The 72,089-nt window shown below is 33.4% G+C and overlaps 3 protein-coding genes across 4 annotated transcripts; 2 read left to right on the top strand and 1 right to left on the bottom strand.

Moving 5' to 3' along the window:
• Positions 1 to 23,190: 23,190 nt before the first annotated feature.
• Positions 23,191 to 42,880, top strand: LOC143238665 (uncharacterized). The gene is made up of 4 exons (XM_076479088.1): positions 23,191 to 23,513; positions 24,912 to 25,066; positions 30,349 to 31,087; positions 31,677 to 42,880. The coding sequence occupies exons 3-4, from the start codon at positions 30,361 to 30,363 to the stop codon at positions 32,600 to 32,602; spliced, it is 1,653 nt and encodes a 550-aa protein (XP_076335203.1). The 5' UTR covers positions 23,191 to 23,513; positions 24,912 to 25,066; positions 30,349 to 30,360; the 3' UTR covers positions 32,603 to 42,880.
• LOC143244234 (zinc finger Y-chromosomal protein-like) lies at positions 32,628 to 33,371 on the top strand. Its single transcript, XM_076488526.1, has one exon. The coding sequence runs from the start codon at positions 32,628 to 32,630 to the stop codon at positions 33,369 to 33,371; it is 744 nt and encodes a 247-aa protein (XP_076344641.1).
• Positions 42,881 to 43,354: 474 nt separating the features above from the next.
• Positions 43,355 to 71,124, bottom strand: LOC143238670 (peptidylglycine alpha-hydroxylating monooxygenase-like). 2 transcript variants are annotated; one of them, XM_076479101.1, is made up of 11 exons: positions 70,524 to 71,124; positions 64,172 to 64,229; positions 63,341 to 63,568; positions 59,029 to 59,115; positions 58,452 to 58,509; positions 57,899 to 57,963; positions 55,073 to 55,153; positions 52,920 to 52,999; positions 52,702 to 52,752; positions 48,439 to 48,488; positions 43,355 to 46,784 (listed from the first exon to the last, which is right to left on the bottom strand). In XM_076479101.1, exons 1-11 carry the CDS (start codon positions 70,587 to 70,589, stop codon positions 46,607 to 46,609), a joined length of 1,002 nt encoding a protein of 333 aa, XP_076335216.1. In that variant the 5' UTR covers positions 70,590 to 71,124; the 3' UTR covers positions 43,355 to 46,606. The 2 variants fall into 2 exon arrangements, with proteins under 2 accessions (XP_076335216.1, XP_076335222.1); XM_076479107.1 differs by lacking the exon at positions 70,524 to 71,124 and adding an exon at positions 66,396 to 66,660.
• Positions 71,125 to 72,089: the final 965 nt, after the last annotated feature.

The raw sequence follows: 72,089 nt of genomic DNA, 5'->3' as shown, positions 1-72,089 counted from the left end.
TAACATTCGATCGGTTGTTGCGCAAAATCGTACCAAACTGTTTGAAGTGGGTGTCGACCGACATGTAACAACTGATTAATATTTGTTCTTGTTTCAAGTTATTCCGTTCTCTACACTACATGAACTGGATGTGGTATTATATTCGCTATTTGTATCCATTTTCTTTACCCAGTTAATGTTTGTTAGTATATATCTTAATGCTATCAGTTTAAAGTTCATTTAAATGACATACGAAGTCTTTTTTGTAAAGTCGAAATACCTGTAACGTATATCTTTATTAATTTTCCTAGTAATATAATTTTTGTTTGTTATTATCATTTTAAAAATTGTAAGTTTTTTTCCCCCAGCACAGAAACACTATGATAATAATAACAAAAAATAACTATGGTGTTCTGTCTCAAACATGGGCCCTGGCATGGCCAGGTGGGTTATGGCGTTCGAGTCGTAATCCGAGGGTCGCGGGTTCGAATCCCAGCCGCACCAAATATGCTCGCCCTTTCAGCCGTGGGGGCGTTATAATGTGACGGTCAATTTCACTATTCGTTGGTAAAAGAGTAACCCAAGTTTTCACTGCTAAATTAGGGACGTCTAGCGCTGATAGCGATCGTGTAGCTTTGCGCGAAATTAAAAAAACAAACACCATTGTTTCTCTAGCTATCCATCTGACGTTGCTAATTAAAACTATAAATTTATATTATCTGAAGATGACTCTTACCACCCCAAAATTTATATTTGTGTCCGCTAGTTCTACAATTTTAATCATTTAGTACAAAGAATATGATGTGTCGACCCTATTAATTCACTAAACAATATTAAGTACTTTGATCAGATAACACTTGTTTTATCAAAAAAAAAGTAATTTTAAAGCCTTTATCCTCACATCAGAAGTTTTCCATCTCATTCTTGTTGCCCTCTTCTAATTCTTTTCTAATAATTCTATGCCATTCCTCAAATAACGAGCCCAAGACTGAATATAACACTTCAAATGACCTATGACTTATACAATGGCATTATAACCTCTTTAGAATTGTATTCAATATTTCTGTTGCTACAACATAAAAATCGTTTTTTACCTTACTACTCTCAAAAGTACACTGTTTGGATGACGTGAGAAAGTGACCAAGTAGAAGATATTATGTCCCCCAGTGGCTCAGCGGTATGTCTACAGACTTACAACGCTAAAATCCGGGTTTCGATACCCGTGGTGGGCAGAGCACAGATAGCTCATTGTGTAGCTTTGTGCTTAATTCAAAACATTACTCCTTTTTACTATAAAACTGTCTATATTATAACACCTAAATTATAATTATAATTCAAGTTATGATAGACCACACTCGCATATTCTGTGGTTAAAAGCCGTCTGCCACTTACTTGTACAGTCATCAAATGATCTAAATCCTTTTACAAAGTAGCAGCATCTTCCATACAGTCTGTGATATCCAAACTTTGACATCACTAACAAATTAAAACAATTTGTTGGCCATTTCTTCATCTATTATAATATGTCATTGATGCAAATCGGAAAGAACAAAGTTCTATAAGTAAGCCCTGAGATACTCCACTTGTGACATTAATCCATTTTGTGGTGGATTTGCTATTATATATCTATTTCAAAGATGATGTTTAAGTTTAATTTATATTTAGAGATGTACATAATTTATACTGTTAAAACTGTTTTGCGAAATTCTTACCGATTCACTAAAGTTGAAGAAGACTCTTGAGTGTAGGAATGAATAATATATGTGTGTACGTAAACACTAGTGTATCGTCAGTATTGTTGTGCATGCTGAAATTTATAAAAAAACTCTCTACACGCTCAGAAATGTAACCAACGCGATGCACCAAGAGACAATATCTATTATTAGTTTGCTATAGTTGGTGTAGTATGAACCTTATCAACTATAATTGTGAATAAAGCTTATTAATTATTAACTTCAGATATTTGACCAGAACCGTTAATAAATTTAGAACGTTACAAACCATTTAACTTCAGTTGATTTACATTGGACACAGTAATTTTATGAAGACATTATAAAACTTAAGCGTTGAATAACTCAACGTGTGATCAGCGAAAAATGCAGAGCTGGCTAACTCCCTGTTAAATGAATTGTACCTACATCAACTCGAAATTACTTCGCTCATCGTGAACTCTCAGTAAGATATCAAAGACGTTCCGGACCAGATAGCGGACTAAATATTGTTAGTAAGTTTGTACATAGATCATTATTTGTAATAACTGTGATTATAAATTTTGTTATTGTTTGTATACTAAAATATTTTTGTATTAAAAAATATGTGCGTCAATCTTGTTGGCAAGTATCATATATTTAATATATCTTGACACTTACTTAACTTCTAAATCTAAATTATCATTTAACTGAGTTTCAGACTATTCGAAATTATAATACGTTACATAATAATTTGGAGACTTGTCCAGGGTTAAATAGTAATGCGTATCAAGTTTCACTGAACTCATTTCTTACATTAGTTTTCTTCCATCTAGCCAGTTTTTAACCCAATGAACCGCCATATCACCCACATGAATAGAAATAATTTCTAACAAGCCTTTTATGTGGCACCTTGTTAAATACACTCTGAAAATTCAGATACACCAAATATACACCTGTACCCTCATGTACAATAACTTCTCAGGATATTGTAAAACACCTTTCACCAGACTTTCAAAAACTTTTCCTACAACTGATGTAAAACCGTCGCTTTGATTTTGTGACCAGTTTACTGACTTCATTTGAAAATCTTGACAGAAAAAAAACACTATTCGTTGGTAAAAAGTAGCCCAAGAGTTGGCGGTGGGTGGTGATGACTAGCTGCCTTCCCTTTAGTCTTACACTGCTAAATCAGAGGTGGTTAGTGCAGATAGCCCTCGTGTAGCTTTGCGCGAAATTCAAAAACAAACTCACATTCACGTAAGAAAGGCCTGGCATGGCCGAGCGCTTAAGGCGTGTGACTCGTAATCCGAGGGTCACGGGTTCGCGCCCGCGTCGCGCTAAACATGCTTGCCCTCCCAGCCGTGGGGGTGTATAATGTGACGGTCAATCCCACTATTCGTTGGTAAAAGAGTAGCCCAAGAGTTGGCGGTGGGTGGTGATGACTAGCTGCCTTCCCTCTAGTCTTACACTGCTAAATTAGGGACGGCTAGCACAGATAGCCCTCCAGTAGCTTTGTGCGAAATTCCAAAACAAACTTTCACGTAAGAAAAATTAAAAATAATTAATTGATAGTATTTGAACTATTGCAACCAAGTTACAAGTACTAATTAATATAACACTTTCCTTATATACCAAACGTACAGACATCGCAATGCCCTTGAAAAAAAATTCTTATTTGAAAGTACCCTTATAAACTGTTATTATGTTAAGTAATAAAACAAACTCTATCTGCTACGTCGAAGAAGTCTTGAATACATTCTTTGAAAGATTATGCGAAAATAAATAACTAATTTCATACGAACAAAGAACAGCTTATGTACAGAATGATTATCACAAGCATAATTAAGAGTAAAACTACCGTCTGGATAATTCCTTAACTTTAAGCTTTTTCACAGGTGTTTTAACATTACATAATTATCCTTACCGGACTTGTCGCGCCTACTTTCTAGTTTTTTTTGTGTTTTTTTTGTTTAAATTTCCCGCAAAGCTACTCAAGGGCTATCTGTGCTAGCGTCCCTAATTTAGCAGTGTAAGACTAGAGGGAAAGGCAGCTAGTCATCATCACTCACCGCCAACTCTTGGGCTACTCTTCTACCAACGAATAGTGGGATTGACCGTCATATCATAACGCCCCCACGGCTGAAAGAGCAAGCATGTTTGGTGTGACGGGGATTCGAACCCACGTATTACTCGTATTACTAGTTGAACCTACTTTCTAGTCATTAATCAAATAATAAAATGAAAAACTAGAAGAAAAAAAATCCATAAATTTATTCACCTCCAAACATTTCTTGGAATCAGTTCTTACGTTTTATACACACGTTCCAAGACTAAAAACTATATAGAAACGATAATAAACGAAAAATGTGTGTTTTTTGTGTGTTGGTAAACCGTTTTTTTTTTTATAACGTTGGTTTTCACTTCCATGCGAGTGACAGTTTATTATGATTTTATTCAGCTCACGCAATGACCTTGCTTTTGCTTCCTAGAGGGACTATTACACCAACATCCGTCGTATAAATAATTACATGTGGAAAGCTAGGGTTCTAATGACGTGTCTCGAAACGTTTAAATGTGCAGTGGCAAGGAATTCTTCATGTTGTAGCGTCAGCAGTAACGATACTTATTACAACAGATTTTACTCTTGTTTTGTGGAATGAACCTAGTAAACCTTTATTCGCCAACATGTCTCAGGAAATGTATATATATTTTATATTTCGTGATTTTATGAAGGATATTACTCAACTCACTTGGTCCATCTTTTCACACACCGTAGTGTTTGGTATGCACACTCGCACATTAAAAGCATCATTATATCTATCAAATAATTAATTCTATGTCGCGTACAAAAGTTTGGAAGCAAACATCTCTTTACTAATGTATTAGAATAAGCGCTTATACGGCTCGGCATGGCAAAGCGCGTTAAGGCGTTAGACTCGTAACCCGAGGGGCGAGGGTTCGAATCCCGATCGCACCAAACATGCTTACCTTCCCAGTCGTAGGGACGTTATAATGTGACGGTCAATCCCACTATTCGTTGGTAAAAGAGTAGCCCAAGAGTTGGCGGTGGGTGGTGATGACTAGCTACCTTCCCTCTAGTCTTACACCGCTAAATTAGGGAAGGCTAGCGCAGATAGCCCTCGAGTAGCTTTGCGCTAAATTAAAACTAAAAACGCTCATAATTAAGTTATTTGTTTTAATAACAGCAATAACGGTTACATTGTACGACAGAGTACGTACAAATGTTATATAAATTTTATTATTTTCACTTAAACATTAGATTTAGTGATAAAACAAAAATCTTTGGCGCTGACGACAGCTCTGTCTGTTGTACCAAAACTTCCCTGTGTCCAATCTGTCTAAATGACAGTTGCCACGGTTCTTATAATGTGTCGTCACAAATTTCTTCGCGTGTATCGATTTCATCCCATCTAAGTGATAAGTCTGGTAACTATGTTCCCCACATTTTGATTTGGAGCAATCTGTTGTCCCTTGCATTTAATGTGGGCCCGGCATGGCCTAGCGCGTAAGGCGTGCGACTCGTAATCCGAGGGTCGCGGGTTCGCGCCCGCGTCACATATAAACATGCTCGCCCTCCCAGCCGTGGGGTGTATAATGTGACGGTCAATCCCACTATTCGTTGGTAAAAGAGTAGCCCAAGAGTTGGCGGTGGGTGGTGATGACTAGCTGCCTTCCCTCTAGTCTTACACTGCTAAATTAGGGACGGCTAGCACAGATAGCCCTCGAGTAGCTTTGTGCGAAATTCCCAAACAAACTGCATTTAATGTGACCGAAGAAGAATGCACATGTACGTTTCGGATTATTGTTCTATCGGTAATATTAATTAATAACAATAGTCATTCAACACAATAGATACATATATATATTTATATATACTATAACACGAATAATGAGTATCACATGTAAGGCTGTATCACACTAAATTTGTATATATTTATATATATAACACGAATAATGAGTATCACATGTAAGGCTGTATCACACTAAATGTGTATATATTTATATATATAACACGAATAATGAGTATCACATGTAAGGCTGTATCACACTAAATGTGTATATATTTATATATATAACACGAATAATGAGTATCACATGTAAGGCTGTATTACACTAAATGTGTATATATTTATATATATAACATGAATAATGAGTATCACATGTAAGGCTGTATCACACTAAATGTGTATATATTTATATATATAACATGAATAATGAGTATCACATGTAAGGCTGTATTACACTAAATGTGTATATATTTATATATATAACATGAATAATGAGTATCACATGTAAGGCTGTATCACACTAAATGTGTATATATTTATATATATAACATGAATAATGAGTATCACATGTAAGGCTGTATCACACTAAATGTGTATATATTTATATATATAACATGAATAATGAGTATCACATGTAAGGCTGTATTACACTAAATGTGTATATATTTATATATATAACATGAATAATGAGTATCACATGTAAGGCTGTATTACACTAAATGTGTATATATTTATATATATAACATGAATAATGAGTATCACATGTAAGGCTGTATTACACTAAATGTGTATATATTTATATATATAACACGAATAATGAATCACATGTAAGGCTATTACACTAAATGTGTATATATTTATATATAATGATCACACATGTAAGGCTGTATTACACTAAATGTGTATATATTTATATATATAACATGAATAATGAGTATCACATGTAAGGCTGTATCACACTAAATGTGTATATATTTATATATATAACACGAATAATGAGTATCACATGTAAGGCTGTATCACACTAAATGTGTATATATTTATATATATAACATGAATAATGAGTATCACATGTAAGGCTGTATCACACTAAATGTGTATATATTTATATATATAACATGAATAATGAGTATCACATGTAAGGCTGTATTACACTAAATGTGTATATATTTATATATATAACATGAATAATGAGTATCACATGTAAGGCTGTATTACACTAAATGTGTATATATTTATATATATAACATGAATAATGAGTATCACATGTAAGGCTGTATTACACTAAATGTGTATATATTTATATATATAACATGAATAATGAGTATCACATGTAAGGCTGTATTACACTAGATGTGTATATATTTATATATATAACACGAATAATGAGTATCACATGTAAGGCTGTATTACACTAAATGTGTATATATTTATATATATAACATGAATAATGAGTATCACATGTAAGGCTGTATCACACTAAATGTGTATATATTTATATATATAACATGAATAATGAGTATCACATGTAAGGCTGTATCACACTAAATGTGTATATATTTATATATAGAACATGAATAATGAGTATCACATGTAAGGCTGTATCACACTAGATGTGTATATATTTATATATATAACATGAATAATGAGTATCACATGTAAGGCTGTATTATACTAAATGTGTATATATTTATATATTTATATAACACGAATAATGAGTATCACATGTAAGGCTGTATCACACTAAATGTGTATATATTTATATATATAACATGAATAATGAGTATCACATGTAAGGCTGTATTACACTAAATGTGTATATATTTATATATATAACATGAATAATGAGTATCACATGTAAGGCTGTATTATACTAAATGTGTATATATTTATATATATAACATGAATAATGAGTATCACATGTAAGGCTGTATTACACTAAATGTGTATATATTTATATATATAACATGAATAATGAGTATCACATGTAAGGCTGTATTACACTAAATGTGTATATATTTATATATATATAACATGAATAATGAGTATCACATGTAAGGCTGTATTACACTAAATGTGTATATATTTATATATATAACATGAATAATGAGTATCACATGTAAGGCTGTATTACACTAAATGTGTATATATTTATATATATAACATGAATAATGAGTATCACATGTAAGGCTGTATTACACTAAATGTGTATATATTTATATATATAACATGAATAATGAGTATCACATGTAAGGCTGTATTACACTAAATGTGTATATATTTATATATATAACATGAATAATGAGTATCACATGTAAGGCTGTATTACACTAAATGTGTATATATTTATATATATAACATGAATAATGAGTATCACATGTAAGGCTGTATTACACTAAATGTGTATATATTTATATATATATAACATGAATAATGAGTATCACATGTAAGGCTGTATTACACTAGATGTGTATATATTTATATATATAACATGAATAATGAGTATCACATGTAAGGCTGTATTACACTAGATGTGTATATATTTATATATATAACACGAATAATGAGTATCACATGTAAGGCTGTATTACACTATATATATATATATATATATATAACACGAATAATGAGTGTCACATGTAAGGCTGTATCACACTAAATGTGTATATATTTATATATATAACATGAATAATGAGTATCACATGTAAGGCTGTATCACACTAAATGTGTATATATTTATATATATAACATGAATAATGAGTATCACATGTAAGGCTGTATCACACTAAATGTGTATATATTTATATATATAACATGAATAATGAGTATCACATGTAAGGCTGTATCACACTAAATGTGTATATATTTATATATATAACATGAATAATGAGTATCACATGTAAGGCTGTATCACACTAAATGTGTATATATTTATATATATATAACATGAATAATGAGTATCACATGTAAGGCTGTATTACACTAAATGTGTATATATTTATATATATATAACATGAATAACGAGTACCACATGTAAGGCTGTATCACACTAGATGTGTATATATTTATATATATATAACATGAATAATGAGTATCACATGTAAGGCTGTATCACACTAAATGTGTATATATTTATATATATAACATGAATAATGAGTATCACATGTAAGGCTGTATTACACTAAATGTGTATATATTTATATATATAACATGAATAATGAGTATCACATGTAAGGCTGTATTACACTAAATGTGTATATATTTATATATATAACATGAATAATGAGTATCACATGTAAGGCTGTATTATACTAAATGTGTATATATTTATATATATAACATGAATAATGAGTATCACATGTAAGGCTGTATTACACTAAATGTGTATATATTTATATATATAACATGAATAATGAGTATCACATGTAAGGCTGTATTATACTAAATGTGTATATATTTATATATATAACATGAATAATGAGTATCACATGTAAGGCTGTATTACACTAAATGTGTATATATTTATATATATATACATGAATAATGAGTATCACATGTAAGGCTGTATTACACTAAATGTGTATATATTTATATATATAACATGAATAATGAGTATCACATGTAAGGCTGTATCACACTAAATGTGTATATATTTATATATATATAACATGAATAATGAGTATCACATGTAAGGCTGTATTACACTAAATGTGTATATATTTATATATATAACACGAATAATGAGTATCACATGTAAGGCTGTATCACACTAAATGTGTATATATTTATATATACTATAACATGAATAATGAGTATCACATGTAAGGCTGTATTACACTAAATGTGTATATATTTATATATATAACACGAATAATGAGTATCACATGTAAGGCTGTATTACACTAAATGTGTATATATTTATATATATAACATGAATAATGAGTATCACATGTAAGGCTGTATTATACTAAATGTGTATATATTTATATATATAACATGAATAATGAGTATCACATGTAAGGCTGTATTACACTAAATGTGTATATATTTATATATATAACATGAATAATGAGTATCACATGTAAGGCTGTATTACACTAAATGTGTATATATTTATATATATAACATGAATACTGAGTATCACATGTAAGGCTGTATTACACTAAATGTGTATATATTTATATATATAACATGAATACTGAGTATCACATGTAAGGCTGTATTACACTAAATGTGTTTATATTTATATATATAACATGAATAATGAGTATCACATGTAAGGCTGTATTACACTAAATGTGTATATATTTATATATATAACATGAATAATGAGTATCACATGTAAGGCTGTATTACACTAAATGTGTATATATTTATATATATAACATGAATAATGAGTATCACATGTAAGGCTGTATTACACTAAATGTGTATATATTTATATATATAACACGAATAATGAGTATCACATGTAAGGCTGTATCACACTAAATGTGTATATATTTATATATATACTATAACATGAATAATGAGTATCACATGTAAGGCTGTATTACACTAAATGTGTATATATTTATATATATAACACGAATAATGAGTATCACATGTAAGGCTGTATCACACTAAATGTGTATATATTTATATATACTATAACATGAATAATGAGTATCACATGTAAGGCTGTATTACACTAAATGTGTATATATTTATATATATAACACGAATAATGAGTATCACATGTAAGGCTGTATTACACTAAATGTGTATATATTTATATATATAACACGAATAATGAGTATCACATGTAAGGCTGTATTATACTAAATGTGTATATATTTATATATATAACACGAATAATGAGTATCACATGTAAGGCTGTATTACACTAAATGTGTATATATTTATATATATAACATGAATAATGAGTATCACATGTAAGGCTGTATTACACTAAATGTGTATATATTTATATATATAACATGAATAATGAGTATCACATGTAAGGCTGTATTACACTAAATGTGTATATATTTATATATATAACATGAATAATGAGTATCACATGTAAGGCTGTATTACACTAAATGTGTATATATTTATATATATAACATGAATAATGAGTATCACATGTAAGGCTGTATTACACTAAATGTGTATATATTTATATATATAACATGAATAATGAGTATCACATGTAAGGCTGTATTACACTAAATGTGTATATATTTATATATATAACATGAATAATGAGTATCACATGTAAGGCTGTATTACACTAAATGTGTATATATTTATATATATAACATGAATAATGAGTATCACATGTAAGGCTGTATTACACTAAATGTGTATATATTTATATATATAACATGAATAATGAGTATCACATGTAAGGCTGTATTACACTAAATGTGTATATATTTATATATATAACATGAATAATGAGTATCACATGTAAGGCTGTATTACACTAAATGTGTATATATTTATATATATAACATGAATAATGAGTATCACATGTAAGGCTGTATCACACTAAATGTGTATATATTTATATATATAACATGAATAATGAGTATCACATGTAAGGCTGTATTACACTAAATGTGTATATATTTATATATATAACATGAATAATGAGTATCACATGTAAGGCTGTATTATACTAAATGTGTATATATTTATATATATAACATGAATAATGAGTATCACATGTAAGGCTGTATTACACTAAATGTGTATATATTTATATATATAACATGAATAATGAGTATCACATGTAAGGCTGTATTACACTAAATGTGTATATATTTATATATATAACATGAATAATGAGTATCACATGTAAGGCTGTATTACACTAAATGTGTATATATTTATATATATAACATGAATAATGAGTATCACATGTAAGGCTGTATTACACTAAATGTGTATATATTTATATATATAACATGAATAATGAGTATCACATGTAAGGCTGTATTACACTAAATGTGTATATATTTATATATATAACATGAATAATGAGTATCACATGTAAGGCTGTATTACACTAAATGTGTATATATTTATATATATAACATGAATAATGAGTATCACATGTAAGGCTGTATTACACTAAATGTGTATATATTTATATATATAACATGAATAATGAGTATCACATGTAAGGCTGTATTACACTAAATGTGTATATATTTATATATATAACACGAATAATGAGTATCACATGTAAGGCTGTATTACACTAAATGTGTATATATTTATATATATATACATGAATAATGAGTATCACATGTAAGGCTGTATTACACTAAATGTGTATATATTTATATATATAAACATGAATAATGAGTATCACATGTAAGGCTGTATTACACTAAATGTGTATATATTTATATATATAACATGAATAATGAGTATCACATGTAAGGCTGTATTACACTAAATGTGTATATATTTATATATATAACATGAATAATGAGTATCACATGTAAGGCTGTATTACACTAAATGTGTATATATTTATATATATAACATGAATAATGAGTATCACATGTAAGGCTGTATTACACTAAATGTGTATATATTTATATATATAACATGAATAATGAGTATCACATGTAAGGCTGTATTACACTAAATGTGTATATATTTATATATATAACACAGAATATTGATATATCACATGTAAGGCTGTATTATTACACTAAATGTGTATATATTTATATATATAACATGAATAATGAGTATCACATGTAAGGCTGTATTACACTAAATGTGTATATATTTATATATAGAACACGAATAATGAGTATCACATGTAAGGCTGTATTACACTAAATGTGTATATATTTATATATATAACATGAATAATGAGTATCACATGTAAGGCTGTATTACACTAAATGTGTATATATTTATATATATAACATGAATAATGTAAGTATCACATGTAAGGCTGTATTACACTAAATGTGTATATATTTATATATATAACATGAATAATGAGTATCACATGTAAGGCTGTATTACACTAAATGTGTATATATTTATATATATAACACGAATAATGAGTATCACATGTAAGGCTGTATTATACTAAATGTGTATATATTTATATATATATAACACGAATAATGAGTATCACATGTTAGGCTGTATCACACTAAATGTGTATATATTTATATATATAACATGAATAATGAGTATCACATGTAAGGCTGTATTATACTAAATGTGTATATATTTATATAACCAACATGAATAATGAGTATCACATGTAAGGCTGTATCACACTAAATGTGTATATATTTATATATATAACATGAATAATGAGTATCACATGTAAGGCTGTATTACACTAGATGTGTATATATTTATATATATATAACATGAATAATGAGTATCACATGTAAGGCTGTATTACACTAAATGTGTATATATTTATATATATAACATGAATAATGAGTATCACATGTAAGGCTGTATTATACTAAATGTGTATATATTTATATATAGAACACGAATACTGAGTATCACATGTAAGGCTGTATTACACTAAATGTGTATATATTTATATATATAACATGAATAATGAGTATCACATGTAAGGCTGTAATACACTAAATGTGTATATATTTATATATATAACATGAATAATGAGTATCACATGTAAGGCTGTATTATACTAAATGTGTATATATTTATATATATAACATGAATACTGAGTATCACATGTAAGGCTGTATCACACTAAATGTGTATATATTTATATATAGAACACGAATACTGAGTATCACATGTAAGGCTGTATTATACTAAATGTGTATATATTTATATATATAACATGAATACTGAGTATCACATGTAAGGCTGTATCACACTAAATGTGTATATATTTATATATATAACATGAATAATGAGTATCACATGTAAGGCTGTATTACAGTAAATGTGTATATATTTATATATAGAACACGAATACTGAGTATCACATGTAAGGCTGTATTACACTAAATGTGTATATATTTATATATATAACACGAATAATGAGTATCACATGTAAGGCTGTATTACACTAAATGTGTATATATTTATATATATAACACGAATAATGAGTATCACATGTAAGGCTGTATTACACTAAATGTGTATATATTTATATATAGAACACGAATACTGAGTATCACATGTAAGGCTGTATTACACTAGATGTAATAGTAATGTAAAATGTAATTAGTAGTGGGTGGTTAATATCACGTAGATTTCTCACGAATCTTGTTACTTGTTGTTTTCTTGTTGTTGCGGGGAATCAAATCCCGGATTTTAGCGATGTACATTTATTGCTGACCCACTATCCTTCTCATGGAAAGTATCTCTGACCCATCATCCTTCTCATGGAAAGTGTCTCTGACCCACTATCCTTCTCATGGAAAGTGTCTCTGACCCATCATCCTACTCATGGAAAGTATCTCTGACCCACTATCCTTCTCATGGAAAGTATCTCTGACCCACTATCCTTCTCATGGAAAGTATCTCTGACCCACTATCTTTCTCATGGAAAGTGTCTCTGACCCATCATCCTTCTCATGGAAAGTGTCTCTGACCCACTATCTTTCTCATGGAAAGTGTCTCTGACCCATCATCCTTCTCATGGAAAGTGTCTCTGACCCATCATCCTACTCATGGAAAGTATCTCCGTGATATTTAATTTTAAGAACGTATGATTGAAAGTGAATGTATAGTTACCCCCGGTGGCTCATCGGTTTGTCCGCGGACTTACAATGCTGAAAAAACCGGATTTCGATACCCGTGGTGGGCAGAGCACACATACTCATTGTGTAGTTTTGTGCTTAATTCAAAACAACATCTGCTATAGTTTTTTCTGTAGAGGTCTTTCGCCTAATACCAGGATTTATCAGACTGGCTGGGATACGACAGACTCAGCAACATTATTCAACGCAACATTAACGTTTGTATTCATTTTAATACGTCGTCCACTTTAATGAGATTACTATTTAATTCCCTGTAAACTTATTGAAACATCGACGTAATAAGGTTCAAACCCGTGATTTTTTTAAGCCATGATAAGGCTCATAATCTACACATTTGTCCTATTGTTGTTAGGGTGTACTAAAACAAATTTTTCGTTGTATTTTAAATGTTAACTGTGTCACGCTGACTTAAATAATTGCTGAAAAAAATGTGGAAATTGTAATTAATTGGGAATCAAGTTCCTCTCTCGCCATCTGTTCGAAAGTTTTTCAACATTTCCATAGGATGGTTTTCCATTGCTAAGATCTGAGTATGCGATAAAACATAAGAACCAGTCAATATGTCCTGAGTTTGAAAAAACAAAAGAAAAAAAAGATAAAAGTTAGCGCCACCTACAATCCGCCATTAAGCTTATCGTCTGCACGAGCTCAGACATTTAGCAAATTTTAATGCAGCTAGAGAAAAGTTAATTATTGTTTAGAGATAGCAATAACGACAGACGTGACTTAATCGATTCAGAACATCTTTTTATCAACAGAGCCTGGCATGGCTTAATGGTGAAAGAGCTCGATTCACTATCCGAAGGTTGCGAATCCCCCTCTTACCACACATGCTTTTCAGTCGTGGGGGCGTTATAATGCGACGTTCTATTCGCTATTCGTTAATAAAAGAGTAACCCAAGAATTAGGGGTGGGTTGTGATGACTACTTGCCTTCCCTCTAATCTTTCACCCCTCAATTAGGGGCGGCTAGCGCAAATTGGCCTTGTTTATTTGTGCGCAAAATTCAAACTAAACCACTCAAAATTTGTGTTTAATCATATTTTTATTGAGTTATATTTCAGGCTGCCTATCTATATAATCACAATGTCACATCGCGTTTACGAAGACAATACGTTGTTCGAAATAAGAAGCAAACACAGAGGTGTAGAGGACAATTTAAAAGTGGGTGGAGGAGCAAGTTCCATTTGACCAAGCGAAGAAATGTGTACTGTAGGTGCACTCATTACGGCCGAGGTCCAGGGCTTGCCTAAAGGTCCTGAAAATCATTAGGTTCTGGATTAAATTGTACGTATTTTCCTGAGGGTAATTTCCTAACTCTAATGCATTTTTATTTTCGTAGGCTTAGCAATCACTTGTTTCATTCCCTACAAAGCTGTTTTAAACGCCCTATTTCGGGACGTTTTTAACACACTAAATTATTTTTTTTTTACTTTTCAAATTAACAAGTAACACAACAATATATATTTTAGACATTGAATATAACAGATAGATAGTCATATTTTGTTCAAGAGCAAAGTTCCACAATAGTCTGAAGCTATTTGGTTGTGTCCGTTATAAGTTCGAACCCCGATTTCTAACGTTATAAGTCACGAACTTACCGCATGACAATTAGGTTTGGTCTATTTTGAATTTCACGCTAAGGTACACGAGGGCTATCTGTGCTAGCCGTCCCTAATTTAGCAGTGTAAGACTAGAGGGAAGGCAGCTAGTCATCACCATCCACCGCCAACTCTTGAGCTACTCTTTTACCAACGAATAGTGGGATTGACTGTAACATTACAACGCCACCACGGCTGAAAGGGCGAGCATGTTTGGCGCAACGGGGATACGAACCCGCGACCCTCAGATTACGAGTCGCACGCCTTAACACGCTTGGCCATGTCGGGCCTTTTTTTTAGTGCCTTCTACAGGTTGGGATAGCATGTTAATACACTGTGAAATAAGTGTTGAATAAAACAAAGGCTAGAAAGAGATAGAAATATTGTAGTTTTTTTTGTCTTTTAGATTATTCACTTCTCCCCTCGTTTTGTTTAAATATCTATAAAGATGTCAGTCCCCATATTTGTTGTCAATTTAGGCTAGCGTGTACTCTAAAATAATAACACTAATATATTAGTTATAACAGCTATTTCTTCCTTTGCTAATAGTGTTTAAAAAGAATGGTGTTTATGTTTTCATTCGACTTTTCTGAACACAAAAACACCGGAAAGACAACACCTTCCTGTCTTCAGCATACTTCAACTTTATTGGACAGAACAATTTTTCGGGGCTGAAGTCACTTCTATTATAGAATGTGTACGTCAGGCCTCGTGATGTGAGTATACAGAACAATGGGTCATTTGATACACGTGTCATCAAAAGTAATTTCATGATCGCATTTACTCTGTCGTTTCAAAGTTTGTAGACCTGCGGTCAGTTAGATATCTAATTATTCCATTTTGTACATGTAATACACATTTATGTAAACTGTTATTTATATAAAACGCCTTCGTTAGTGGTTCATCCATAAATATAAATTTGACCCCCCTTCTACTTTTTAACAAGTATAAGTATTCTGAACGTGTGTAGAAACATCGTTTCTCGACAGAAACATAGGTGGCTATCAGGATTACATTATATTTAAAGATTAATCATTCTCAAATCACTTAGAAATTAAAATAAGTATTTCAATTGTGACCCGAACAAAACATGAAACATAGCCAATGCAATCCAGACTGTTAGAACGAAGGCTGTTTTTCTTTATCACCACATACGGTAATATGCTGATGGCAAATATCAAGGGCGCAAGTTGACTCTGTGGTAGAGCTCCGAATCTCGCAGCTGGTGAACCGAATGTGTTCGACACCATAAAATATTCCCCGCACTTAATGGAAAGAACGGCGGTACTTCTGACGTGTCTTACATTACCGGTCAGCCCGCGAACCAATTTGGAGTTAGTAAAATTTTCTTTCTTAACTTAATGTTTTAAATCAATATTACTTCGAAGTACTAGTTTAATATTTTCATCTTCTAAAAACTGTTTAAAAATTTTAACGGTTTGATAAAAGATGAAGTACCCATGATAGCCGTTTTAGATTTAGAGCATTTAAAGCAATATTGATGAGAAGAAAGATTTGAGGACCATTGATTTTCAGTGTGACTCTCGGAAGCCAAAGATTTGAGGACCATTGATCTTTTACTGTGACTATCAGAAGCCAAAGATTTGAAGACCACTTATCTTTCATTATGACTGTCGGAAGCCAAAGATTTGAAGACCATTGATCTTTCACTGTGACTGTCGAAAGCCAAAGATTTGAAGACCATTGATCTTTCACTGTGACTGTCGGAAGCCAAAGATTTGAAGACCATTGATCTTTCACTGTGACTGTCGGAAGCCAAAGATTTGAAGACCATTAATCTTTCACTGTGACTGTCGGAAGCCAAAGATTTGAAGACCATTGATCTTTCACTGTGACTGTCGGAAGTCAAAGATTTGAAGACCACTAATCTTTCATTATGACTGTCGGAAGCCAAAGATTTGAAGACCACTAATCTCTCATTATGACTGTCGAAAGCCAAAGATTTGAAGACCATTGATCTTTCACTGTGATTCTCGGAAGCCAAAGATTTGAAGACCACTAATCTTTCATTATGACTGTCGGAAGCCAAAGATTTGAAGACCATTGATCTTTCACTGTGACTGTCGGAAGCCAAAGATTTGAGGACCACTAATCTTTCATTATGACTGTCAGAAGCCAAAGATTTGAAGACCATTGATCTTTCACTGTGACTGTCGGAAGCCAAAGATTTGAAGACCATTGATCTTTCATTATGACTGTAAGAAGCCAAAGATTTGAAGACCATTGATCTTTCACTGTGACTGTCGGAAGCCAAAGATTTGAAGACCACTAATCTTTCATTATGACTGTCGGAAGCCAAAGATTTGAAGACCATTGATCTTTCACTGTGACTGTCGGAAGCTAAAGATTTGAAGACCATTGATCTTTCACTGTGACTGTCGGAAGCCAAAGATTTGAAGACCACTAATCTTTCATTATGACTGTCGGAAGCCAAAGATTTGAAGACCATTAATCTTTCACTGTGACTGTCGGAAGCCAAAGATTTGAAGACCATTGATCTTTCACTGTGACTGTCGGAAGCCAAAGATTTGAAGACCATTGATCTTTCACTGTGACTGTCGGAAGCCAAAGATTTGAAGACCACTAATCTTTCACTGTGACTGTCGGAAGCCAAAGATTTGAAGACCATTGATCTTTCACTGTGACTGTCGGAAGCCAAAGATTTGAAGACCATTAATCTTTCACTGTGACTGTCGGAAGCCAAAGATTTGAACACCACTGGTCTTTCACTGTGACTGTCAGAAGCCAAAGATTTGAAGACCATTGATCTTTCACTGTGACTGTCGGAAGCCAAAGATTTAAAGACCATTGATCTTTCACTGTGACTGTCGGAAGCCAAAGATTTGAAGACCACTAATCTTTCACTGTGACTGTCGGAAGCCAAAGATTTGAAGACCATTGATCTTTCACTGTGACAGTCGGAAGCCAAAGATTTGAAGACCATTTATCTTTCACTGTGAGTGTCAGAAGCCAAAGATTTGAACACCACTGGTCTTTCACTGTGACCGTCGGAAGCCAAAGATTTGAAGACCACTAATCTTTCACTGTGACTGTCGGAAGCCAAAGATTTGAAGACCATTGATCTTTCACTGTGACTGTCGGAAGCCAAAGATTTGAAGACCATTAATCTTTCACTGTGAGTGTCAGAAGCCAAAGATTTGAACACCACTGGTCTTTCACTGTGACCGTCGGAAGCCAAAGATTTGAAGACCACTAATCTTTCACTGTGACTGTCGGAAACCAAAGATTTGAAGACCATTAATCTTTCACTGTGACTGTCCCAAGCCAAAGATTTGAAGACCACTAATCTTTCACTGTGACTGTCGGAACCCGGTACAGTTTTTACACAAGAAGAGTTAGAAATGTTTGTGTACAACAAAAATTTACGAGTAGTATGAAGACAAAAATAAAATTAATATTACGCTAGTTCAAAAACAGGGGGACACTGGTTTGTTTGTTTCTTTTTGAATTTCGCACGAAGCTACTCGAGGGCTATATGTGCTAGCCGTCCCTAATTTAGCAGTGTAAGACTAGAGGGAAGGCAGCTAGTCATCACCATCCACCGCCAACTCTTGAGCTACTCTTTTACCAACGAATAGTGGGATTGACCGTCACATTATAACGCCCCCACGGCTGAAAGGGCGAGCATGTTTGGCGCGATGGGGATGCGAACCCGCGACCCTCAGATTACGAGTCGCACGCCTCAACGTGCTTGACCACGCCGGGCCGGGGACACTGGCAAAGCACGCAACATTAACAGAGAAATAAAGAAACCACAGCATCCAGTTTCAGGTGTTAGTCAAGTTCTGATCTGACAAATGACTGTGAAATCGTGGTAGCTTGTTCAACACTTACAGAGTGTATTTATAATGATTGTTGAATAGTTAGGGAAAGAAAACATTCATCTAAACTTATGTACAGTACTGTACAAAAGAGTTAAGGTAAAGTCAAATATTAGATGTCAGGCTACTTTCAAAGAACGCTAGAAGATAAATCACAGGTGAAACATCAAACTTTTATTAATCTCGTATTTAGTGTAACAGAAATTCAGTGAAAGTGCTGGAGTTTAGCAAAAGTTAATATTTTCTGTGTGTTTCCCTTTTGTTTCAATAACTGTAAACAGTCTTTCAAGTTTTGTTGCAACATATTTAATCAAAATTTCCTTTAGAATTTTACTTCAAATGTTTTTACTATACTTCATAAAGTTTCTTGAAATCCAAGATATGTTCAACTGGGTTGAGATGAGGACTCTGTTGGGAGACATTGGATCATTGAATGACTTCAGTAGCTTCTTTCTCAGGTAAGTAACTTATTCACCAGTATAAGCAGTTTTTGATGTCATTATCTTCTTGGAAGTGGAATCCTTTACCACTTATATGTAAACCATTGGATATACCATGACGGATCAGTATCTGATGGTATTTGTGCTGGTCCATAATTTTATCCATCTATTTTGCAAATACCTCATGTCACCTTAGCACAAAAATACCCCTAAACATCACACAGCTCAACCATGATTCATGGTAAGTGCTATGCGTTGAGGTATCTTTCACCTTTTTTTCACCGTACAACCTATGCTTTGAACCAAATATTTCAAACTTGAACTCGCCCATCCGTAACACCCTTTTTCAGTCATTATCAGTCCAGTTTTTTACTTTTAGCAAATTTCAGTCTCTTCAAAATATTTGCAGATCGAAGTAAAGTTTCTTTAACTGCTATACGACCAAATATTACATTTTCATTAAATACATTTGATACTGTAGATCTGGACACTTTTCTTTCATTTGGTACATTTCCTTCTATCTTAAAGACTGCATAAACTAAAATACTTGACATCAGTATCATTGAGTTTAGATGTTTTACCCCTTCCTTTCCTATTTTCAGATTTACTTGTCTCGGTCAAACGATCTAGGGTGTACTTGACAGTGTTTGGGAAGTATTTCAGTAATTTGTCGGAGAGTCCAACCAGCATCACGTACAATCTTATGCAAGCTCTCTCCTTTACTAACAAATCTCTAAGCTTTTGGGGCGTAGTATCATAACAAACTTTAATATATATTGTTAAACATTGTTTTTATTAAGGTTTATTCTTAAAGTGGTATTAAATTGATTTCTTCTAGTATATACTACGCCCCAAGTTTAGGTATTTATTTAAAATTACATATTCGATCATGTAAAAATAGTTTGATACTTTTCTTGCTAGCTAATAAATATATTTTATTACAATAAACCTTTTCGTCCTGTACTGTAATAATCGACAATTTTACTTCAACAGAATTTTTGTCAAGGTTTATACCTTGAAAAGTGAAAGAAAACATGATGCCCCTAGCGTCATTGATGGAACTAAAATTCTTTCACAACACGTTTCATTCTTCTTGATGCTATACAGATACGTCATCTTTTACAGTTCAACAAAAATAATATTATCTTGGAAAGCTGTTGTTAATTTCAATAATCACACAGTCGCCCCCTAGTGATACAGCGACGCGTCTGCGGAATCACACCGCTAAAAGCAAAATTTTCACTAGCTGTGGTGGGCAGAACACATATATCTCATTGTGTAGTTTTATGATTTTCATGCTTAAATCCAAACAATCCAATCAACACAGTTCACTATTCTTCAAAATCTACGATGCTAGTGTCATCTTTTGGACACAAACAAAAATAATTTCAACGAAAGATATTATAATGGTATTTGCACGCATGGTTTGGTGAAGCCTTGTTGTGTAATAAATATATTTTACTACAGTGAACTACTTGTGTTTCTCTGGAATACCTAGCATCACTTGTATACATGTAGGCTAGACAAATTACTATATTTTTGCTAATTTTATTTTAATGTTCTTGAAAATATCCAAATATCAGTGTCATCTTATGGAACTAAACAAACGTTATATTAACAAAAAGTAAACAAAAAAACACAACTGTTTGCTCGTGAATACACACACAGGCTTTAGTGAAACGTTATTGTTTGTTTATGGTTAAGCACAAAGCTATGCTATGGGCTATCTGTGTTCTGCCCACCGCGGGTATCGAAAGCTGATTTCTAGCGACATTAGTTCAGAGATATACCGCTGTGCCGCTGGCGGTCACATTGATGTTCAATCAGTATGACTTAGTAACAAAATCAACTGCCACCTTCACTTGTTACAGCACAATGTATCCTTTTTAAAAGATGGTTTGGTGGTTCTTTATATTTAAAAAAAATATAGTTAAAATATTGAATCTATATCAATTATAACAAGGAATTTCATCAGTATAAAATATTTAAACAGACAGAAGGAGACAACGAGAAACTGTATAAGATGTAATTTGCTACTTATGGCTAAGTGAGCGTATAAAGATTAAAGGAAACTAGTTTTAGATACATTGCTTGAAATTCTGTTAAGTCAAACCGTGATGGAGACATGTTTTACTTTGCTTTTAGTTATTACAGATTATTTTGTGTATCAAATGGTCAGAAAGCCGATCAGGATGATATTTTCGATTTATTGTTAGTCGATATTTTAAATTTTTATACTGATTATTACGCTTACCTCTTCTCGGATATAATCGCATTTTATTTCACAGAAACAAGCTAGAGTATTTCTATATCACAAAATTTAGAATAAATGTAGAATTAATAAAAAATATACCACAATTTTTACATGTTCTATGTATAAACGTACGTTATAATATTTTTCAAACAGTAATTATCACCAAGTAAATAACGAACGAAGTGTTTGTCCAGCCTGTAAGCAAAATACAAAACTACTTTAACAGACTTTCTGTATACCTCAATCTTGCAGTCTTCCCATCAGAATCGTACCAGAGTTGAAATTCTTCCATCAAATTTAACACTTGTTTCGAGTTGTTTCGTGATTCCTAAGATATGTACAAACGTTACATTAATTTTCACAACCTTAGAACTTCAAATAGTCCTGGATAAACGCTATGACAAAATAAGTAACTGTGACCTATTACAAAAACATCATGTCTGGCGTTCAATTTGTTGAGATTATTTACTAATTTTCAATTATGTTTACATCAGTATATACAAAACAAAAACTTTTATTACTATGGATAACATTGAAAAATATTATATTTTTTCTTTATAATTACAAAGCGATTTCTACTAACATGGCCCGAAAAATATTAATATGATGATTTAATGAATTTATATTTCAATATTTTTTTACAGTTTTAAATATTTGACAGTGCATCAAGGGTCGAAGCTTAGAATCAAATACGTAGGCAGACTTAACATTATTGTGAAGTGCACATCTGTATGTCTCTATATAGGCTTTACTTTAAGTCAAATACCGCAGTGCATCTTTTAACATTATTTAATACAATTTTAAGGTTATCGTGTACAATGCATTGCACATTTTCTTAATGAAAAGTACTCTTAAAACACCTATGAATTTTTAATATCTTAAATTTGTGTATCCTTAATGATTAACACGAATGCAGACACCGGATATGAGATGGGGCAATATATGCAACCTTTTCCGGTTTACAGCTCTTGCGGGAGAGGTAGTAGTTGTTACGCTCGTCGACACTTTAAATTGTATACTTGTAAAAGGCTTTCAATAATATTATGGATTCAGGTGATGCAAAAAGCGAGAGTACCATCACAAACTTTAGAAGTCAGGTATCCTTTTTGTTGAGTTTTTAGTTTAAGTATTTAATTGGTTTGTCCAAGTTACAATCAGAGCATAAAAACTCAAACGTACACGTAACGATTGTTCTGACGCCATATTTGTCTCGTACTCTCTGTCGCCCTTTGGAAGCCTGCAATCGAGGTGCCCATCAGTTTTCTGTTTATTCACAATTATATTTATTTACATATGACTTTAGCCTTGTTTAGCTTTATTTGCGTAATGTACTAGAAATTATCGTCAGATCGACGTGGCTGCTATTTTATTTTAAAACCATTTTATTCTAAGTGAGATAGACCTACATACAAGATTGACAAATGAGCTTAGTTGCTATGGTCTTAAATGTTATTGTTACTGTTAGCGTAGAACTAGGATATAGGGAAAACTGAATATAATCCTTAATGGGACTAACCTCGAAATTTAGAGATTGAAAATATTGTTAAAAGTATTTCGAAGTTACAGGTTATAAGTTATATAACAGTAATATACTCTTTTAATAAAAGAAGGTTGGGTGGTTCTTTGTATAAAAAATGATAGTTAAGAGATTGAATCATATTACAATAAGGAATTTCACGAGTATAGAAATAATTGTCATTTGAATAGACAGAAGGAAACAATGAGAAACTGTAAAAGATCTGAATTGCTACTGGTGGCTAAGCAAACATACAATGATTATGGGAGACTAGTTTCAGATACACTGCTTGGGATTTTATTAAGCCAAACTCTGATGGGGACATGTTTTGTGATATAGGGTAATATTATTGTTAATCATTCATTAGGGTATGGTTTCAGAAGTTGAACGGTAGGAATGTTTGAAGAACAGTGATTATTGTATAATTAGATTTGATAGTTTGCTACATTTGAGAGAAAAATAAATGAATTTTTGGTTCATAATTTTCAAGAAACCAATTTTGAGATAATAAAACAAGTTCTTACATTAGTGTATATGCGTAATGAGTTAACAGGTGATGTTGGACAGACTTGGGAAACTTAAAATAAATTATTTTTCATTAAAGCTGTCCCAGTAATTGACCTTCTAATGACATAAAGGAGAAACTTGGTGATAAAAGTTAAAATTGAAAGATAGGTTGGAAGGTGCACAGAAATATAAGACAGCTTCGAATTTGGTTAAAGAGAAATTAGAAAATTCAGATGGATGTATAGGAATCAATTATTAGATGATGTTACAACTAACCACAAAGTGTTTTTGGGTATGTTAAAGGTAACTAAATATGTTGTTAATTTTTACATGCACTAAAGTTTAATATACTAGCTCAAGCCATTGCAGATAATAAAGAAAACATTTCAGTCCATCTGTCAAATTAGTTAAAGTCTTAAGTAAAAAAATCTATTTACAGATGTAATTTGCCAGTAATATATTATTTCTTTAGGATCTGTATGGTTCTCAAAAAATTACTTAAGGATTGTAATTGAGATTGGACTTCTGAAGGATGGTGATATCAAGATGTTTTTGTTGAAGGCTGTGAGGTGGACACATTTTTAAATTTTCACTGGTGTTTCTAACATTATTCGTGACCCTGAAGAGGTTGGTTATGTCAGCTTTACTTTAAATATTTCACAAGTCAATAAACAGTAAGTAGATGGTGGCAGAGAATCATTGATGTAACCTCAATTTTTAAAAGAGGTGAAAGCTGTTAGGAGATTCACTTCAGGTTTCTGAAGGGGTTTTAATAGAGCTTCAGACTAATATAATCAATCACCTAAGAGTACTAGTTATTTTTACATAAAATAATCTTTTCAATCTTTTGGGAGCTTGATGATTTTGAATTAAAATTAAATTATTCATAATTTTTTCCCAATCTATGAGTATTTCTTCTATACTGTTTAAATCCAGTGTTTGTTACTTTGCAAGAAATGTACATTTCCACAGTAAATTCTTAATGAATACTGTAATAATAATCCAAGTAGAAATGCATGTTGTATTTATATCTAACACACTTTCTTTTCTCTGTTACTCTGTGCTTGCCCTCAAGCTGACAATTAATGCCAAATTTATATCAAATAAACTTTCACTTCAACCCTGGTTGGAAAGTTTGGTAAGTGTTCCTCACCATTTAAAATGCTTCTAAGACAAATATTGACATCCTAAACAAAGAATACAATACAAATGTTATTTAATCATGACACACTACACAGAGTAAAAATAACTTTTAGCAAAGAATAAAACAGAATGGTTTATACTGCTTTAATTTGAAATCATATATAAAAATAGTCATTTTACAAAGATAATGCTAGTGTGAATGAACTTTTAAACAAAGAAATACCCTTTAACATACATGCAAGGTAAAATGTGTAGATAGAAGAAAAGCCATAAACAATGAGAATCATTGTCTTTATTTTATATTACAGTAGAATATACCATTTCTCTCAGAATAGTGTAAAACAACACAAAATAACTGTGAACTTACTATATGTGACTTCACAAACTAACAATACTATGAAACTACACATACTATAACTGTGAACTTACTATATGTGACTTCACAAACTAACAATACTATGAAACTACACATACTATAACTGTGAACTTACTATGTGTGACTTCACAAACTAACAATACTATGAAACTACACATACTATAACTGTGAACTTACTATGTGTGACTTCACAAACTAACAATACTATGAAACTACAGATACTATAACTGTGAACTTACTATGTGTGACTTCACAAACTAACAATACTATGAAACTACACATACTATAACTGTGAACTTACTATGTGTGACTTCACAAGCTAACAATACTATGAAACTACACATACTATAACTGTGAACTTACTATGTGTGACTTCACAAACTAACAATACTATGAAACTACACATACTATAACTGTGAACTTACTATGTGTAACTTCACAAACTAACAATACTATGAAACTACACATACTATAACTGTGAACTTACTATGTGTGACTTCACAAACTAACAATACTATGAAACTACACATACTATAACTGTGAACTTACTATGTGTGACTTCACAAACTAACAATACTATGAAACTACACATACTATAACTGTGAACTTACTATGTGTGACTTCACAAACTAACAATACTATGAAACTACACATACTATAACTGTGAACTTACTATGTGTGACTTCACAAACTAACAATACTATGAAACTACACATACTATAACTGTGAACTTACTATGTGTGACTTCACAAGCTAACAATACTATGAAACTACACATACTATAACTGTGAACTTACTATGTGTGACTTCACAAGCTAACAATACTATGAAACTACACATACTATAACTGTGAACTTACTATGTGTGACTTCACAAGCTAACAATACTATGAAACTACATATACTATAACTGTGAACTTACTATGTGTGACTTCACAAACTAACAATACTATGAAACTACACATACTATAACTGTGAACTTACTGTGTGTGACTTCACAAACTAACAATACTATGAAACTACATATACTATAACTGTGAACTTACTATGTGTGACTTCACAAACTAACAATACTATGAAACTACACATACTATAACTGTGAACTTACTATGTGTGACTTCACAAACTAACAATACTATGAAACTACACATACTATAACTGTGAACTTACTATGTGTGACTTCACAAACTAACAATACTATGAAACTACACATACTATAACTGTGAACTTACTATGTGTGACTTCACAAACTAACAATACTATGAAACTACACATACTATAACTGTGAACTTACTATGTGTGACTTCACAAGCTAACAATACTATGAAACTACACATACTATAACTGTGAACTTACTATGTGTGACTTCACAAGCTAACAATACTATGAAACTACACATACTATAACTGTGAACTTACTATGTGTGACTTCACAAACTAACAATACTATGAAACTACACATACTATAACTGTGAACTTACTATGTGTGACTTCACAAACTAACAATACTATGAAACTACACATACTATAACTGTGAACTTACTATGTGTGACTTCACAAACTAACAATACTATGAAACTACACATACTATAACTGTGAACTTACTATGTGTGACTTCACAAACTAACAATACTATGAAACTACACATACTATAACTGTGGACTTACTATGTGTGACTTCACAAACTAACAATACTATGAAACTACAAGTTTACTATAACTGTGAACTTACTGAAGTGTGACTTCTGAAGCTAACAATCACTATGAAACTACACATGAGAATGAAGCTGTGAGTCAGTTACTAACTGTGATGAGTTCACAAGAATAACAATACTATGAAATCTACACATAACTATGATACTGTGAGACTTACTTTAGTGAGTCAGTCTGCAACTAACTAATAGTACTATGAATGAAGCTACACAGTACTATAACTGTGATACTTACATGAGAATGACTTTAGTGAGTCAGTCTAAGTAACTGTGATAGTACATGAGAATGAAGCTTTAGTGAGTACTATAACTGTGATAGTACTGTGAGAATGACTTCACAAGTGAACAATCTATGTAACTGTGATAGTACTATAACTGTGAAGCTTTATGTGTGACTTCAGTAACTAACATATACTGATGAAGCTACACATACTATAACTGTGAACTTACTATGAGAATGACTTTTACAAAGTAACAATGCTAACTGAAACTACACATACTATAACTGAACTTTAGTGATGTGTGACTTCACTGTGAAGTACTTGAGAAAAGCTTTAAATAAACATTACAAGTTTGATTGTACATGAAAATAATTTTAATGAAGTATTTCTTCTGAAGCTTTTAGTGAGTCAATCTGCAGTAACTGTGATAGTACATGAGAATGAAGCTTTAGTGAGTCAGTCTGCAGTAACTGTGATAGTACATGAGAATGAAGCTTTTAGTGAGTCAATCTGCAGTAACTGTGATAGTACATGAGAATGAAGCTTTTAGTGAGTCAGTCTGCAGTAACTGTGATAGTACATGAGAATGAAGCTTTTAGTGAGTCAATCTGCAGTAACTGTGATAGTACATGAGAATGAAGCTTTTAGTGAGTCAATCTGCAGTAACTGTGATAGTACATGAGAATGAAGCTTTTAGTGAGTCAGTGTGCAGTAACTGTGATAGTACATGAGAATGAAGCTTTTAGTGAGTCAGTGTGCAGTAACTGTGATAGTACATGAGAATGAAGCTTTTAGTGAGTCAATGTGCAGTAACTGATAGTATGTGAGAAATATAAATTCTGTTATTTACTGTAATCTCACTGTTTCATATTTTTATTTACGTAATCTCTAGAGTCAACTACATGAATATTAAATCTTTATTTTCAGTAAAACTGTATTCTATATGTTTTTTCTTCATCCTGACATTAAGTGTAAATATAAAATAAATTTTGTACTGACTGTATTATTGATCAAAAAGTTCCAGACTACTTGTATTAACACCTTCTAGTGTTATTCTTTTTATCCCATCTGTTTTCTTTTTACAATTTCAATGCTGTATATGAACCACTAGCACAGCAGTATTTGCTTAAAAATAATAAATCATGATGGGAACCTATTAACTATTTCCTACAGAAGTAACATAATTCAGTGTCAATATTTTAAATGACTGTTGAGATACTGAAATTTTAAATGTTTTATGGGATTTAAGGGTGGGATAATGGTTAGTCTGCAGATTTACAATGCTAGTATTAAGGGTTTGCTTCCCCTCAGTGGATGTGGCAGATAGCTGATAGCTCAATGTGACTTTGCTATAAGAAAACAAATGCACCTGAAATTTTCTATAACACACACAGTATCTAGAGGGTACACAACACTTTGTGTAACTTAGAGAGAGCACTAATACTCCATATGGAAATATTCAATGAAAGAAAAATGGCCCGTTGCTGCTTTGCTATACAAAACACACACATACTTGTAAACAAGTTTTTTAGTTTAGTTAGAATCTTATAATTCTTACATTTTAGTTTCTTTTACTAGAAAACAAATATAAAAGTTTTGAGTCCTTTCTACATATTTTAGCTGTTTGTACTTAGTAAAAATGTTTGAAATTTTCCCTTAAGATTCTTAGAAACACAAAAATATAACATACATTGGAGCAGAATAACCCATAATTACTATGATATATCAGTAAATTAGTTTTAAAACTGTTGGCTATTCAGAGCAGCAAAACTACCATTACTTTACAAGATATTTCTCTCAGTTGAATACTTTTACTGCCAAATTCAAAAGGATAGCTGTAAACTTCGTATTGAGGAAATCCTGCTATTTCTATTGGTTATAACAGTGTCTGTTAGCCATCTATAGTGGCTTAGAAGCAGAGAGGGATGGAAAATGGACTTTTCTGGAACCCTGGCAGATAAAAACATTATGAGGTTCAGAGTTTATGTTCTGTCTTATAATTACATATATTTGATAAAAAATGTAACATTTCCCTGTGTATCTATAAGGTAGGTAGATTTTGAGTTTTTCTTAGCAGACGTACACAGATATAACCTTTTATATATTATGTCATACTTGAATGTGAGTGATGAAAATAATTATGGTATATTAGTAATAAAGATTTTATGTTTGTGTAACATGATTTAGAGGAAATAGTAAATTACTCGTATTTTATGGCCTGAACATAATGTGATTTAAACCTATTTATTATGAACATAGAATGAAAGTTCTGGAACTAGTGTCATACTAAAATGTTAACAGCAGTCCAGTTTTCACATGGCACCTCAAGTTATATTACCATAACTTGTTTCTCACTCCATGTGCAGGTAGTTGCTTCATATATTACACTTGTAAGCTCAAGTTTTGTGTAGATTTCTTAAGTGATTCATATAGCCTATTAGTTTTCCTGATGTTTTCCAGCTCAGTACTGTTATGGACAGTTTTCTCAAGTTGGCTCCAGATCAGCAGTCTGAAGCTGTGAAACTTATCCAAGGTCTCCAGTCAGTTCTAGTTAACCATTTACCCATTAATGTTGATCCCCAAGATACTTATGTGTTGGAAAGAAACCAGATAGGACAGCAAATCAGCACTTTTCTCTTTCATAATTTAAACAGTGCTCTTGGAGAAAGTTCTGACTCATTTAGATCTGATTGTAATGCTTTTAATCAAGAAGAAAAGCCCAATATTAGAAGTCCTAAGGAAATGTGCATTGGACCATCTCTTGTTTCCTCACACTTTGTTACTGAACAACATGATTTTGTAAACGTAAGCAGAAGCACCAGTAATGTACAAGATGAACATTTGAATATTACTGCTCAAAGTTATAAACCTTCAGAATGTACAGAAAAACACGATAATTCGTACACATCCACTCGGGTAGAAAACCTAAGTGTCTTACAGTTTGACTCGCATGCTAACAGTTGTCTTATGACAAAGGACTTGGAAGTATCTGAAGGACAGACACAGATCCTTAGCCAAAATGTACCAATCAGCTACAAAAGTATGGATGCTGAATCCATAAATTCATCACAGACAAAATATATGCCTACATTCTCTGTTTGTGACATTGGTCCCACTGACACAAAATGCAGTAATGGTGATAGGAGAGAATCAGCTGTATTCCAAAAATCATGTAATATGTCAACCCAATCCTCACACAGTAAGTAGTAAATAATGAAAAAATTAAAGTTTTACAAAAGTGAAAGTAACAAATAATCTTATTGTTGTTTTTCTCAACCTTTGCAAGAAGTAGTAGTGTGTAATTATTTTGATTCAGTCCAGGGTTTGGATTAACAATTACTAAATTTTTTCAGATTACTAATTACTCCATAACCACCACACTTAAAAGTATAAGCCTTAAATTAGCAATTTCAATTTTTGCATTTATTATAATTGATGTATTTTGATTTTAGAATTATGATTTCTCAAGAAACCTATAAGATATACACAGTTACCAAGAGTCTGATGAAAAGTTAAGTCATTATTTTTTTTCTGCATAATTTCAACTGTCATGGTTTTTCTTAGTCTGTTGAGGAAATAATGTCATTGAGAAATCAGACATTATGCAAAATGAGTATAGTATGTACTCATACTAAGTTAAAAATGTTTTATGCTTTTGTATATAGCTTGTTTATGAGCTGATCCCCAATGAATATGAGGATTTTGAAATCCCAAACATTTTCTGGCCTAAAGATAAAGCTGTATTATGAAAGTTTGTAGATCCTATTATGTATTATTTTATTCTTTAGGTTCTCCAAAGGTTAGTCTTACAAGAGGCAGTGAAGAGTCAAGTGTACATGCAAGATCTACAGAGTCTGACAGCCCTGTTTTTTCATTACACAGTGGAAAAAATTCTCCCAAACAGACTGACTGTGTGACTGCAAAAACAGAGGTTACAGGTAAATTACCTGAAAAAACACAAGTATCAGCTAATAGAATAAAGGTACCAAAAGCAAATTTAAATGTTGAAATGTCTCCAAAAATAACAAGAGGCAAACAAAAAAAGACCAGAACTAGGTTAAAGGTAAACATTCCAGAAAATTTTGAAAGTGAACAAAAGCTTAATGGTACAAAAGAAAAAATTATATCAGCAGTTTCTAGTAGAGGGAGGCCTGTGAAACAGAGGTTATATTTCACTGATGAATTATATTCAGATGATGAAAAGGACAACCACTTAACTACTGAGAAAAATGCTTTGAAATATACAAAGTTTCCTGGAGTACTTAACAAGCACAAATCGGTGAAGCAGAAATGCTGTAAAAAGACGGTGGTAGTTTCAGAGAAGAAACTAATGTTGTCTTGCAGGTTTTGTAAACAGAGTTTTGGAAGCCTTGAAAGTTTGAAACTTCACAACTGCAAACCATATTCTGTCCAAGAAGGTAATGGAGTTTTGAAATGTGAACTTTGTGGACTTCAGTTTTCTCATCAACAACACCTTCAGAAACACATGCAGGGTCATCAGCGTAACAATTGTAGAATTTGTAATGCTCAGTTCACAAAAAAAAAAATTCTGTGTAAACACATGAAAACTGCTCATAAAATTGTTGAGCCAGAGAAACTTTATGAATGTCCGTTTTGCGAACGCTGTTTCTTTAAACGACCTTCCCTCCTTTCACATTTAAAGGAGCATGCGAATGGGAAGATAGTTTGTAAAAAAGTGTGGGGAAATGTGTGAAAACGAAGAAGCTTATAGCTGGCACATGGAAAAACATTTAGAAGAATATGAATTCCATTGTACACAGTGCAACGAAAGCTTTGCAAGACGTCAGCAGTACGAAAAACACATGATGGGTCATGAGAAACATGGTTGTACTATTTGTGGAAGTAATTTCTCCACAAAGAAAGACCTTATGAAACATCGCCAGGTTGTACATGATATTCACGTGAAAGAGGAAAAGAAACATCTCTGTACAACTTGTAACAAAAAATTTCACAGACCAACCCTACTCAAAATACATCAGCGAGTCCACACAGGTGAAAAGCCTATCAAATGTTCAGAATGTGACAAAAACTTCCGCACGTCTAAGGCGCTGTCAATCCACATGAAGACTGCTAGTCACTTAAAAATAGCTGGTAAAATTGATGTAGAAAAAGTCCAGTTAGATAAACCATACTTATGTGCTCAATGTGGAGCAAAGTTTTGTGCTAGACAAGGATTGCAACGGCATATGCAGCAGCTACATTGTGATCTTAGACCTTTTGAATGTCCATATTGTGACTATAAATGTAAATGTAAAACTAACTTGAAACGACACATAGAATTTCATACGGACAAAAGGAGATTTGTTTGCGAAGTTTGTGGAGCTGCTTTCCATGCGTTTGCAACTTTAAAAGAGCACAATGCATATGTTCATTCTGATGCCAGAGATTATGTGTGTGAACAGTGTGGAAAGGGATTTAAAGGCAGGAGTGGTTTAAAAAAGACATATGAGAATTCACAGTGATGCCAGACCGTACCTTTGTTACTGTGGTCAGTCGTACAAACGAATGTCGCATCTGAAGAGACATATGGTTTCTTCTCATCACATGCAGTTCAAAAGCAAACGTGTTAAAAAAATAAATTCTGAAGATTGTTCAGATGGTGAAACCAACCTCAGTTCACAGGAGCTGTCTGAACTCACAGGTATTTCAGAAGGGGACATAAATGAAACCTCTTATGATAGTTTAACTGTGGTTTTGACAAACACTGATGGATTGGCTCTAACACAACTTCCCTGGGGACCAGATGATTACATTCTTCTCAAAGTACCAACTACTCAGGAAGAAAATGAAGCATCTCCTTCAGTATCAGATGCTGATTCCAAGAATGGAACCTCTACTTTAAAACAGTTCTCAACAGTCTTGACAACTCCTCTAGTATCGTTATTACAGAACCAAGGACAAACAACTGATACATTGACTGCATCTGGTGGAGATTTGACTAGGCCAGAGCAATCTACTCTTAATCCCACCTGCTTTCAATCTTCAATTGTGCAAGCTTTGCCTCAACATCCTTCTCCACCTTTGCCTTCTAACCCAGAATCACACTTTGTACCTCCTTCAGAATATTCATTAATATCAAGCCACTCTCTTCCAGATACAAGCTCTTTGGTCACTCTTTCAGCTGTTCCAGATGATGTGTCCCTTAATTCTCTGACAGGTTTTACATTTAACCATTCAAGTCCTAATATTTCTGCTACAAAAGTTCTTGACCATTCTTTGCTTCCTCCTCTTTCCCAGGAAGTTGGAAAAATACAAAGTTTCCCTTTGTACGAGAAGCTAGAATCTGGACTGATGACTCATCGTCCATTAGCTGACTTACCTCAACGCCTCCTGTCTGTTAGCTCACGCCAAGATTCAGTTACTGTAGAAAACACAACAACAGTGTGGACAACACTTCCAGATCAAACTACAACTGACACAACCACCGTATTAGATGTTGACCAGTGTAAAAGTAGTACAGTCGATTCTGATCTTCTCAAACTTTGTAACTTTCCACCTACCTCATCTTCTCATCTTCCCCAGGTGGCCACTAGTCTTTTCACTTGTACGGTACCTTCAATTCCAGAGCATCAGATTAGCTCAGAATTGTCACCACAGCAGGATATTTCCAGTTTTGCTTCACAGCTTGACACTGGAGGAGTTGAACAGTTTGTCTCTATATAAAACTACTGGTACTTATATTGTCCATTACACAATTGATTGAAAGATCAAATAGAATAGTGGAATTTATATCTTCGTATTTATTGTTTTCAGCAAACCAAATTGTTAAACTGCATAGCCATCAGAAATGGTATCACAATACTGTTAAATTGCTTTTCATAGCATACATGGTTGATTTCGTGTTTTACATTGTTTCATTCAACTTAAGGTCAAATAAAACTAATTGGACTTACCTGTTATACAATAATAGCAGCAAATAATACATAATGCTACAGTTTATGGGAATTGAAAGATTTCAGTAAATTTTGATTTCTGATTTGCACAAGGTTGAAGAAAATTATGTTTTTATTATTGTAACATGAAAAACGATGGCTTGGGCTGCTTCTATTTGATATACACATATATAAATTTGAAATGTTGGCAGTGACCTTTAGTTTATAATTATGTGATGTATTTTATCTCAAATTTCTTTGTGTTTTGTTTGCTATACATTATACTGGTGTTATAGTTTATCCATAAACATAGCTATCACATTTCAGTATGTTTTACTCTGTGAGTGAGTGAAGATTTTAAGCCTCAAATTTCTTTTTTTAACCTATAATCCCACCTAATTAAAATGTGTACTGCAGCAGCTTAGTCTGACCAATGAGATAGCTCGTTACATACTATTCACTTAGCACCAAAGCTAATGTGCAGTTAAGACTGCTTTAACATCTAGAATTCTTGGTTGTTTTATAATTTTCAAATTTTAATTCATTTGTACATTTCACTTCTATTTTGAGTATTTGGATTTTTTTTTTTTTAATGAGTGGTAATTACAGTTAACTTATTACTCGCACCTTTTAAAGCTCCTGTTCCTAATAATTTGAGCTATACTTTGTCCTCCACTGGAAGTATTTCTTCATCTAGCAAGTGTATACTTTAAAATTATGAGTTTCAAATCTATGATATCCTCATATTTAGTGTACTTGAAACCATATACTTTTGTTCTAGGGGTCATTCTTGTTTATTTCGGTAACAACGCTGTTCTTGATCAAGTGTACTTGAACCCAGTCCTTAACATCCTGTACCTTCTTCCAGGCTTCATCATTCTGACCTGTCAAATTTTGAGAAATTAATTGTTCGAGCATTCTAGGTCTAGAACAACTTGGTCCTTGAAGAACAGACTAACGTAGTTCATCAAGCATTATTTTTTTGGGGCTCTGGTTTATTCTGTAATCAACAAAGATAGAGGTTTCATGAAAGAATATCCTCTGTTTTTGTTTTTCTAGTAACATTTTTACCTTGTACTTCTCCCAGATTTTTTTCCTTTTCTCAGTTTGTTTCTTTTGAACTTTGTGCAGAGCTATGTGAGGGCTATCTGCTCTTTTTCTCAGAGACTGGCTATAGAAGTATAATATAAAAGTTTAATTTAAAATGTTTATATATGCAAATCTGCCAACATTTTTAAAACTATTGTAAAAGAATTCTGTTTCAAGATAATTAAACTCTTCATTCCAGACGATTAACTGTTTATCGATCGAATCTTCTACATGGCTATCAGCATGTACGTTACAACAATCAAGTTATCAGTTAGATTAACAAGAACTGTAAATAAACACACAGTTATGTCTAGCCAATGTGGTAAAACTTCAAAAATATCTTCCAACAACTCTGTTACTTCTGTACGTTTTGCTAAATCTGTGGCAGAGTTTTCTTAATACTGTTCATATTAGAACTTGGAATGCATTTTAAATCAACTTTTGTATTTTACTTAGCATCTCTCTTGTCTTTAACTGTTCATCCATTCTTTAAGTTTCTACAATGCATCTGCCACTATGGTCATTTTTTCTCATGTTATTCGTGTGTGTGATAACATATAAAAATTTCCAGAACTTTAAGCAGTTATAACTTTATCAAATGCTTCATGGCCATATTATTATTCTAGGTGGTCTTAGAGATCGTTTTTAGTTGTACTACTGTTATTGGATCTCTTTGGTATAAGCCTGTTTACAAGCCTCTTGTACCATTTTAGGTGTGGGAATAAGGTCTATAATGTACATAAAAAGTGATACTTCACTGTTTGTAGCTCCTTGAGATTTAACTGATTTCATCATGCTGGCTTCTTCTGTGTCTTAGAATATAAGAATGGACTGGGCACATTCCAACACCATCGTTGAATCTGTTACGTTGCCTCATAATTTCCAAAGTAATATGTAGATGCTGACCTCTCACAGATCCCTCCCATCTGAATCATTAGTTTCTGTTGTCCTACTTAAGTTATAGAAAGTGCCTGAGATCTTATCTGTTTCTTGCAGGTAATGCTGGAGAGACATTGATGTGGGGAGATATTTAATATTGAAAACCAGATATCAAACTATCATCCTCGTACAAAAACATTCATGTTTCTCAAGTATCAATTCACAAAATAATACTTAAAAACTGCATATTTTAAATATTGTCACTTTGAACATGTATAGTTTACTGCAATAAACACAGATTTGTCATTTAATGTAAAAGATCTATTAACATGTTCTATATGATATCGAGTCAAAACTTTATTCTGCTACATCACTGTATTATAAAGTAAAATTAACAATTCCACAAACTGTCAATTGTTTGCTTCCATATGTGCAATAGCTCATAGTGGTTGAGGCATCGTTGGTGTGTGGTACTCCTCAGGCTTACCTTAATATGCCTTCAAGAACTTTCTGTACTATTAAGTACAGACAAACAAGTTTGTCCACTTCACTTGATACTTCTAACTTGTGAAATCAGAAGTTAACACATATTGTCAAAAGCAACTTGTAAACCTTGCTAATACGACATAGGATTGGAGGCACATGAATGTTTCAAACCATACAAATGTTACTCCTTTGTTAGAAGAATGTTGACCAGGTAGAAAACATTAAGAAAGCAGCTGCTCTGTAACTCTAAGCATAATCTTTTCACATCACAAAAATGTGAGTTTAGCCAACCTCTCTCTATGTACGTGTGTGATTATTTGCATGCAAAGATATCTTAAAGATTTATTAAGTCATGCTATGAGAGCAATAGTCATTTATTTAATACATACAAATAAATATTATGAATAGATGTGCATGTTCTGTCTAAGTCACTTTAAATAGTAGAATATGTGAAATACAATGAAATATATATTAAATTGTTCATAGCCACTATGATTCTGATGCCTAAGATATAATAATTTTTGAAATTTACTTAAACCATTATGGAAATGGTACCACTGTATTTACTTTGCCTCCATTTGAACTTTCACCATATCTTGATGATTAATTTCTGTATTCACAACCATCACTGGTAGTTTCTTTTATGTCACATTAAAATAGCTTTTACCAACCAAAGAAATTATCAGCTTGTACCATTGGAAAGTTGGCTTGAGCTTCCAGGCTCAGCTTTCAAAATATAGATATTCAAGAGTTATATCTTGGTTTAGTGAATGAAGTTAGGTTCTTTCATTGTCCTGTTCCTCCATACTCTCATGATAACTGAAATTGCTTCTACACAAGGAGTAGGACCTTTTGTAGTATCTTTACTGAATCAACTTTTTCCAGCATTGTAATCATAACCATAATTCTACATGTCTTCACAGATGCAGTATTAACAGAATGAATGTTATGGTAACCATATGGAATAATTGCCATCAGAATCCTGCTGTCGTATCAACTCTTGGATGTGTGGAGTATTTCTCACTCAGATATTATAAAACAACTATTTATGATTATTGAAAAACAAAATCACATTGGTCCTTTATATTCAGAAGGGAGGATATCAGTTTCCTTAATGGTTATTTTGTTATCCTTACCTTTCTACATTGGACTCATAACTGAAGTTGTATCTTAATTAATACCTTCACATAATAAGCTTTCATCTGACAGAATTCTAGAGGAATTGAAGTGTCAGTTTTTCTGTCTTCCTCTTGATGGTGAACTTTATCTTAGTTTCATTGTCTTCACTAGCCTTATGCTCTGGTAACATACATTTAGCCACACATATAATTTTCCTGCTTTGGATGACTGTTGTATGAGTTTCTGCTTATTATTGAAGACAATCATTTTGGGTGGCCAGATGTCATTTCCTGCTGGAACTAGCTGAGTGAGGGAGATGTGTTGGGATATAACTGCTGCAGTACAGTTTTATGTGGGATATTAAATCTGTATTCTTATGGTGTGGAAACATTACCTGGCAAAGCATGAAATTTATTAGAAGTATAAGTGTGATGTTACATCAAAGTAAAACTGCTAATAATTTGAATCACATTGTTTTTGCTAGTCCAATAAGGGTTCAAAGTAAGAATGGTATATAATAGTCCTTCAACAATACCTCGTGTATTGATTGCTGCTCCTAACAAATCTGTTAAGTCAATATCAGAGTTGTGTCATGTAGTTTTCTTGATCAGTCTTAACATTTAAAAGTATTGTAAGAGTGAATATTAAGTATTATGGAAAGCCTTCAAAACACGTAATAGAAGTAGGCAGTGTCTTGGTCTCTTACTATTTGTCCACAGGTCACTGAAGAGAGGAATGGTATTCCATGCGAATCACATAAAAAACATTATAGACCTTCAGCCAACTTTTATGAAGAGTAATGGGAAAATGGGATGTTCCAGTAAACTTATGCAACTACAACCCTACAGTAGTGTGGTTCTGCATAGTTTTAAAACTGAACCTAGACTTGTAGAAATGAAATTCCCAAGGGGACGGTCAGTTGCACTTTACAGTGTTTGTACTTTTAATTAATTTCATTTATTTGATTTAGAGTTAGAAAACACTTGGTTGTATTTTTTTTTTGTCCCCTGTGATTCACATGTGTTGAAGACTTGAAATTTACCCAGCATTGTTGTGTTAGTACAGATAAACCTCTGATGTTTACTGGTAGTTATTTTGTAAAGGTATGGTGTGTTTGAAATTATAATGGTAAAAATAACCAACAGAAAGTGTGAATAAATATTTTATATCTGTATATTTTATAAGAACTGAGTAGAATCTTTTGAATAGTTGTGGCAGCTGCTTCTATATTAAACTTAGAATAATGTTTACATGTACATTAATAATATTTTTTATAAAAACAAATCATATTAAAACGAAGCAATTCTTCAAGACAGCCTGACTCTCTCTGTATTGTTTATTGCTGTTTAACACAACTGGAACTGTAAGTGTTGTAAGTATACGAGTAGAAATTATTGTGACTATAACATGCTGTCATGCTTACTTACCCATATTGGATTCATAAGTCTTTGTTGAAACATTTATATGTTTTTCTACATCACTACATCTGAATGGTATAGTAAGTATGGTTAGTTTGGAACATATAAATATGCACGTTTTGAAATGTGTAGCAACAGTGTGTACTCTTTGTACACATAGTTACCAAGTTCTATCTGATATTTTTATTGAATACAAGCTCTGAGGTGCAGAAGTTTTTAAAATTATGTTTGCATATATATTTTAGTCTTCTCAGTAACATATACTTTTTTCCATGCTGGATCAAATGAAATATGGTAGTGTATACTTTCAAATTAGAAGCATGCATCCATATTGTTCAACAGAACCCTAAGAGATTTTAATGAACATTTCAAAATGTAAATGTTTAGACATTTTGTCCATTTTTATTAAAAGCACGAAATAATTTAGTCCAAGTACCCTTCTTGGCTATTTTTCTGTTTGGCCTACATCATATACTTTATATATATGCTTGTTTAATTGTTGTTGACTTTGAGACTGAAAGTGTTAAAGAAGTAAAATTTTAGTATTTTTATAGCATAGAAAAGTTAGGCTTCCCTAAATGTCTGAAAAGATAAGTAAACATTATAAAGCAGTTAGTTTTTGTACTTTTTTAACATTGTTACATACGACAGTTAGCTTGCATTGTGTAGCTCACTTAAGAAAAATCTGTCCTAATTCTTTTATATCGCTGATACTTCATTAGTAAGGTAATGTGAAATGCCTAATAGGCCTTCCAGTAACCCTACTTTCGTACTGTTTCTCTCCAATTCATTTTCAACAAAATTTTTTATTTCCGGGAAAGGAAAGGGTTCGTGTTGTTACTTTTCCAGGTCTGTCGTTTCTAACAGAAACCTTTTGAGTGACAACCTGACTAACACAGATGTTCCACATTTCTGTAAGTCCTTGGTATGTGCATCAAACGTGTAAAAAACATAAACCATACACTGAGTACGCCATTAATTAAGTCCCATGTTACTCTATCAACCAATATTTTACCATTATGACCTTTTTTGTCTAAAATTTGACCTACATTTTTTTAAACTTGCTCCACAAATTGGCCCTGCATTTTTCTAGTATTCCTTTGGAAGGCTATTATGAGGTGATAATCTTCATTAAATTTTTTTTAATAACTTTTGAACTATTTAACTTAGAATGTCTGAATACAAGTTTTAAGGTTAACTTAGTTTCATGGTTCTCCACACAGAGCCGTGCCTATCACTGACTCCTATATACAGATAAACTGAGAACCTTAAAGAAATCGATTTATACCTTTATTATGGTTCCCTTCTTTTTTATTTTATATTCACAGATTTTATTCCTGTTACCAAGTGTGCTTTTAAAAGATACCTTGAGAAACAAGAACATGTAAGTTTATCCAGTGCTGTTTAGCTAAAGACCACTTTAAGGAATATACAACTTTCATTTCAAATTATTACGACAGTACTGGTTTAGATCACTGCTTCTTGGATTGAAAAAATTGTTTTTGTCATCCCAAATTCATGCATGTGGTCTTTAATGACATAAACAAAAATTTTATTGTAAAAGAATGATTTGATAAATTAGAATAAATCAAAAACATTACTCCCACAGTTTCTAAAACAAGTAGTAATAATAATTCATGAAAGGTACCCCAAATACTATTTTTTTTATTATTACTGATGCATAATATCGTTATGATGAATGTGTGTATTTGTATATACGTGTAGTGTGCATTAATGGTCATAATTGTATGTTGGTTTTGATACAGAATTTGTTTGTTTTGATTTTTTTTAATTATTATTCAATAACGGTAAATTAACAGACACTAGTACGATGAAAGGACTTCACTTTTCTTGTGTTTTGGGTTTCCAAATGTCCCCTTTCAATTTTATCTTTCTTTCAACACGACATTCATTCCACTTATTCTGAAAATTATTTGTACTATAGGAACAGAGAAAATTATGATGAGAAAACCTAATTTTTTAAAAAGAATTTCATTAATATATTAGTATTTTATAAATATGTAAATAATTTTGCGTGCATTTCTTCTGCCTATAATAGTTACTTTAAGCCTCAGAATCAGAACTGCAAATATAGTATGACAGTTTTTGTGCATGCAATATATATTTCTTCTTGTAAAACTTGAGTTTTGGAAGCATCACATGTTGAAAGTTTTTAATAGTGATGATTATTGGTATGCCAAAAAGCGGTCTAAAATGTCAAAGTATTATTGTGATAATATACGTCACGTTAGACTTGTGTGCACTGCACACGTGTCCTTTCTCATTTACTAGCAGTTTCCTCATGAGAAAATCGAAAAAAAATAATAATTACGAAACTGTTGTTGCCAGAGAAGTATGAAATTAGCAATAGGTACATGTAACTTAATACTATTAGAAATACGATGCATGCATTAAACATCATATTATGCCTTAGAGACATACACTTACGTATCAACTTACCACTTGGAAATGAAACCATGTAATGAAATGAGCGATGTTTGTCAGCTATTTTTAATGTTTTGTTTCATATCCGAGTTCGTGCTTTCCACCACAATGAAATTAATTTAAATAATTATCACTATTTTAATAATATATCAGTAAAATATTTTAGCGTATATAATAAATATTGATTTAGGATGTACAAACGTGTTTTTTTTTTTGGGGATTCTTACATCAGACGACAATGTCCTGGATAAAAATATTTGCATCGAATATGTATACTTCTTAAAATACAATCGATTTTATGAATATGAAATGCTTATTTGTTTTTACACGTTTTCCAGTTATAATATATGACGTAAAAAATAAAGTAATCCATTGCTACATTTTTATTCTAGTGGTTTATATATATATTAAGTTTATGGGCTACGTTTTTGTTGTTTTTCTTTAGGTTTTGTGATCTCAAGGCTTGCGTATTCTTGTATAGTTTTGTTGAACTTACTAAAATACATATCATTCGTACAAACTGTGGTACCACATGGTTGTTGGTTCTTAAAAGGTTAAAAAGTGGCATGACGTGCCTTACGCAGAGATTACTAATTAGTAAGCATATTTGTATAGCTGTGTATAAGAACGTTCTAATAAAGAAAAACTTTGTAAACGTTTCTAATCTTGTGTACCTCTCAATATATTTTTATCTCACGCGCTTTTAAAGTCACGTGGATGGCTCGTGTAGCTTTGCGCGAATAAAAAACCAACAAAAACAGTTATCTAAAAAATAAATGAATAAATACTACAACTGTATTTTAAATAAGTGTGTGTGGTGAAATTTTGTTTGGCGCGAAATTCATTTGGAGAAACTATCATTAAGTTTTCACCAAGTTTTGAAATAAATGTTTGAGAGTGTAGTTGTATTCCAATCGTGTAGTATCTTCATGCTTTTCTTGTCTCACCCCTTTTTCACACACACACTAATTTATTCGTCAGGTTTTTACAGCTGCCTTCATGTGTGAAAAATATGCTACTTTTAAAGCATAACCATTATTATTTCAGATGAAGGGTGTATAACGTCAAAGATTTGTGAAAAAATCAAATGTTACCTTGCTACGTGTTAATGCATTTATAAGTTACAAATCATGAAAGTGAACTTTTAATATTTTATTTGAAAAATAAAAGTAAGGTTACAAATATCAGAAGTTACCTCATAAGTAAGGATACAAATATCAGAAGTTACCTCATATGTAAGGTTAGCGAAAACTACAAATAAATTACAGCTGTGTTATAATTAGATACTCTTCGTTATCAGTGTGTGTGTGTGTGTGTGTATTTAGAGAAAATTAATAAAGTTAATTAAATTTGCAATAAATTACAATATTTTATCAGTAACGTTGAAATACTGATACAAAACTTAATGGATTTAATAAAGAAACTAAATAAAATTATTATACTATTCTGTGACAAAGATGATAATGTATTAAATAAACATAAAGAAATAAAAGTTAAGACAGTTTACTAAAAATTTCAAATAACTCTTTTTAGTTATGAATAGGGTCATATAACAACTTGGCACTACTTTATGTGAATGTACACATTACTGCATACAAAGGTTTGTTTAGAGTACGGTAGTTATAGTAGACTTAAGGGTGGTGGTTGGGAGTTATACTAGTTAATTTAGATAACTGGATGAGAAGCTTTATACTAGTACAGGGTGTTCGGAAAGTCACTGTGCACTTATATATTTATTAACAGACATGTTTCAATATAGAATACAGGAGGTAAGTATGAATGACAATTATAAACAATGTTGAAAGTGACCCCCGTTGGCATTAATACAGGCCTGGATCATTCTTATTTTGTTTCTAAACACCGCTATCAGTTGCTGGCCTGAAATAGACTGAATAAAATATGATTACAAAACTGCACAGTGACTTTCCGAACACCCTGTATAATTCGTTTACTGGGTTACCAATTAGTGCCTTTCTGTCATAATGGGGGTTGAAATGCTAACTTCGAGAGGTAACTTTATTGAATTTACTTGTTTGGTTTTGAATTTCGCGCAAAGCTACACGAGGGCTATCTCTGCTAGTCGTCCGTAACTTAGCAGTGTAAGAAAGGCAGCTAGTCACCGCCAACTCTTGGGCTATTTACCAACGAATAGTGGAATTGACCGTTGCATAACGTCCCCAAGGCTGAAAAGGAAAGCATGTTTGATGTGACGGGGATTCGAACCCGCGACCCTCGGAGTACCACTCCAGTGCCATAACCACCTGGCCACGCCGAGCCTCGGTTTAATTAATCCAGATGGTAGTACCTTATTTTTCTTATTCTTATTTTTCAGTTTTTTTTCTTTATTATGGAAAGCAGTCAGCTACCCACAGCTGTCTACAGACAGTGAAGGATGATATGGATGTGGGAAATCGCTCTCCTAATTTTAACTTCTACTGCTGTTTTTTTTTTATTTTACTTTATTTCATTTCTTTATGTGAGATGGGTGAATGAACTGATAGACGATGTATCTCCACCGCAATGTGGGTACTACTTCTTCAGTCACCTCTGAAACCTAGGATACATTTTATACCTCACGTTATAGCTTGTACCCCGAGATCCTTTCAATTAGTGTAGTGTTTTTATTTTATTTTTGTTCTGGCTTGTTTTTGGTCATAACTAAATAATATATATTTTTTGTTATTATTCAAAATGCATTTCTCCATAATTGGCGCGTAGATAAGGGAGCTCAATTGTAGCACCGCACGTGATAAACCAGTTTTGGGTGTGGCTGACATTATGAGGTCACTTATTTAGTTTTTAGGTTTACTGTACATCTATATAAATTCTAAGTATCTAACTTCTGTATACTTTTGTTTATTAAGTACATGTTTTCTTCTTCATTTCAGTTAAAAGTCTGTGGAGATCCAGAAAGATCAGATAATAAAAGGAAACTATTTTATTCAGTCATCAACAAGTTGATCTCTTAATTGAAGGCGAGCAAAATCACATGAAAGCAACTATTAATACATTATATTCACACCCACTTTTAACAGCGGTTCAACACAAATACATTCTTAACCACGAAGTAAAGAATGTACAGTGTAGCTGAAATGGGCCTCGGCATGGCCAAGCGTGTTAAGGCGTGCGACTCTTAATTTGAGGGTAGCGGGTTCGCATCCCCGTTGCGCCAAACATGCTCGCCCTTTCAGCCATGGGGGTGTTATAATGTAACATCAATCCCACTATTCGTTGGTAAAAGAGTAGCCCAAGAGTTGGCGGTGAGTGGTGATGACTAGCTGTCTTCCCTCTAGTCTTACACTGCTAAATTAGGGACGGCTAGCACATATAGCCCTCAAGTAGCTTTGTGCGAAATTCAAAAACAAACAAACAAGTCGCTGAAATTATTTATAAACTTGAAATTTAGTCATAAAACGTAACGAGAAGTCCTATAAATTTCAACTTTTTATAAGGTGACCAGAAGTCCTAGAAATGTCGTTTATTATACAGTGGCCAAAAGACCACTTATAAAAACTTTCTTCCATCTTTAAACAGTGGACTTTTGGGCGATGTCATAAAGGCTTTCTTCTCATTGTTGTGATTTTGGTCTTACAGACCATGGAGGGTTAGGGTCATTTTCATCACTCCCTCCACATAGGCTTTGGTCAACATAACATCACCAAATAAGCCCGAGATTAATGATTTTACAGTCACAGCTCCAATCATGAATAAAAGCAAAAAAAAAAAACAATAAAAAATTAAAAATAATTACCAAATATATGGTCAAGTTGTAAGAAAATAATAAACTGTTTTCACTGAAAACATACAAGTACCTAAATCAGGTTTTCTCGAAAGTTGTGCAATTTTCACTAGCACTGATTTTGTTTAAAATAACACAAATGAGAGGAAACATTGCTTACAATAAAAGACAAACTGTAACCACATATAAAAGACATAGATCATAAGAGATACATTTGTGTAATATCTACAAGCTACAACTCAAAGCATTATAGTGAATATACATTTAATATAAGAACCAACAGTTTTAGATAAGAAATGTGTAATTGGATAATATTCTATGAATAACAATAATATTTTGACACCGCACTGATAACGAAATTATACATTTTCACCCAATTGATGACACGTTCTTGATATTAAATTTTAAATAAAAGATTGTTTGTTTGTTTTTTTGGCGCAAAACAACAACTCTGTCTGTGCCACACAACCAGTAATAACACGAAAGTAAAATTCTACATAATGTGAAAATAAATCGAGTTTAAACAAAACAATGGTCAAAAGTCAGATACAAGACTCAAACACAATTAAAAAGAGGCCAATAAAAGGACAAAAACACAACTGACATTATGTAGAAGGAATATTATGCTATCAAACTAGAAATCTGCCTAATTATTCTGAAGTGCTTGCATCTTTATCAATGGAGTTAGGAATGCTTCCCAAGTGAGAATCCCAGTGCCAACGGTAGATTGGAGGTCCTGGAGAGAAGCAATCCTCTTTACCTAAGATTCTGTCACCTTCCACATAGTACATCAGGTAGAAATTACACATTTCATCATTACCAGTTGGCCTGTACAGAAGTAAACAAAACAAAGTGTTTCGTGACGATGAAAAACCAACTTGGAAGTAAAAATGTATTCTCAAGACGACTGGTATGGGTAATAAAACTTTAATCAACACAAAGTACAGAACAACGTATCGATCTTCTGAGATCATTTTCAAGTTCACTTGCAAACTCTCTTTGTTAACCTGAGGATGACTTAAGAAGACCGAAACGTTGCTCTGTACTTTATGTTAATTGAAGTTGTAATACCCACAATACATAAGTGTCATCAGAATGTAACCAGTTATTGAATTTACTTTTTGTTTATTATTATATTTATGTTGTTGTTAGTGGTAGTATATAAAAACATCCATTTAACTTGAGAAGTATTCGTCGTTTTAAGTTAGAAACACAGAGGCACTCGTAATAAGTGTTTAAATTGTTACTGAAAATGACTAATTGCAACGCAAAAGAAGACATTTTAAAACAAAAAACTATTCATTTGCTTGAAATGTAAAGAATCCAAAAATTACTCACAAATTAATACATGATATGACTGACTTTATTTAAATTAACACATGATATGACTGACTTTATTTAAATTAACACATGATATGATTGACTTTATTTAAATTAATACATGATATGACTGACTTTATTTTTCAGAAGATCATTTGGCATCGAGTCCACGAGTTGACTGCAATCTTTACTAATTTTTGGATCGCGGTACCACACCTCAATTATGGCCTCAATCAGCTTATCTTTCGTAGTACAGTATTTTCCCCGAAGTCTTTCTTTACAAATTGCCCAAAGATTTTCAATAGGATTGAAATCTAGAGAGTTTCCAGGCCTTTATTTGCATTGTAATCATAAAATTCTTCACAAGTTTTGATGTGTGGCACGGAGCCAGATCTTGCTGAAAAATGCCAGATCCATCTAGAAATCTCTTTTTCAATTCTGGAACGACTCTTCTCTGCAAAACTTCAATGTTCTGTGGTCCTCGCATCATACCTTCTACGATATGTAAGCCCCCAACGCCATAGTAGCTGAAAAAGCCCCAAAACATCTTCTTCAAGGGATGCTTTACGAACTGATTGATGTGAGATTCTCGAAGTTTCTCACCAGGAGATCTGCGAACATGCAGACTTCTTTAACCCTATGCGAAGAAATGAGGCTCGTCACTGAATAACACCTTCCTCCATTGTTCTTGCGTCCAGTTCTTGTATTTCAGACCCCATTGATACCGTTTTTTCTTCATCGAGTTGGTAAAAAGTTGTTTTTTGACTGGTCTCCTTGTCCTTCTAATACAATTTGGAATGACGTAATATTCCTCAAAATGTCGTCATATCCAAAAATAGATCGATCTTACTGCGAAACACAGCTAATGACGCCGTCTGTGTGAAAAAATGACGATTAAAGGAAATCAGCGGTCCAGCGAGCCTACACCAGCCGCCATGTTGAAAATATTGTAAAATGACCATTTGTTTCAATTAATTTGCACAAGGATGTAGTTCATAACTATACTAGATATTTTCCAAGTAAAACATATACTAAAAAACAAAATAAATGTCATATTTTTGTAATCACAAGGAAATCAATCATTTGTATTATATTTTTGTTTGTTTGTTGCATGTGAAATAAAAATGTTAAAATGTAAAAATTTGCTTCAGAAATTTCTTACCCAACTTCAGTGTCAACATCTCTGAAATTTTTCATCGTACAACGAGCAGCCTGTTAATAAAATATTCAAATTGACTGTTAAGTATAACATATAAATATCAAGTAAGAATACCATGACTTATATTAATGTATATTTATTTGCTCCAGTATTATAAGCTAATAACTAATAATTTTAAACATTTTAATTTAAGCTTTCTTTACCAGGGGCGTAGATTTTTTACACCCGATGGGGGGGATGATTTTTGCAACCACTTATGTGGACTGTTCAATTTGCAAATTGGTAATCTCTGATTACGTGAACCTGAAAGCTGTAAACATGCAGTCACAGAGTAATCTTGTTGCCACGATAATTCAAGGTTTCTATAAGTGAGGTGTTGTGAACAGTTTTCAAAATATTAATAGAATAAAAACAAATGTGTCACAAATTAACTGCCACATGAATTTATTCCTGCACACTGCACAGTATTAAAGATGGCCATTATACTTGACAAGGTTACTAATAACTTTCATTGTATGAATTACGTTTTCAAATATTAATAAAATTAGTAATTACCCTTGATAAGTTTATATCTACTGAAAAACTGTTCATGTTGTTTGATAAAAATAATTAAAATGTCTTTGCAAACTCTTGAAAATTACACCAATACAATTTAACACATAATTATTCATACTTTTCATTGAAGTAAGATTCATTTATTTCTCTAGTCTACATGTTCCCAAACGTAGACCTCCTTTGTGATAATCTGTTTACGAATTCTTTCATAAGCTCTTCTATATTTATCTTGTCGACTTCATCTTTGTGAGTGTGACAAACTGCCACATGGTTGAGGCAGCACTGAGACATAGTTGACCTTAACCACGTCTTCAACTGTCTTAATGCAGAAAAGCTGCGTTCACATTCGCAGTTGGATACTGGACATACAAGTAAAATTTTCATGAGAAGAAACACTTCACTAAACATCTGCTGGCTTGTGTCATGCATTTTACAGTAAACATCCTTCGCATCTTTCAGAGATACTGCTGTTGTTGTTCCTTTGAACATGGACAACTGAAACTCAAGCCGTTGTACAGAGATTTCTGGATAGAAGTTTATAACTGAGTTGTCAATCTTGCTAGATGTGATCATGTTTTCAAGTGCAGGTATTGCCTCAAGTCATTGTTGTCTGCATTGAATCTAGTGGTCAGATGTTCTATGACTGTGCCCACAAATTTAAAATATTGGCTTCTGCAGTAATCTCTAGCTGTTGCAGAATGGTGTGCTGAGCCATCACCTGTGATTCTTCTGGGAGGTCTGTGAATGCGTGGTAGTTCAATAGGCACCAGATCTAGGGAAGTCACCTTTTTCTCAGCTTCATCAAATATCTTGTTGTAATTTTCCTCTGTTCGAAATACCCACAATTGCTCAACTGTCATTGCAGATGCTTCAATCATGCCAGATACTGTCGCTGATTTTGCTTGGAATGTACAGTTTAGTTCTTCTAATGCAGCTAATGGATGCTGAGCCGTCAACAATTCTAAAACTGTCTTTCCTTTGTGAAATCTGTCCAACAGACCTCGTGTTTTCACTGCTACATCTGATATTTCATTTGCTAATTCAGACAAAGAATCAACAATGTCACTGTAGTGATCATTAGCACATGTAATTGCAGAGAGACGGCACAACTGGACTATTGTGGCTGTCTGATGATACAATACCTTCAAAAATTGTCTTGTATTTGCCTAACCTCTAAAGCAAGACACCAAGTTCATGTACCCACTGTATAGAATCTAACACATTCACAAGCTTCAACTGCATGTTACATTATTAAATTAGCCTTGTGTGCTCCGCAGCGAAAAAACAAAGCTGACGGTTGCTTCTCTTTTATTTTTGCCTGGCATCCACTGTACGCACCACTCATGTTAGCGGCTCCATCATAAGTTTGTGCTCTTAATCCTGACAGTGGTAAATTGAATCTAGTCAGTACATCAAGTATAGTCGAGGATATTGTTTCACCAGTTGTATTGGAAACACTGTACAAACCAAGAAATGTCTCATGGACGTCAAGGTTCTCATCTATGTATCGTACACGTATTGCTTCCTGTTTGGCACCTGTAACATCCTGAGTGCCATAAACCATTAATGCAAAGATTTTACTTTGCTGCACTTCGTGTGCTATGTTCCTCAGTATTTGATGGCTGAACATCTCCATTATTGCATTCTGAGCCTGGGGTGATGTGAATGTGGTTTTCTTTGATAAGTAGGCCGTCACCTCAGGATCTTCCTCTTCCAGGAGCTTCATTAACTGCAGGAAGTTCCCCTCCGTATCAGTATGTCCATGTAATGCTAAACCTTGACGCAGTAAGAAACGTAAACTTCTGAATATTTTGGCTAGACTTCTTTTGCATTCTTCCTGCTGCTGCTTTTTTCCATCATGTAGCTGGACAGTCACTGGAGTTACATCAAGTGAACCTTCTGGAGATATAGCGAATCTGTGCTGAGAGGAGGACTGGTGTTTGTTGAATTTCTGTTTTGCCTTTTTCCAGTTGCACAAACCGGTGGATATGAAGGTATACTCCACTGGCCTCTCCAATTTCCCTGTAAAAAGGCCTCTATTTCCCTCCTTGGTACAATGAAAGCATATGACTTTTTGAGTCTGATTGTTGAAGTGCGGGCCATGGGAACTCATCAAACCACTTGCCCTGGAAGTTGATATTTTGAGATTTTGCTTTCTGTCATGGTATTAGTTGTACGTCTGGATGATATGTCTTTCCACACTGTATCTGTAAAGTGTCAGATTTTTCATTACTGCACAAACTTGTTTCACAACTATCTGGTGGTTCATAATGTGCAATAGTTGGCAAATTTCTATTCCTTTGCTTGAGGTTGTTGGATTATCTGCATCTACATTGTCACTTGTAGTACTAGTAACTGGCTTGCAGAACTGTCTAATATGGGAAAGTTTCAGATGCTTGCTTTTCATAATTGGAATCTGTTTCCCAGATGACTCAACAGGCTAAAATACAGTCTTTATTGAAAAACTCTAATGTACAATGAATGAAGGTAGAACAGAATGGAAGTTGGACTGAACTGTACAATGTATTTAAGTCGAACGCGTGAACCTCACAGTGACTACCAAGCCGACTGACCGCCTGGGCATCGCTGGGACAATAATGTATGCTAGTTACAACACAAGTAATTGCAAGTTTCTCGAAAAATACTTAAACAATCACAAATATATTATATTACTGTTAAAGCTCATCAAACACGTTGTGATATAATGTTCATAAGCACATCTATTAAATAAAAACACCTAAACAAAAACTAACAATACAATTCTAGTAGAGGCTTCAGGCTGTTGAAATCGCTCCTTTTGTGTTCTAATTATACAAGAAAATACAATATTTTTACTATCTGTGATAACAGAATATATTGTTTTTTTACCATAAAGCTCCAGCACTTTATTAGAGGGCAGTGATAATCTGAAATTTCATGGATTAATGAGGGCCACATATACAGGTCTAATGAGCCCTGTTGTAAAATCGAGGCTCAGACTAAAGGGAGCGGAGGGGAGTGATGTAGGGCGCATCTGGATCCGAACGGCCCAAACCTGTCGTTAACTGTACACTATGGTCAGCGGCTTTGGCAGCTAAGGAGAGTAAGGCGTTCGACAATAAAATCGGTTAGACATGCATAAGACATGGCATAGGAAAACTGCACAATATACAGATAAGATTGATGCAGCTAAAAGCTACAAATGGCCTGCCAGATCTAGATCACAGGAGTTTACACTTGGGAGTAATATTTTCGAATTTCATGCTCTGTTCAATCTGTTGTGATGAAAATTTTACTTAATCTTACACTACGTACAAGACGTAGGTAGATTCTGTGATAGTGCTTGAAAGCCTTGCATGTATACTTAGGCCTGCTGACTGATACTTACGAACTATCGCTTAGATCGAAAAGCTTAGAAGTATGCCTATATTAAAGATGTAAACTTTGGCTACTGAAAAAGCCTACATCTAGGCCTAATTATGTAATTCGATTGGTAAGAACATGAGAATCACAAGAACAAATACACAATTTGTAGGCCTGTGATGCAATAAAACAATTCAACAGACCAAACTGTAGGGGGGATGATTAAATGCACCATCCCCCCACCTAAAATGAAGGGGGGGATGTATACCCACCATCCCCCCAGAATCTATGCCCCTGTTCTTTACTGTATTATAAAATTTCAATATAATTTCCACAAAAAAACACGTAATGACTTTTGTTAACACTCACCACTATATCTCCTTGCAAAATTGTCAAGTTGTTCTGAACAGGGTAAAACATCTGAAACAGGTAAGGTAAACTTGTGAGACTGGGGATCCTCATTAAGTTAATATTATTTATTTCGTATAGAATTATTTAATATTACGAAATTTAAATAGTTCACACGTTTCCTGGTTAGTTTTAATTGCACATATTTTCAAAGATTATCAAATAGTTTCTACAAATACCTGTGGTTTCAGAGGGTCATGTTTTCCAATCAACAGCCACTGGCCATTAGGCTTAACAACATATCCTGCCACAAGCTTCCCTGCATGAGAAATATACATGTATGTTTAAAAGTTAAAAACTAAAAATATGTAGAAACTTTTACTAATGCACTTAAAATTCATTAAGAATTACACATCCCTCGAACAAACTTATAATATAAATAAAAGGGTTATTTAACAAACTTATAATATAAATAAAAGGGTTATTTGTCTTTTCAATACATATATTTACTTCACTTTCTTATATTTCAGGTTACATATATTCAAATAAGTTTCTTATTTATAATTACTTGCTTCAGTGATAAAGATGTCAAATAGCATGTGCAACAAAACATTTTTATTTGTCTCAATAAACACATACTTGTCCATGTATAACCTAAACAAAATGTCTTCTTAAAATAACTTGCATACCCCTAAACTGAATAATACAGTAGATGTTGAAAGTTTTCCTTGTAAAACACTTGGAAAATTACAAAAATATATTCAACTGATGTGTGCAACATTTGTTATGTGTGTATTGTATTTAATTACTGTTTGTTATCAAATGCAATTAATAATAAAATATGAAGCAAATATATAAATCATACTTGAAAATATAAATTCCTCAATATGGAAATAAAAATACATAAATTACCAGCACCTTTATGTGTAACAAATAATAGGAATTGTTTAAAAACTGTGATGGAAAAGGAAATGATTGAATTAGGAGAACCAACAAAATGGAGACAATTATTACATGGGTTCCAATATCCTTAGAGAAATTCCATGAATTCATACTAATATATATAAATACCAGAATCTATTCTGCTTTATTTAATCAACTTCATTTTCATATTGATTTACATAATTTCTATAGTTTCCAGTGACTACATATAAAAACAGAATGAAACAGTATAATATTACATTCATGTAATTTAATTTTTTTCAAAGATAGGTCCTATAATGAAAAATATGTTTAAGTGAAGTTAAACACAAAGCTACACATTGGGTATCTACTAACCCCAGTTTATAGCGTTGTAACTCTGCAGACATGCTGTTGTGCCACTGAAGAAAAGATGGGATGAAAAGAATCCATCAATATTTAGCAAAATTCACTCTGATAGTTACTTGTATTCATATTTACCTGTGTGTGTGTGTTTAATTTTCTCTTGTGGTATGCAGGCTTATCATATGTTTTAAAATAGAAATTTTTCAACGTTTTCATTTATTCTGATGTATGTAGTTTTAACTTTCTTTTGACCTTGTTACCTACAGTTCTTGGTCATTCACCTGATGTATCACTGCTGTCTTCTTGTGAGACATATTTCTTTAAATATTTACATACAATGTAAAGATAATTGGAAGTGTTTTCCATTGAAAGGTCAGGTGACCTATCATGCAAAAATAACATCAAAAAAATCTCCCTTATCTAGCAGTGAAAGTGATAAAAAAAATCATGTGGGTAGCACAAGAGGTATGGGCAGACTAGCAATATTGTTTCCTGTATATAATGCCATGCATGCTTTTCTCAGTCTATTATTTTCACAATAAAGAGGGGGGAGATCTTTTCAACAAAGGAACTTTCTTTAGTCCATACAAACATTTATTGTTTTTGTGAGTCAAATATTGTTTCATTGTGTCCAGCGTCTTAAACGTCAATCAAAGTTAGAAAATTCAGACTCGCTCTACAATAAATTTCTGTCAGACCTCTAGTTATTCTGTAGATAAAAGTTTTATCATTCTTGGATAATATTACAGCATACGAGGACAGTACAGCCTCAGATTTTTGTATTTACTCTTACTTCCCCAATCAAAAACACAGACAAGAAATGTTATTCCTATTCCAATTTTTTAGCATTACCAAATAGATATATAGGAGAACTGAGCAAACAACAAATTTAAGCAGACTGATAAAGTAAGTCCAATAGGAAGTACTCACTTTAAGTGAGAAACGACATGTGAGTTGAAATACTGAAGTATTTATATATGATGCAAATAGAGGGCACTGCTGTTCTTACTATTTGTATACCATAATGCAAATTACATAGCAGCTGGAAACTAAATATGAATGTATATATATGTGTGTGGTGTTATCAAGCTTTAAGTTTAATACAAGTATGTTAGCAAATACTTACCCAACTGGTGAGTGTGTGTCCGAAAAGCGAAAGGATGAATTTCTATTTGGTCCTGGATCATACATTCTGTTTCCATGTGCTCTAAATGCATCCATTAGAAAGATTAATTTCAATATCCAAGTATATCAAAGAGAATATAAGGAAATCTTCTTGGTATATTTTAGAATGTTAACATATTCAAGCATTAATTTTATATTTGAAGTTGAAAATTCAATTAGCCATTTCTTTAAGAATATGAAGATTGATGTTCTGTGGTTATATTCCCAAAATCATTAAAATAAATTACATGCAACATAAATTATCCTTCTTAAATGCTGGGTGTTTTACTTAACAATATGAAAACAATTTCAATGGGAGCTTTGAAAACATGAGATTTATAAAAGATATGCTAAACCTCAACTGTCAGACTGATTTCAATGACCAATAAATATATCACTTAAAAGGAACACACAATTATCCTGTACAATCAACACAACTGTATTAAAAAAGTAGTTTATAAGAAACCTTCATATTTAAGATCATTGTATCTTAAAGCTTGTTGTATTAAAGAAGCAAAACTATAACAGAGATACATTAAGTTTGAATTTTGTGCAAACTTACATGAGGGACACTTGTACTAGCCATCCCTAATTTAGCAGTAATAGTCAATACCATCCATCGTTAACTCTTTTACCAAAACATAGCAGGATTTATCATCACATTATAATGTCCCATGGCTAAAAGGGTGAGCATTTTTAGTGATGGGGGGATCAAAACCGAGGCACCTTAATCACTAGACCTGCTGCATTAAGATCAGAGGTGTTACTGAAGAAAGTATGGATGTGTTATATGGTTTTGTTTTAAAGCCATATAATACCGTATAGTAAAATCACTTTTCTCCCAGACCAGTTCTGATTTCATTTTTTCTTCTGTCTCTCTATTTTCAACAACACCAGTTCAATTATGTACATAAAATACATGTCAATCTGCAGAATACTGCTAAGATAATGTATCCTGTTCAAACTTATGCAGATAAGACATTCAGATCTCATGGTTCCTCTGATAAAATTTAGCTTTTCCTAGATTAAGAGTTTTTAGAGATATAATCACACAATGTAACACAAATTTTGTTCCTGGATAGTATGTGTTATTTCCTAATTGCTTATGTTGTAAAAGTACAGAAAATGACCATTATTCCCTTCAAACTTTGCTTTTGTGACCTGGATAATGAAATTTAGAAATTAACTTATTTTCTTTGTAAAACGGGCAAATTTTCATTTACATAAGGTCTGAATAAAACGACATATAAATTAAGATTTACATGTATTTACACTAAAATTATGCAAAAATGTTTAGAAGTGAGTAGATTTTTGAGATTTGTTAGCAGCGTTCAAAGTCCAGTATATCTTGGTGGAAGCTTTTGTCTTGCACCTCTGAGTATGCTCCCATGTTCTCCTTGAATTCATCAAAATGAGCATCAAGGATACGGACTTCCAGAGTCATCCTGCAGCCCATTTTGCCATAGTTCTTCACCAGAGCCTCAACCAGTTCCACATAATTTTTGGCCTTGTGATTGCCCAAGAAGCCCTAAACCACTGCAACAAAGCTGCCCCATGCTTTTTTTACTTCATATTGAGCTTTTTGGGGAATTCCGTGTACTCCAAAATCTTTTTTATTTGTGGTCCATTGAAGAAACCGGCTTTGACCTTTGCTTCAGACAGCTTAGGAAGGAAGAAGTCTTGAAGGTACTTGAAGGCTGCAGGCTCCTTATCAAGAGCTGTGACAAATTGTTTCATAAAACCCAATTTTATGTGCAATGGTGGAAACAACACCTTCTGGAAATCCACTAGTGGTTCAGACTTGACATTGTGCCTCCCCACAGAGAACTCTGTCTATTGTGGCCAGTGCTTCCTGTTGTCGTGTACTGTTGTGTTCCTGTTTTCTTAAAGGCAAAGATAACAGGGAAACTTGGTAAAGCCTCCTTGGAGCCCCACCAGGAATGCCACCATTTTGAAGTCTCCAATAACCTCCCAGCCATACTCATCATACTTCAAGACTTCTACCAAGGTCTTGATGTTCTTATATTCCTCTTTGAGGTGCACCGAATGAACCCGGGGAAGAAACGGATCCTTATTCCCATTATGGAGCAGCACAGCTTTGAGGCTTCTACAACATTCTAGAAAGTTCAAGAAAATTCTCTATCAGCTACTCAGCACTGAATCTACCTGGAATGTTCCAGAAAATGGGTAGATTTGAAAATTTCATTACCCAGGTCACAAAAGTAAAGTTTAAAGAGAAAAATAGGTCTTTTCCATTTACTTTAGGCATAAGCAATTGGGAAATAACTCTTTATGCCTACTAACAAGAAAAAGTAAAAATTTTGTTACATAGTGTAATCACCTTTATAATTATCCTGTGAATTTGATAACTAAAGAAACTTAGACTACATCACGAGTTCTAAATGGAGCAGGTGACATTTTTGAATCTCAGAATGGCTGGTTAAGAAACCTGAAGATGACCTAGGAAGGTCGAAATGTTGTTCTCTCCTTATCAATAAAAATGTTAACACCCATACCAGTCATTCTGAGATACATTTTATTTCAAGTAGGTTTCTTGTCATCAAGAATTACTTCACCAGGTGATCATCTGTTTTGGGCAAAACTGTTACAAATGAATAAATATTGGAAATAAATCTAATAAAATTCAAGCTCAGTTAAGATTAAAATATAGACCAAAAGATACGGTATTACAAAATGCACTGCCATGTAGTTATTGTATCATTTTCTATGCAAATTATGACCCTGAGTTCTAGAACACTTTGTGTTTGTATATTATTTTTGTACTTACCCTCTTTATGAGCTGGAATTCTCCCATCAGTTCCCAGTAGCAGCACTCCAGCCCTTTTGGTCACTCTGTTAAATGTGATATAATAATTTATGTTACATTTCATCCTGAAAAATAACTGGAACTTCACTCAATATTTATGAGCTTCTATTTGTATTGCAATAATAATGATGAAACAACCATCAAAAATAATATCATATGTATTTATAAATACATTTATATTTACATAAAAAATATTTATGTTGCTGATTAAAACATTTAAAATTTTCTGTTAAATCAATAAATTGTGTTTGTAGACATCAGATAAAAACCATGATGTTTGAAGCAATGGATGAAATAAACACAAGTATTTGTAATCATTCTTCTAAAAAGCCAATAAAAAAACAAATGATCAGTTTCAGTTTGGTTGTGTGTTACAGTTAAATTACATTTTACATTGGATTACATTTAACCATGTGGCTCATTTCTGCTTAAAAGTTAAATGCTGTAACCAGTGAATATTAGTACGATACACTCATAGACATGTGTATGTGTGTTAAAAAAAAGTATAGTTTACCTGCTAGAAATCCCAGGAACCACTGTTAAGATAATTCCAGAGTTGTCAGTTTCACCAGCTAGAGAGAAAGAGCAGAAGGTTTGTAGATTCAGCAGGAAAATTAGCCAATAAGAAAACAGTTTCAAAAGAGCGTGCTTGCTCAATTTACTTCTCTTTTTCATAAGAAGTAATAAAGCTTCAGAAATAATCAAATATGGAATGTAATGTGTACATTAAAGTTGTTTACTGTTTAACATTATTGTGCCAAATTAATGTGTTACATGTAATAGCCTATACGTCTATACACTGGTTATATTTCATGACACCAACCAATACAGAAAAGCATTTTTGTGTGTAAACTTTTCTATTGGAATTTTGCTTCCGTCACAGTCTAGTTTACAATTAGTTCATCAAACAAAATAACTAAACGTGTTTCTCAGTTTGCATAGCTGTTGCTATAATGGTTTGAAGTTTACTCTTTTGTCATTCAACATGTGTCTTGTATCAACCGGTCTCAGCTAATCAGTAAATACATTTACTGCAAATTCAGCATAAATAGTTTTATAATAATTGTTAAATACAAACAAAATACACTTACCAATAAACTTGTCCACATTGGCATAATGTACCTGCAACAATAAGTAATTGATTCCTGAGTCTCTTCCTCCCACTTTGAAGCCAACACCTGAAAAACGTACAACAGACATAAGAAGAAGCAATACTGGACGGTCAAGATTGGCTAAAACAAGTCGTATGCATCACAAATAAACAAATATATTTTCTTTCTTCAATGTGCTCACAAACCTGAACATATTCAATCTCAAATTGGTCTGTATGCTGCTTGTATGTTCCATTAAACTTAAATGTTGAAGGGACAATTCACACTTCTTGGAATTTAGCCTGAGATTTCCTTTATTTGACCAATCCAGAATTTTCAATAGTTTCCCTATGAGCATTTTCAAACGTCTTCCCACGTGAGGTTCTGTCATTAAGATGATAAGACAGTTCAGAGAGGTTACACTCCATCAAAATAAAGTATGGGAACAGCTTGAATGGGAAGTGAAATAAACTTTGTTATAAATATACAATATATGGAGAAGCTTCAGGCATCATCAGCTTCCTGATCATGACACACACTTGTCAAAACATAATACATGTTTCTTCCATTCACAATGTTTCCATGCTTTATCTTCTGAAAAATGGGTTCCTCTTCATCAGATTGGACTTCCCTCAAAAGTAACTACTTCTGATGTTCTTTGATACAGAATACTTCCAGTACATCCTCACATCTTACTCTGTCTTCTCCAGAGTTGATTTGAATTTCATGATTTGTTGTGTTTATTACAATAATGGTGACATCTTTTCTACAGATCAGTGAGAGATCTTTCAGGCAATAATACTCCGGGACATGCTGAAGTGTTTGGTTCTACTGTACTCTATTGATTAGTCAACAGATGTAAATGTATTTATGAAAATTCTGGTATGAACATTTCACTTCTTCATGGTACAACAACTGCCTCTCTCATTGTTATCAAAATTTCAATCTCTGGCATAGTAATTGTCATGTAATGCACAGGGATTTCCTGGTCATAGTCTGCAAAGCCATTTGAAATTAGTTTAGCCTTCAATCCATGTCTCTACAAGAAGTCAGCTCCAAGTATGCACTCATTTGCAAAGTAAATTATCCACATATCATGCAGTGTAGAAAAACATTCTGCAGTGAAGGTAAGTTTCAACTTTTTACTTCTTGGCGTTTGTGACTACTTGAATAAGTGCAGCTGTAAAACCAGTGTTAAACAACATACTGCAAGGCTTCCCATCAATAAACCATTGGACTTATAGAGTGGTTTTGTTAAATAATGAATTTCTTACATCATATGGAGCAGATGCAGTGTTCTCAGCTGAATTCTGCCCCATAATTCCAGTTACTTCCTGTTTTTCAATGTGTGAATAGCTTTTTTTTTGTTTTTTTTTATCTTGTTAGGATCAAAGATTTATTCTTAGGATATTTTCTTCTGTAAGTATTAACAGCTACCAATTCTTCACAGCCTCAGCTGTAATGGCCATGTTACCATCATTTATAATAATTATATTTTATTGATATCAACTATTAGAAGCTTTTGCCTGCAATTCTTTACAGTATGTCCATTCGAGAGACACCTGCTCTGGTTTATTTCCTCTCTTCTATGTAACTAATTGTCTAATTAGTCCTTTCAGATTTTCTAGACTATTGTAAAAAAAAGTTATATTTCAATACTACATGGTCTGATGACATTGTACTTTTAAATGAGATCTTTAATTGATCAAGTTCCACCACCAACTGAAAATCTTCTTTTAAAAATAAACACCTGCTTTGCTTTAACCTAATTTGCATATCCTTACCTCTTACTGCATATATTAATCAGTCATGTGCGAGTGGATCCACCATTTCATGCAAAGCACCTGGTTAAGGTAACTAAGAAAGCCTTTCCACAAGTTCACCTGGGATCTGTTCTCTCCTCTCTATTCTGATCTTTGCTTTTGAATACTTCCCTCAGGCACCTGTTGGATAAGGTAGTTACTAGTACTTGATAGTTGTTGTGACTTTCAGGTGCAAGGTTGTTTAATGTTGCTAAATCTGGTCCTTTCAAAGAGTTGGCAAAAATAATAACTTATTGTTAACCATTTCACCTGTTGACTCTAGATAATTATGGTCTAAGTTTAATCTGCCTCCCATGGTATTTTCACATTATAATTCATTGGTGTTCAAGTGAATGATGTTGTCAAAATGACCGAATAAATTGTGGAACTTATTTTAATATTGTAACGGCAGTTGTATTCCAAGAAGATTCTTTAGCCAAAGATTATACAGCAATAGAAGAAACAGGAGTACAAAAAGTAGGAGTTTCTATTCTATATGAGATAGTAAATAGTGTTTTAGGTTGGAATTCTTATGGAGATGTAAAAAACAAAACAAAAAGAGGTGTGGCTACTTTGATCTTTGCATTTATCAACTCATTTTCCACATGTTTCATTCTGTCATTAATGTTCATTTCTACCTCAGTGATCTTCTTATAATTTTTCTACACATTATAGATGGTTTGCACTTCACTTTTGACTTTGTTCATTTACTTTTCTACTTTTTTAATTCTGTCTTTACATCCTTTTAGTATTTCTTTAATCTCCTCATAATCCCACTATACATCTCCAATACCTTCATTGATCTAGTATTCAATAAGATTTATTTTTTCCTTCATATTTACATATGATTTCTTTTCCTTTTAATTCTTCTCTGAAATTTCCATCTCTCACCTACTGAACTTCTTTTAAATCTCAATAAATAACTTCCTGGTATTCTTTTATTTGTGTATTTTATTTCTTCTTGATCTTGTTTTAAAAGAAGGTTATAATGTGACGATCAATCCCATTACTCTTTGGTGGTGATGACTAGCTGCCTTCCCTCTTGTCTCACACTGCTAAACTAGAGATGACTAGGGCAGATAGTCCTTGTGTAGCCCTAGAGTTGGTGGTGGGTTGTGATGACTAGCTGCCTTCCTTCTAGTCTTATACTGCTAAACTAGGGATGACTAGAGCAGATAGCCCTCATTTAGCCCTAGAGTTGGTGGTGGGTTGTGATGACTAGCTGCCTTCCCTCTTGTCTTACACTGCTAAACTAGGGGTGACAAGTGCAGATAGCCCTCATGTAGCCCTAGAGTTGGTGGTGGGTTGTGATGACTAGTTGCCTTCCCTCTTGTCTTACACTGCTAAACTAGGGATGACTAGTGCAGATAGCCCTCATGTCGCCCTAGAGTTGGTGGTGGGTTGTGATGACTAGCTGCCTTCCCTCTTGTCTTACACTGATAAACTAGGGATGACTAGTGCAGATAGTCCTCGTGTAGCCCTAGAGTTGGTGGTGGGTTGTAATGACTAGCTGCCTTCCTTCTAGTTTTACACTACTAAACTAGGGATGACAAGTGCAGATAGCCCTCGTGTAGCTTTGCACAAAATTCAGAAACAAAACAATCTTGTTTTAATTTGTTTCCTTTTTCAAATTCTGTTTCTCTCTATTTGTTTTTCTTTCAACATTTATGATCTTGCTTCTTGTTCTTGTTGTCATCTTGAAATTTACTCAACCTTCCAGTTTATCTTCACCAAAATAATTCAACTTCTGGCACCAGTGATATAATCAACATCCTATCATTTGATTAATTCTTTCGGATTATTTGATAAAAATTGTGCAAAGTTTAGTCCACGTAACACTAGAGAATTAATTTATTTAATCAATAACACTTGCTCTAAAGTACGTTCACTGGTGTGCGTAACTTCATAAATAACGTTCCCTCACACTTTACGAAACTAATGTACTCTTAACTCATAAATAATCTCACTTGCAAAATTTCCTTGCTAATCGATCGACAGCTGGCACAACAAATATTCCACCGACTAACTTACTAATTTGATCACTGAGGAATAGCTGCAGTAACTCCTGTTATTTAGCTCATTAGCTGAACTATGAAGTTTAATTCTGGAAATCTCGTATCATTACTTCTTTCTTCTACAAAAGCTTTCATTTTCATGAAATTTCTATATGTTATGACAAACTCTTTCTAGCAAAGAGACATCAAAATTAGAATCTAATTATTAATTAGCTACTTTTTTTAAAACTGTTCTTGCTGGATACTAATTACTAAGTAGCTTATATCATCCACTTCAAAAAATCACAGTGTTAGCAAATTCAAGGCTCAATGGATGAGCTTTAGATGTATAATTGTTAATATAAATTACTAATTGTCATCTGGAAATATAAAAAACAGAAAATAATTCTAGGATTGAAGTGGTCGATTGTATAAGTTACTAACCATAAGAACAATCGTTAGCTGGTCCATACAACCTTAGCATAAATACAGAATGTACCAAAATCAACTTCTCACCTTCTGGTAACGTTAGTTTTGGAGCATCTCTTGCCCATGCGTAAATGATGTGAGAACCTTCAGAACATACAGGAGCACGGCGATATTGGGATCCCCGCCCAACTCCACCCATCTCACCACAGTCCCAAACAGCACGAGGAGTGTCTCGTTCTCGATATCCCACGACGGAGCATCCAAATAGTAGGATATGATGAGCAGTGTGCATGGTGGCATTGGGTTCGAACTCCACTGAAATGGTTAAGAAATTGTGCGTATATCGGAAGACAAACAATTATTAATTTTGTTAACGTGATGCTTTGTTATTACGATATTACCTACTCTTGGTATTACTGAATTATGAATAAAAATGTTTACACATATCACACATGTATTATTGTTATATAATTTTTCTGAATATTTCAATGTTATATGACACTGCTTTGAAGTATTTCCCCCTCATTGAATACAGTTAACATTAACATAATAATGGAATAGTGCAACTAAGTGCACTAGTAACACTCCAACAAAATTCCGATATGTCACAATTAAATCTTATTAGTATTACAGTTTTTCTTTAGTGTTTGCTACAGCTCATTTACTGATAAAAATATCTTACAACGTTGTATGTATTATTTAAAATAAAATGGGTAATTTATATCACTATTATCATCAGGTATTCGGAATTATGTTAGTAACATTTTGTTTATTAAAGAGAACAGCTCATCATTACGACATTCAATGCAGGGATTGAACCTAAAACTTTAGATGTATAAGCATTCAGGATTACTGCTTAACAACCAGTAGTTATGTTTTTCTATCTGTTTTTTTTAACATAGTTAAAAATAAACTTACCTATGTAGGAGCTGAAACTTCTGGGCATTTGAAATGCCGTACAAAGATAGGAGTCTTTCTAAATATAAAGGTAAATAAATATAAATATTACATTAAAACTAAGAGCCATGTAAATATGTACACTTTTTCAATGTCAAAGACTCGTAATGTTAAACATTTGGTTTCAATATCATTGGTGGGCACAGCACAGATAGCCCACTGCATGGCATTGCTTTCTTCTTCTTATAACATACTGTGAGAATTATTTCCATTTGTTTAAATGAATTATAATGAACAAGTAATTCTTTGTTAGATGAATCAACTCAAATCTTCTGGCAACTCGAATGTTAGTTGAGTAATTTTAAAATAAGACAATTACAACAAAGCTGACAAGCTCAACCTGTATCAGTATTCTAACTCACCATCAAAATAAAATTGAGGTGAATGGTTTTCTTTTCTCTAAACTTTAAGTCTGAAAAGAGCAATCACTTCAAATGATAATGGCCCGGCACGACCAGGAGATTAAGGCACTCGATTCGTAATCCAAGGGTCAGGGGCTTGAATCCCTGCTGCACCAAACATGCCCTTTCAGCCATGGAGGCATTATAATGTGACAGTCAATCCCACTATTCATTGGAAAAAGATTAGCCCAAGAGTTGGCAGTGGGTGGTGATGACTAGCTGCCTTCCCTCTAGTCTTACATTGCAAAATTAGAGATGGCTAATGCAGATAGCCCTTGTGTAGCTTTGTGCGAAATTAAAAACAAACCAAACCAATCAAAATACAAATGATAATTTATTTATTTATTATTAATAATAATAAAATTTTGTTCAACTGCCAAAGAAAGCAATAATTACATTGCTATTTTGTTACAAACAGGACTGCCATGATTAGAAACAAAACTGATCAGTTCCCAGTCAGTTTGATAAATGTTTTAACCAGACATCAAGTGACCATTTGGTCTTTCACTGCCCACGCACCCATAACAAAAGGAAACATTTGAACTTTTCTTCTTTGTAAATTTTGCCCTCCAAGCAACTCAGACCATAAGCCAATCATCCGATTAGCAACAAAACCAGTCCTAACTGGAGTCTAGTCTGTCTTTTTCAAGTCACGAACTTGTGTCCTCTCCACTTATCTTCAAAAGTGAGGACAAATAAATCACAGACTTATATCTTGCTCGTCTCTAACATAATCTTGTACACCTCAATCTTTCTAACCCTTTTTATCTTAAGATAAAACAACTTAGGATATCTTAACCTATCCTAATGCTACGATTCTTCTATTCCCAGAATCATTGTAGTAACCCACCTTTGAACTCCTTCCTCTCCTATACAAGGAGATTAAAACCAAGTGAGGATTTACATAGAGATAGTGGCCTCTTTGGACATGTAATGAATAACTCCATAAGCACACCCAAAATGTGTTTCTTAAGATAATTGTATCCAATATTTTTTTTGTTCAGCTGCATTATCCGATTGGCTCCCCTCTATATCAAACAGATGGTTCCAGCCATGATTGTTCAAACACATTAAATTGCACTTACAATAATTTCGATCAACAACCAGATATTTGACCAACCTGCAACCTGATTCAAGTCATTCTATAGTGCATCAACATCTTCAATACATATATTGACACCTAAGAACTTAATTAACTTACTAACGATGTCCCTGTCACTATCATTACTATTATATTAAAAACAAAGAGAAAAAACAAGCCCCAAAACAATGACCCCTGAGGGACATTACTATATTAATAAAAGTTTAATTATCTGTTGTTACGCACAAAGCTACACATTATGCTCTTTATAATCTGTCCACTACAGTTATGCACGAGCTGATGAGTTACTGGGAACGAAAGTCCAGTTTTGTTAGATGAAGCCCGGCATGGCCAGGTAGGTGGTTAAGGCGCTCGACTCGTGAGGGTTGCGGGTTTGAATCCACAACACACCAAACATGCTTGCTCTTTCAGCCGTGGGAATGTTATAAAGTGACAGTCAATCCCACTATTTGTTGATAAAAGACTAGCCCAACAGTCTGGAGTGGGAGGTAATGACTAGCTGCCTTCGCTTTAGTCTTACACTGCTAAATTAGGGTTGGCTAGAACAGATAGTCCTCGTGTAGTTTTGCATGAAATTCAAAACAAACAAACTTGTTAGACTATATGAATATAAAATTAGTCACAACCCTTCCCTGTACAAACATTCTCTGGTCAGTCTAGAATTAGTTTCTTCTATACTTACTAACACTCCTATAAATGAAACAGCCTTGCATGGCCTTCAAAACTTTTCTTCAATAAAAACCTTTATTGATGTTTCATCCAACAGCCACGTGTTGGAGCCATTATTAAACACATTTCGTTGTGAAGAGACTGCGCTTGACCTAGTGGCGCTGGATGCACAGAAGGCATCGAATCCAGAATTTCAGCATTAAATGCCTCTCTTCGCCCCCAGCTTATCGTGAAGCCAGCGAAGATTCCGCGGAACTGAGCGTTGGATAATTTTTTTCCAAAATATTTATTAAACATGTTTCTTTACTACCCTTCAAGTGTCGCTGAGTCTATTTTCGTCAAGGACGGGAAATGGGAGTGATTTAGTTTGATTCGTGCTGTGTTACCAAGGGCACCGTACGTCAGCAACAGGTTTCGAAATTCACATACGTAAAGAGGTTTCTTTTCCGTTATTACTGCTCTTGTCAGTAGACTAACGATTGTTTTTATTTTGCGCAAAGCTAGAGTTATCTGTTTTAACCGTCCCAAATTTAGCAGCTGGTCACACCACCCACCGCCAACTATCAGGCCACTCTTTTATCAATGGATCATAGAAATAACCGTCAGTTTTTACGCCCCCAAGACTGAATGGGCGAGCATGTTTGACAGAGATTCAAACCCGTGGCCCTCAGATTATCAGTCAAGCGTCCTAACCACTTGGCCATGCCGGTACCTAGACTGAAGAAACAGCTTCATGAAAATTACAATTTATTATATAAACGTATAAGGTATCTTTAGTGTGTGTGTGTGTGTGTGTGTATTAGAAATTTACATATTTTAAATTTAATAAATTATTCCCGGACTTACGACAAAACAGATTCATAAACCTTAAATCGTCACCAGCATATTTCAACATGTGACAATGAGTGCAGTAAATATCAACACACAAAGAACAACGACACAAATACAAAATTATCTGGTCACTTCGACTCGTAATCCGAGGGTCGCGGGTTCGAATCCTCGTCACACCAAACATGCTCGTCCTTTCAGCCCTGGGGTGTTGTATAGTTACGGTCAATCCCACTATTCGTTGGTAAAAGAGCTGCCCAAGAGTTGGCGGTGGGTGGTGATGACTAGCTGCCTTCCCTCTCGTCTTACTCTGCTAAAATTATGAACAGCTAGCGCAGATAGCCTTCGTGTAGCTTTGCACAAAATTAAAAAAACACCAAAAAAAAACAAACTTCTAAGTGCAGTGAGCTTACTACTGGTACAGCAAAAAAAAAAAACTTCTTAGTACAGTGAGCTTACTGCTGGTGCGCACCAAAAAAACAAACTTCTAAGTGCAGTGAGCTTACTGCTGGTGCGCACCAAAAACAAACTTCTAAGTACAGTGAGCTTACTGCTGGTACGCACCAAAAACAAACTTCTAAGTACAGTGAGCTTACTGCTGGTACGCACCAAAAAACAAACTTCTTAGTGCAGTGAGCTTACTGCTGGTACGCACCAAAAAAAACTTCTAAGTGCAGTGAGCTTACTGCTGGTGCGCACAAAAAAAAAAACTTCAAGCGCAGTGAGCTTACTGCTGGTGCGCACAAAAAAAAAACTTCCAAGTGCAGTGAGCTTACTGCTGGTGCGCACAAAAAAACAAACTTTAGGTACAGTGAGGCTTACTGCTGGTGCGCACAAAACAAACTTCAAGTGCAGTGAGCTTACTGCTGGTGCGCAAAAAAAAAAAAACTCCAAGTGCAGTAAACACTGCTGGTGCGCACAAAAAAACAAATTTCCAAGTGCAGTGAGCTTACTGCTGGTGCGCACCAAAAAAACAAACTTCCAAGTGCAGTGAGCTTACTGCTGGTGCGCACCAAAAAAACAAACTTCTAAGTGCAGTGAGCTTACTGCTGTTGCGCACCAAAAAACAAACTTCCAAGTGCAGTGAGCTTACTGCTGGTGCGCACCAAAAAAACAAATTTCCAAGTGCAGTGAGCTTACTGCTGGTGCGCACCAAAAAAACAAATTTCCAAGTGCAGTGAGCTTACTGCTGGTACGCACCAAAAAACAAAACTTCCAAGTGCAGTAAGCTTACTGCTGGTGCACAAACCACATTTAAGAGCTCGATCTTCATTTTCACTCTCTAAACCAGTGGTTCTTAACCTGAGGGTCGTTTAAAGTTTGTCGGGGTCCCAGAAGGTTTGGTAATTATAGGGGAAATCACGGAGCAGTTTATAGTTTTTACGGCAAGTGCCTGTAACTGCCCACGAATGAGAAACACGCTGAAGTGCAGCAGTTGAACCGCGTCGAGATGCTTGTTGCGCAAACATCTGTCTAATTTTGAGTGAAAATTTTCATATATTACAATATTTTGAATTGCCTAATTTTTTTAACTATATAATATTAATACATCGAACTTAAAATTTAAAGTTCCCATCGTATTTAGTATGTTTTCTCATTATATATATATATTATATCAACCCTCACACTGAGTGAATAAGTAGGTTTTGTATGATGTTCAGTAATTCCATGGATTTTACATTTGTTTAGCACTTGTAGCATTTCTCAAGGTCATTTACTTGTAACATTTTCAATAAATTAGGATCTTTATATGCTTTTACTTCATTCTACCTTTACGCAAAGTTCACCATAACAAACATTATAATATGGGTCACGGTAATACCCTGGAGAGTCTCAGGGTGTAATACATGAAAAAGGTTAGGAACCACTGAGTCTAAACGATGTTCAGGTGAATTCCGTCCTATTTTCTCATCAAAATACAATAGGTGAATATATCGTTCGTTGGGTTTACAACGCTAAAATCTGTGGTTCGAATTCCCCCCGTGGACACAAGCATGTTTCCATCCCTTCACAAGTTTTCTTGTAACTTCAGAAGTGCCACTCAACTGGCCTTTTCCTCTCTAAAACTCTTTATATTTTAATATTGGGGGGAAGCAAAATGTATTTGTGCCCCTTTTAGAAAATATTGGTGGAGCCATCACCACTCATGTTTCTACTGGTTCAAAACAGAAATGGTCAGGAAAATGTTAATGTTCAAAAGAAAGCAAATATTCAAATAATTTGAAGGATTGAGAAACGAAGTATTTTCTAAATAATTACTTCCATTTTATTATTTATACCACACATACAAATATTATATCCATCTTTCATTAGCTTGCTTTGGTCGGCAAACATTTTTGTCTTTCTCTCTATAAGATATATTTGTATAATAGGATCTTCTCGCTGTTAAGGCACGGCATGGCCAGGTGTTTAAGGCACTCGACTCATAATCCGAGGATCGCGGGTTCGAATCCGCGTCACACCAAATGTATTCACCCTTTTAGTCATAGGGGTTTATAATGTGCGGTCAATCCCTCTATCCGTTGGTAAAAGAGTAGCCCAAGATTTGGTGGTGGGTGCCTTCCCTCTAGTCTTACACTGCTACATTAAGGACGGGTAGCGCAGATAGCTGTTGTGTAGTTTTGCCCGAAATTCAAAACAAATTTTCTCTGTTCACGTTCTGCCATTATTTATACCTGATAATACACGTTGTATATAATATATTAGAATTATGACTAAAAACGTGGGTAACTGTAATAATATCCAACAAATAAATCAATATATATTTTGTTAATTTTTAAGGCTTGTGTATGTAGCTTGTTTAGATGAAATATTAATTCTAATTACTGATAACAGGTTCAAATAGTTTTTCAGAAAGAATAATATTTTCACCATCCATTCCTATGTCTTAGATTTTAGTCATTCTGTTAAGACCAAGAAAAGCAAATGTTTTAAAATACAAAACTTAAGAACAAAACAGATGCTACGTTTGTTACATTCATGCTTTCTTCCTTTAATAAAATTTAAAAAGTTCTTTATAAACATGACTATAGTGAATGATTATATAATATGCTGAATGTACCATATTACAGCTTTGTATTGTGTCTTACTCGTAAAAGATTTAAAGATATTCAAATGACGTGTTTTTTTTTTTTTTGTACGGGTAAAACAACTAGAAAAACAGATACTGGAATATAGCAACAGATCTTGGAATCATATATTAAATACTGACTAAATTCGTAATGTAACAGACTTCATCTTAAGAAAATACTTTCCTACCATATGGTAGTATACGTACAAAACTTCAAGCTACGTACTTGAACAGAATACTTACCACTTTAGGCTGAACATCAGGCATTAGTAACGGAAGCTTTATTTCAGCGGAAACGGGATGTAACATACACTTTAGGCTTAACCACAAAATCAAAATATTGTGACTGAATAAAGATTCTTCAGTCGTGATGAGGAAGCCATTTTAACTTCTGGTCCTGCACTTCGTCGATATGATATAAGAAGTCACCGCTGAAACGTGGGATGAAATAATATCGATTTTTTCACGAGTGTTACGTTTCAATGTATGTTGCTAGGTTGCCACACACCTCGAGTTCTACGTGTTTGACCCAAAGTGTCTTCCCTGTCCGAGGTGAACAGCTAAAAAACAAATTACTCACGTAATAACAGACTGTTTCTGTGATTGACCAGAACCACAACGCGAGCTTAAACAACCCGAGCTCACGAACAACTTGTTTGTGACGTAACAAGGTTCCTGAAAGAAAGTTTACCGGTTAAGAAAAATTAAACACTGACCACTGATCGCTTAGAAATCTCGGTTAATGTAACGTTCAAGGTAATTTACACATACAAATATTATAGTAATATTATGCTTCTAAAAATAGCATTATGTGATTGAGTCTTGACCTCAGTTCTGCGAAGATGTGTTTCTTCTTTTCCTGTTCCTTTGTTATCAAACTTCCTTCCTTTTTTATATAAAATTCTCTCATTTTACTTATCATATCACATTGTGTATACTTTTGCAGAAGTGTAAGTTTCTGTTATGACATCACCTTTCCACGAGTGGTTTCTTTCGTTTTTTTCATCGTTTCGTTTCTTTTATTGTTTGTACATATAAGTTCGTGCAGGTAACATTGGACGCCAATGAAAACAAAACAAAAACATAGTTATTTTTGTATTTGAAAACAACAAAGGAATATAACATTTTTTAACATTTCTATTTTCCTATGCACATAAAGTTGTTCAAAAGACACTATATCAGTGAAGGCCCACAGTGACACAGGTGTAAGTATGAATGCTAATTAATGCTGAAAAACGATTTTTTGATAACCGTGGCGGACTTAGCACAGACAGCTCATGCGCTAAACAACAAACGAGCAAAAATCAAAATGCCAAAGAATTGTTAGAAAAAAGCGAAAAACACTGCTTTCTATCTCAAAATACAAAACGAGTGTAACATTTTTACACACGTGCAAATATAACTTAAAGGCTCGGCAGAGTCAGGTGGTTGAGGCAGTCGACTCGTAATCCCAGGGGAGCGTATTCGAATCCACGTCATCAAATAGGGTCGCTCTTTCAGCCATAGAGACGTTTTAATGTAAAGGTCAAGAGTAGCCCAAGAGCTGACAGTGGGTGGTGATAACTAGCTGTCATTCCACAAACTGTTAAATTGCAAAGAGCCCTCGTGTAGCTTCATGCGAAATTAAAATTAAGACACGAAAAAACAAAACAAACAAAACTTTAAAACAAACTTGTACATAACGCCAATCAACAATATATATTAGATATTTACATATTTTGTCTACAACTCGACAACAATCTGAATATTACACCCGAAAATAATATTTCACTTAATACGTTCAACAATATAATTCGGTTAGCAACTAAC

Source organism: Tachypleus tridentatus, chromosome 2, assembly GCF_004210375.1.
Source record: "Tachypleus tridentatus isolate NWPU-2018 chromosome 2, ASM421037v1, whole genome shotgun sequence".
NCBI classification, from domain to species: domain Eukaryota; kingdom Metazoa; phylum Arthropoda; class Merostomata; order Xiphosura; family Limulidae; genus Tachypleus; species Tachypleus tridentatus.
This window is presented reverse-complemented; position numbering and strand designations above follow the sequence as displayed.

What these genes read in the sequence shown, in the direction of transcription:
- LOC143238665 (XM_076479088.1), top strand. Translation starts at nt 30,361, where the DNA reads ATGGACAGTTTTCTCAAGTTGGCTCCAGATCAGCAGTCTGAAGCTGTG. An exon ending in GTCAACCCAATCCTCACACA is followed by an intron (nt 31,088 to 31,676) that starts GTAAGTAGTAAA and finishes TTTATTCTTTAG; the next exon opens with GTTCTCCAAAGGTTAGTCTT.
- LOC143244234 (XM_076488526.1), top strand. Translation starts at nt 32,628, where the DNA reads ATGGAAAAACATTTAGAAGAATATGAATTCCATTGTACACAGTGCAAC.
- LOC143238670 (XM_076479101.1), bottom strand. Translation starts at nt 70,589, where the DNA reads ATGTTACATCCCGTTTCCGCTGAAATAAAGCTTCCGTTACTAATGCCT. An exon ending in CAATGTGGACAAGTTTATTG is followed by an intron (nt 58,510 to 59,028) that starts GTAAGTGTATTT and finishes CTTTCTCTCTAG; the next exon opens with CTGGTGAAACTGACAACTCT. An exon ending in AATTCCAGCTCATAAAGAGG is followed by an intron (nt 55,154 to 57,898) that starts GTAAGTACAAAA and finishes GGATGCATTTAG; the next exon opens with AGCACATGGAAACAGAATGT.